At 33.1% G+C, this 61,159-nt stretch overlaps 4 protein-coding genes and 1 long non-coding RNA gene across 7 annotated transcripts; 4 read left to right on the forward strand and 1 right to left on the reverse strand.

Annotated features, from left to right (window-relative positions):
- Nucleotides 1-18,292: 18,292 nt before the first annotated feature.
- LOC116006812 (L-tryptophan--pyruvate aminotransferase 1) lies at nt 18,293-23,460 on the forward strand. The gene is made up of 6 exons (XM_031247312.1): nt 18,293-18,309; nt 18,601-19,057; nt 21,439-21,742; nt 22,155-22,432; nt 22,681-22,985; nt 23,068-23,460. The coding sequence occupies exons 2-6, from the start codon at nt 18,804-18,806 to the stop codon at nt 23,274-23,276; spliced, it is 1,350 nt and encodes a 449-aa protein (XP_031103172.1). The 5' UTR covers nt 18,293-18,309; nt 18,601-18,803; the 3' UTR covers nt 23,277-23,460.
- A 1,316-nt stretch (nt 23,461-24,776) lies between these two features.
- Nucleotides 24,777-32,770, reverse strand: LOC116011371 (AP-1 complex subunit mu-2-like). Its single transcript, XM_031250930.1, has 11 exons — nt 32,642-32,770; nt 30,632-30,778; nt 30,451-30,513; nt 30,193-30,369; nt 29,919-30,022; nt 28,345-28,452; nt 28,157-28,253; nt 27,944-28,041; nt 27,528-27,669; nt 27,322-27,444; nt 24,777-25,001 (listed from the first exon to the last, which is right to left on the reverse strand). Exons 1-11 carry the CDS (start codon nt 32,768-32,770, stop codon nt 24,903-24,905), a joined length of 1,287 nt encoding a protein of 428 aa, XP_031106790.1. The 3' UTR covers nt 24,777-24,902.
- A 2,345-nt stretch (nt 32,771-35,115) lies between these two features.
- Nucleotides 35,116-35,454, forward strand: LOC116010721 (LAG1 longevity assurance homolog 2-like). Its single transcript, XM_031250234.1, has one exon. It carries the CDS (start codon nt 35,116-35,118, stop codon nt 35,452-35,454), a length of 339 nt encoding a protein of 112 aa, XP_031106094.1.
- A 16,389-nt stretch (nt 35,455-51,843) lies between these two features.
- LOC116006783 (rhodanese-like domain-containing protein 11, chloroplastic) lies at nt 51,844-56,841 on the forward strand. Of its 3 annotated transcripts, XM_031247283.1 has the most exons (11): nt 51,844-51,922; nt 52,005-52,168; nt 52,253-52,354; nt 52,552-52,659; nt 54,073-54,169; nt 54,469-54,508; nt 54,592-54,666; nt 55,652-55,739; nt 55,847-55,914; nt 56,174-56,246; nt 56,336-56,841. In XM_031247283.1, the coding sequence occupies exons 2-11, from the start codon at nt 52,013-52,015 to the stop codon at nt 56,417-56,419; spliced, it is 891 nt and encodes a 296-aa protein (XP_031103143.1). In that variant the 5' UTR covers nt 51,844-51,922; nt 52,005-52,012; the 3' UTR covers nt 56,420-56,841. The 3 variants fall into 3 exon arrangements, with proteins under 3 accessions (XP_031103143.1, XP_031103150.1, XP_031103135.1); XM_031247290.1 differs by lacking the exon at nt 51,844-51,922 and having other exon boundaries at nt 51,947-52,168; nt 52,259-52,354; XM_031247275.1 differs by lacking the exon at nt 51,844-51,922 and having other exon boundaries at nt 51,949-52,168.
- A 673-nt stretch (nt 56,842-57,514) lies between these two features.
- On the forward strand, nt 57,515-58,109 carry LOC116006192. The gene is made up of 2 exons (XR_004095077.1): nt 57,515-57,689; nt 57,837-58,109. It is a non-coding gene; the product is annotated as an uncharacterized LOC116006192 (long non-coding RNA).
- Nucleotides 58,110-61,159: the final 3,050 nt, after the last annotated feature.

Here is a 61,159-nt window from a genome sequence, read left to right on the forward strand (position 1 = left end):
GTTAGATGCTAATCAATATCAATAGGTGCAGGCATGCTACTTCTATAGTCAAGACCTATATTTAGTAGAGCCTCTTTGGGCCTTGTATTCATAATCTACAATTAGGACCACTTTTCAATGTAGAAAATGACCAGACTTTAATGCACTAATCCTATTGTCTAATGGCAATATGGCATGCAATTTGTGGTATGTATTTAACATGGAAAATGATAAATGTTTTCTTAAAAAGTAAAATGTTTTATACATATTTTAATTATATCAAAGAAAAAATGAGTAAAATTATAATTCTTTTTCTTTTTCTTCAAATCAATTAGAGCATACAAAAAAAAAAGTAAAAAAAAAGAGTATATATAATATATTCATTTGTTATATGATAAAATTGGATTATATATTTTGTCTCAACTAAAAAGTTTAAACTAATACTTGAATTACACGCTTATTATTATATATTATAATATTATATGCTTCGTCTCAACTAAAATGTTAAGCTAATATATAGTTAGACTATCATTTTAATGAAAGATTTAAAACTTAGACTTTTTGCATGAGATTAGCTTTGATATCAAATTAAAATTTTATTGGTGTCTCAACTAAAAATTTAATTAGATAGTTTGATTTGATTTTTATTTATCTGTATATTATCATCAAGTAAAATAGTAGCCGCACGTTATATTGGTGATGGGAATATGAAGATCTTTAGGCCAGTCAGATTCATCCTAATCTTAGTTTTTTTTTTAAACAATCCTAATCTTAGTTAATGCGACGAATTTCAAAAGTATAGTTTGAGATTGACTAAGTGATTGTCATGTAACATCGTCTCACGGATTCTTATCATTAAGACAGGTCGGTTAATATGGAAATATAATATTTATATTGAAAAATATAATATCAATCAGAAATAAAGTGTCTGTTACTTATAAAAGAAAAATGTAATATTTTTGAGGAAAAATATAATACTTTTAAATCAAAGTGTCAAAGTATTACATTTTTCTTCAAAAGTAATACACTTTCTCTTACAAGTAACAAACACTTTATTCCTGATTAGTATTACATTTTTTAGTATAAGGAATACATTTTCTTCTCGACTCAACTTGTCTCACCAACAAGGAGCTGGTGCCTGATTTTATGGACAATGATCCGTGAGATAGTCTCACACAAATTTTTGCTTTCATTAAATAGCTTAATAGCTGCTAATGTTTACTCAGCTTTCCCATTTCACTAAACCAAACCGAGCTATAAATGATAAAGAGTTTTAGGATATTTAAGTTTGATTTGTTTATTACTTTCCTTGTTTTCCAATTAACTTAAAGGTTTGGTTAATTTTGTTGGGTGATAAGGGAAATTCATTGTGACTATTGCGAGTCTTCACAGAATGAACTCCGCTCAAATATAAAATTTGGTCAGTTTTGTCACTAGACTTTGTTTATTTGAGTAAAATAATATGTTGAATCAATTATTTAAGGAAAATACTACTTGTACTTTCAAATTCTACTCTCAATTTTTACTCCCCGTTACAAATTTTGAATATATACAACTTTTTATGGACTCACAAGATGAAAATGTCATATCCATGCTTACCACATCATGGAGTATAATTAAATAATTAATGGAGTAAATTTTAGGAGTACCCATAGTAAAACTCATTGATTAATGATGCATGATCAATCTTGAATAGTCAAGTGGCCTGGGGGCAAATTTTACTGTGGACCATGGTCGAAAATCGTGTCTTTTTTTTTAATGAAAAAAAAATGACACCCGTACGTTCTGTGTAATTAATTCTGTTTATATAACATATTCAATTTCATTTTATATAAATTGTAGTTTCATTTAAGCACAACTAAAGTTTAATTTTGTTTCAATTACAGTTTTGTTTGACATTATACATACAATAGTCTTATTACATTGAGACATATTATTGAATTTTATTTTATACACACTGTAGTTTTATTACAACACCACTAAATTATAATTCTAATTCAAGTACGGTTTCATTGAACAATATACACTCAAATATGTGAAACTATATTCTATTTTATTTTATATACACAATAGTTTCATTAGAACACAATTAAAGTATCATTTTGATATAACTACAATTTTATTTGACAATATACACTCAATATGTGAGACATGTTATTCAGTTTCTTTTTATACATGTTGTAGTTTCATTCAACACAACTAAAGTATCATTTCAATTCAATTACAGTTTCATTTGACAATATACACTCAATATGTGAGACATGTTATTCAGTTTCCTTTTATACATAGTGTAGTTTTATTTCAACATAACTAAAGCATCATTTCAATTCAATTACAATTTCATTTGATAATATAAACACAATATGTGTGACAAGTTATTCAGTTTCATTTTAGATATCTGTAATTTCATTTTGTTCTGAACACATTAAAAATACATAACTTATTAAATATAACGATTGTCATTTATTTACTTAAAGAAACATCGCCGCTTTCAGACCATGGTCCACCTTATAACTATTGGTCAAGTGGGCGGATCGGAGAGAGTGATGTCAAGTCATTTTCAGAAGAGTATTGGATCGTTTTTGGTTTTGGAGTATGAAATCTAGAGTAAAATTTCAAATTTCAATTAATTCTAAATTATAATTTTAAAAAATGGTATAATTGACCATATTCCAGCCTTGTGCATTTAGTGAAACCAAAAAAAAAAAAAAAAAAAAAAAAGCTAAATCCAATAATTTACACAATTACATCTCATGATTAATAACTTCAAGACAAAAACATATTGGGTCTGTTTAATTCACACATGAGAGGAATCATATCGTAATGAGAATCAAATACTTGGTAATGGTAATGAGTTTTAGTGAAAATATTTTGCATATTTGGTAGTATGATGGAATTGGAATGATTACAAATGTTAATGTTTGGTTATATATGACCTTATAATAGGAATAAAAGTTTTAAAAATACAAAAACAAAAAACTAAGACAATTTATCCTAATATAATGACATCCAAAGCAACAATATAAACAAAAAAATCAAAATCAAAACAAAAATCTAAAAATGCAAACTTAAAAATCAGATTATCAATAAGATGGGATGATACCCGTTTTTAATTAAGAAATGATATTTTTAATTGAAGGGATAATCAAATTCCATAGTTATGTTTTAAAATATTAACAAAAAATACAATACAAAGTTAATGTGTAAAGAGATACATGTAAATATTGTGATGCAATTTTAAAATTGCAAAAACTTGTTTATTACTTATTTTTAGAAAAGTAATTTGAAAGAATTACATTTTTATTGGAAAATACAGTATTTGTGGTCTAGTGGCACCCGGTGTCCCAGTTTACACTCCCACATGGATGATGAGAGTGGGTTCGAGCCTCAGTAGAGATAACTGTTGACTTAGATACTACATTGTAACAGAGTCAGTAGTACTTAAAAAAAAGTTTTATTTTATTTTTTTGAAAAATATTACTCCGTATTTTTTTTTAAAAAAAATAATTAGTCTTTTAAATGAAAAGTATTGCATTTCGCTATAAAACAAAATTAAAAATAAATCTGTCTCACATGATTAAGATAATCTCGCACAATTTGAGATTAAGCATTTTATAATAACTAAATTAACAGTTGTGATACCAAGAGAAAATTAGTATTACCGAGTTCTCAAACACAAAATTATTGGTCCCCCCTAATGGACTGATGGCTTGGAGTTAATATTCTTATTGTTTTCTAGGCTTTCTGATTTTGTGGACCCAAGTTAATTTGGACTTTTTTGAGGTATCTGCACAATACAACAAATTTTAGGTCTCATCCCTTTCATTGCGATTCAATTCTTCCCCTAGCTAGCCTAGTACTCTAGTAGGTTTCACAATTCACACTGCTCCGGAAGGATTACTTCCGAAAATAGTTGACGGGAAGTTGGACGCATGATCATTCTGAAAGGAACACTTTCGGTAATAGTTGGTTAGAAAATGTGACGATACAACCAAATGTGATACAAATTACATAGTCATGAACTTAATTAGAAAATTTTAACAGTTAATGACTAAATGTAATTCATGTATAATAGTCATAGGACCACATGTGAAATTTTCTCATTTTAAAAGATCAAGGGTTTTGTCCTTGACTCTGTGGACACATTACATATTTGTTTATAGAGTTAATTTCACACACAAATTACTGCGAACAGCAGCCCCTGCTGTTCGCAGCAAGTGTATAATTTTATTTTTTTTACAAATTTTATTTAATTAATATAATTTTATATAATTGTATATTTATTAATTATTAGTATATGTATTTGTGTTAAGTTGATTTTTTTGAGAGATTCTTATTTATTTTTATTAGTTATATTTAAAAATTGATTATATTTTCTTTATGTATAATATACTCTATTTTTGTGACAATCAATATTTTTTTTAAAATTTTTTTACAATGCATTAATTTATTTATGATTTATAAATATATATTTTTGCAAGAAAATTATAAATAATATATCAATAGAGGTTATGGAATGTTTGTAAGGGCGTATTCAATTTAGAGTTTTAATGACTTTTGTAGACTTTTTTATATGAAAAAGTTTTTAAAAGTCTATAAATGTTTGTCCTATAGATATTTATAGACTCTTACAAAGTTGATGAAAGTTTAAAAGATTCTATGAAACTATAAAAACTCTAAAAAGTCAATTAAAATTCATCACTTTAAAAGTCTTTGAATGTCATTAAAGTCATGATTGAATACACCTCCTAAGCCTGGGGCACAACTAAACCAAGGTATGAATGTTGCCTTACCCGAAGAAGAAAATAGGCAATTCCCACAAGTGACGATTCCCCTTGGGCCAGCTCCCGTGCCTCCCGGAGCGAACGTGGGTGGACCCCGGACCGTTAAACGGACGGAAAGAAAGACCTTGTAAATTTACCAAAAAAGACAAGAAGAGATATCTTTTCATTAATTAAATAGGAAAAAGAGTGAATACGAGAGGATGATTTATTAGTTCATCATACCCTCTAATAGTGACTACATGTTTAATTCCCTTATCACAATAATAACAACAACAACAACAATATTATAGCCTGAAACCCTAATCTTCTGGAAGGATAGAGCGAAACCCTAAGTTTAGGGAGAGATGCTCAAACGATTCGGGAGAATTACTTATAAATGGTATGTGAAACAAATTAAAGTCAACTTTAAAATAGTTGAAATTAAACACCGTCATATTCATCCTTTACTTATATTAATCACACTAAGTAAGACAATTACCTTTAGTTAATTAATTAATGTACCTAAAATATCACTTATATTAATCACACTAGTAAGACAATTACCTTTAATTAATTAATGTACCTAAAAATCCCAAGATTAAAAATAGGCCCTTGAATGTTGATGACAATAAAGTTAAAATAGGATGAATCGTAGATATTTTGTGGCAAAAAAGTTAAACAGGGATGAAACATTGATGTTGTTATGTGGCAAGAGATAAAAGGTTGGGCGGCTTCTACTCACCCACAAACTAAAGACATAAGCCAAAACTTTTGAGTTTTGATGATGTTTGTCGTTACATAGGGTTGCACACAAACATTATATTTGCTTTTTAAGAAATAATGAATGGATTAGGAGCAAAAACCCATAATTAACGGAGCATGGCCTGTGGAACTCTGATGTGTATGTACACAAATCAAGTGATTTTCATCATTGTCTCGGATTAACAAGCTAATTAATTACTTTGGTTGTGTGGTGTTTGGTTGAAAAGCAGTTCGCAATGGTGAACCCACTTTCGGAAAAGTTTTGACTTCTTCCATTTTTTGACAAGTGTATTTCAATGTCAACACATCCATTTTTGTCTTGTTTATGGAGTGTTTGATAAAGAATATTTAATTTCACAGTTGAAATAATATATATATATATATATATATATATATATATATATATATATATATATATTAAGAATCTTCCCTGAAGGACATAGGTGTCAACTGAATACAATTTGCTAGCTTGGAGTTAAATAATAGAGTAGCTAAATTATATTCGTTTTTACATTATAGATTGACAAGGTTTATAGATAATAAATTGTGTACATTTTTATATCGTAAAATGTGAACTTAAATCTCTTTAATATCTTTAATTTATGGAAAAGTCTATAGCCGTTATTCGAAGAAAACTCTTTAATATCTAAGATTGTGAAATAAACACAATTACTAAGTTATCCTACTAATGTGTCAATTTACATCAATATTGTGTCATTATTATTATTATTATTATTATTATTTTGCCCCCACACTTCGACTCGACATGATAGTGGAGGAGTGATAAGTGCTAAATTGTACTACTTTTATAGTGTATTAATTGGTCAATTTTAGATTTGAATTACTTTTTTTTTTTTAAAAGCAAAGCAACCTGTTATATTAATGCAAAAGCGCACAAATAGAGTCAGGAGGGACAGAGTCCCAGTACATAGTCTCAGATTGTGCAAAAGCCACAGAGGCAAGAGTATGGGCACTAACATTTGCTGATCTAGGGATCAAATTGACGTGGCACTAGCTAAACATGTATATAGTAACCTTACAAGCATCAATAGCGAAGCCCACATAGGACCAGAACGTAGGGCGCATTGCTGCCAACCCACTATGGAGCTGTGAACAATTCGTATGCAGCTGAACATTTAGCACTCCTTTGCTCCTTAGCAACAACAAAACCTCCTTGCACGCTAGAACATCCGCCATTAAAAGAGAAAAATTGTCCGGCAGCCCACCTGCGCAAGCCGCGATGTAATCCCCATCTTGCGAAAACAACACCGCTCTGAAGGAAGCTTTCATGGTGTCGGCATGAAAACCAGCGTCGAAGAAGCACCGGTACAGCAGCGAAGGCACATGGGGAGGACCAGCCTGAGCAGCTTCCTCGACGGCGGGCAGTTGTTGGCTCGTGGCAGTAGCGGCGCGGCAGTTCACTCCTCGCCAAGCAGTTAGAGAAGACGCCGCCTACATGAGAAGCTTCCTGGGGATAGGCATACTTTTCTCCCACACTACCATGTTTCTTGTGCGCCAAATGAAGTACAATGCTGTCACCACCAAACCCACATTCTCCTCAGAAATAACATTTAAAATATTTGCAAACCAAATGCTAAATGAATGACCCGTGATTGTTGATATAGGTAAAGAAGACTCATGCCCAAGAGTAATCACACATAACAAGGGCATGCATAGTATCTTCATGTGCTAGACCACATATAGGACATGAAGGATCCACCTCTACCCTCCTTATAAGTAAGTTTGTGGTTACAAGTAGGATATCATTGAGAGCCCTCCATAAAAAAGTCTTCCATTTAGGGGGCACCTTGTTCTTCCATAGGGGGTTCAATTTATTATCAAAAACAATGGAGGAGTCTCCCAACTCCCCCACAATATATCTATAACCGCTCTTCACGGAGTAACAACCTCTTAGGTCACCATACCAAAACCAAGAATCCTCATGGTCGGGGGAGATCGAAATTCTAGAGATGCTGTTGACATCATCAGGGAGAAAAATATATGATAAAATAGCTTGGTCCCACGTGCTAGTCTCTTCATCAATTAGACCTGACACCAGCGAGCCACTCAGTTCAGCAGGCATGGCAGTAAATACTGCCTCACATTTGTTTTTATATTATCAAATGAAATTGTAGTTATATCAAAATGTAACTGTACTTGTGTTGAAAGGAAACTGCAATGTATATAAAATGAAATTGAATAACAATTTCACATTTTGGGTGTATATTGTCCAATGAAACTGTAGTTATATCGAAATGATATTGTAGTTGTGTTGAAAGGAAACTACAGTGTATTATAAAAGAAACTGTAGTTGTGTTAAAAGAAAAATGAATAACAGTTTCACATATTTGAGTGTATATATAATATCGAATGAAACTACAGTTATATAAAAAAGGAACTGCAGTTGTGTTGAAAGGTAACTGCAATTGTGTTGGAAAGTAACTGGAGTGTATAAATTGAAAGTTAACAACGCGGAACGAACTGTAGATATATAAACGACGTTCGTTAATCAAAACGATGTTATTTTAATGCATAATTCACAATCCATTGTGGATCGCGATCCACCGTAAAATTTGCACAAACGAGTAGTCCTTTGTTCACAATTTTGACCCAACCAAGACACGTGCACTGCCTGACTAGGTTAAAAGAATGAGAAGTCAGTGCATAGTCCAGATAGATGTGAGATAATATTTTATTTTCTTCCTAGTTCCCATTTTGTATTCTTTTTAAGTAACATTTGATAGTGTGCATTTGTGCAACCTGACAGAAATTCTTTGTTTTTCATTTTAATGATTAGTTTCACATGTTTACAATTAATCAAATTAAGATTTAAGTAGTTGTAGAACATGCTTTCAAAAAAAAAAAAAAGTAGTTGTAGAATGTGCGGTGGCCAAATTTTGTCAGAGTAACAATCATACAACACTAAATATTCTACACTTAGAATTAAAGTGATAAAACGTTTCCACCTCAATATTATTGTCAATTGTTTCCTTTTAATCTTCGGTGAAACGGATTACAGTACAACAAACAAGAAATACAAAGAGCAGAAAAGGAAAAGAGAAAATGTAATAGAGTAACGTAGAAATTTTTCATTCCAACCTATCAACTTCAGTACATAATACATTTGTATATAGATAATTACAATCATAACAGGAATAATAATGGAGACATAAATATGACCATTACACAATACTATCCACAATAAATATTACTTATAACACTCTTGGCCTCCTTAGACATTAATTTATCATAATCATGTCTCGTTAAAAACTAGCTAGAGAAACCCACTGGGAAAAAACCTTATCGAGAAAAGAGTATACAATATATGGGTAATTCATGTGTTGTTTCGGCTGCCTCTTTATAAGCTGATACACTCTCTTTCGTACCTATTTTACTTGTATTTTTATTTAGGTTTTATAATTAATTTTGTGTTAAAATGTTGTCTCCAATGCTTATTTCTTTGTTTTCATATTTAAAATGGTATAATGCTTGGTTTGGATGTTTTTGATGTGTTTAAAAGTGCATTAGAACCATTTGGGAGCAAAAGCCAATTCAAATGAACCAAAAATTGTTGGAGAGCCAAAAATCAGCCCGGGGCATTGTTCATCGAGAAAATTTGCCGCGGCGAAAGTCCCAAAATCTAGGCAGAATGTTTTTCGGACTGGTTTCTCGACGCGTCAAGAAAACAGCTCGGGCGGAGGATTCAGCGCATAAATGTTCCCATTTTGCCCCTGATTTGGATCCCACTATATAAGACTTCATTTCTCTCCAAACCCTACCTGTTGGCTGCTGGTTCTTGTCAGAAAAAGGAGAAAAAGAACAAGGAAAAGAAGCTTCATCATCTCCAAAAGCCAAAGAAGAAATCATTACAACTTTTGGAAAGAAGATCAAAGAAAAGAGCTTAGAGGCATCATTTGGGAGAATATCTTCCTCTCTTTTCTATTTTAAGCTTTATTGAATATTTGTTGAAACTATTTTAGCCATGTTAGGCTAAACTTTCCTTTGGGATTTTTGGGTATTAAAGTGTTTATGAACCTATGTGCCTAGTTCTTAATTTGTTTTAATGAAATTTCTATTTGGGTTTATTACTAGTGTTGCAATTGTGATTTATGTTGTTGATACTTGTAATTAGATGCATATGATTACTTGTACCCTTGCTAGATTTGTCTCTTGACGAGAGTTAGGATATGAATTAGAGCTCCTACAATTGCACTTGGGATAACGAGAGTGAGTATTCCAATTGTGAATAGCCCACGAGAGTGGGTATTCCATTTATTGCTTATTCTCGATTTTATATTGTGAATAGCTCACGAGAGAGAGTATTCCAATTACCTTATTTTGGGTTTGTATTACGAGAGTAATCTTTTCCCTTTAGATGACAATCTTCCACACTTGTTTTAACCCAAATAATTTTTTCACTTTAAATTGGCACTAGGTGATTAAACACTTTAACTCCCAAAAATCCCGCTTTTACCTCCTTGAATACAAAAACCCGTTTGCCTTGTTTTATTTATCTTGTTTGCATATTCATAGATAATCATCCATTGTTAACATAGGAATAGCTTCTTGTGAATATAATTGGTAACTAGTGCTTAATACCTCACTTCCCTGTAGATCGATAACCTCGGAATACTCCGGGTATTTGTATGTGGTTTTATGCTACAACCAAAAGCCTTACCTTAAGAAAATCCTGTGGTAAAAAACATATTTAAGGGGAAAAAAGTACAACCATAAGCCTTTAGGACATAATCTTTAGGATCTTGGGGTTTGTCTATTTAAATATTTATTTGCAACTTTCCCCATTGACATTATTATATCATACTTATACCTCGTTAAAAAACCATACTAGAAAAAACTAATGGGAAAACCTAGTGAAGAAAAGAGTACATGATATGCATGCATTCATGTGTTGCAAAAAAGAGTACAGTAGTTGGTCTTTAAGACCCAATCTTCCAGATTATTCAAGTCCAATCTTCAATATTGGTTGAAGTAAATGTCACTCCCCTTGAAGATAACAATCTTCAAAGTCTACATGAATAGATATAATAAAAACATTGTTTCAAAAAGAGTGTAGAAAAATTAAGGATATGTTACAACCTTCAAGATTGTCACTAGAGTTAACATTCTGTATAATAATCTCGAGACTCTTCTAGAACTCACGTGGGTTGAATATTGAAGCTATATATTTTGTCAACTATTCTTAAACATAGTCATTTATTATTTGTACAACACAAGTTTTATTGTCCTCACATAGGACAGTGAGGGTATAACAAAACATAACCAATTTGGAAATTGACATTATATATGGGGATCAGACATAATAGCCAGTACCCAAGTAGCCCATCAAAAACATATATTCGTTTCTCACATAAAAGTGAAAATCTTTTGTAATTCGAAGATACTGGAGGATATGTTTAAACATTATCCCAATATTTAATTGCAAAAATATAACATTAAATGTTACTAGAACTTTCATCTCAAATATAATATAAGACCTGGTGTGATTATTAAATCTCTAGTCATAAAGTAGTGCTCCAATGAGAAATAAGTAATAGACTTCCAATCTCAACACATCCTCAGTATCCTCTTTGGGTTCAAAAACGGTTCCTTATCTTCTCCAAGAGATTAGAAACCACTAGTCTGATAAGTAAATTGTACTTATCCATATAAAGCGCACCAAATACACTTTTCAAAATAGGCTAAATTGGCGATTTGCAGGGCGAGATAATACTTGGTTTTCTAAGTCGTTTATTTCAAACTCCGTCTTTAAACACGAGCTAATATCATTAAGCTCTTTATATATTTCAATGATGTGCTCATTAAGTGGTTGGGTAAAGACTTTCTTAATAAAATGGATCCTGGGTGGCTGGGTCCTATGGTCTCACACACACACACACACACACAAAGTGTATCTAACTTTCAGATTCAGTGGAATTAATGATATTGTTAGGTGCAATGTATACTGTTATTGGATATATTTTATATTGTTGCTAGATGCACAGGCAAACCATAACTATCGAACTCTAAAGTTAAGTTCTAAACCAAATTAGAAAGGCTACATCATAAAAAATAACTAAATCATAAATTGTAAAAGATGAATAATTTCATTGCACCTATATGTATTACGAGATGCACTCTATAGTATGGTTAATATATATACATATATATATATATATATATAGAGAGAGAGAGAGTTAGGATCATATGAGATCACTTGTTTAGGTAAGATCGTGAGATCAGATCTTGTGCATCCATTTAATAATTTAATGGTCTAGATTGATTTAAGATGCTAAGTTGAAGTGTGTGCGAACAGTAATAAAATGTATGCGAATGGTGATTAAGTGTGTGCAGACGGTGATTAAATATGTGCAAATGGTGATTAAATGTGTGCGAACGGTGATTGATCGATGTACAAGATTTGATCTCAAAATATTTTAATGGTCTAGATTGATTAAGATCCAAGTTGAACTATGTGCGAACGGTGATTAAATGTGTGCGAACGAAGTGTTTGTGTGTCAATCAATCAAGACCATTAAAAATTATTATATGGATGCACAAGATGTGATCACACAATCTTACCTAAGCAAATGGTCTCACTGGAACCCTACCATATATGTGTGTGTGTGTGTGTATGTATGTATGTATACCCCATCTATCCCATTTACCTGCCAAACTTACTATTTATTGGTCAAACCAACTACTTCTTGTTTGTTTATTTTCTTTAATATTTTTTTTTTATTTTTAAATTTAATTTGTTTTTTGTGTTTAATGGTACTTTTAATGTAGTTTCTAAATATATAATTTTTATATACTAATACTAAACTTAACATTATGAAAACCGGAATTAAAAATAAATTCAGTCAACTCTCGTTAACAGAACCATGCACAAAAATGGGACGTGAGTAGTGTGTGTGTGTGTGTGTATATATATATATATATGTATATATATATATATATATATAGGTTCTTCTTCCCATGAAAATTATTATTTAGGTGTGATCATGTGGTTTAATCCGCACCATCCAAATTTTCAATTGCACGGACATGCAATTGTTGCCCCTAAACCCTAAACCCTAAATATTGGACTATTCCAATACCAGTTGCCCCAAAGGACTATTGGAATCAACCATGTAAAAATGTATGTTTCGAAAACTATATTTCATCTAAATTTCTTCCTATGTATAATTAAATTTTATATTTTGTATTCTATTTAAATTTTATTTTCTGTTCATATTCTAAATTCTAAATATTAAACATTATATTTTTAATTTATATTATACGTAAATTTTATATTTTAATTATGCTTAAAATTTATATTTTATATTCTGTGGAATGTATAAAAAAAAAGACATAAAATTGAACAAATCACAAGAATTTAATGTATCAACTACTAATTTTTAAATCTACTATACTAATAAGAGCCAAAGAGAGTTAGGCCTAAAATGGGTAGAAAAAATGGCGGTCAAATTATTTAATCAAATGGATGATTCAGATGAATTATTTAATCAAATAGATGGTTAAGATAATTCAGATTAATATTATTAATAGAGATTACCTAATTTAACCTTACTTTTATGATTATCCGTTAAGTTTCCGTAAAATATTCTCTTCTCCGTTAATATTCCGTTAACTTTTAACTTACCCATTAATTTCTATAAGAAAGGTCTTAGGTTCGAACCTCATCTCAATCAAATTTGACATAATTAAGTTTCTCACTCTATTGTACTCTTATTAATTAAATTAAATAAATTAGTAGCTATAACAAAAAATGATACATATGTATTTCTTTAATTTAGAATTATGTGTCTACAATACCTTTATTTGAAAAAATATTCATTATCAAAAAATTAAATTAAATAAGAGAAATAATTTCATTAGTTATATTGTCTTTATTTTCTCTCATGCAAAGATTCTTTAAATTCAAATTTATCAATTGATATTCATTACATTGTCTATTATCTTATTTTTACAATAGAGTTAATACCCATTTTGGTCCCTCGACTATAGCGTAATACTTGATTTTGTCCCATAGAATTAAAAGTACCCAATTAAAAGTACTCAAATAACTCATTACCCAGCAAATTGAAGCGAGATACTACCTTTTAATATCTTTGGAATACATAATATTTTAAATTTTCAAATTTTTATTAATTTATTTAATCTTTTTTCTTAAAGTAGGGATTTCTTTATCCACAATAACTCATTCAACAATAATGGTTGAACCAAATGAACCCCAAGCAGAACACCTAAAGGAAAGTCCATAGCTCCTATATCATAATCTCATTGCATGACGTTGTCATCTATGCTACCAACAATATCCGAATTGCAAATAACACACTATCAACAAAAAGGAAGAGAACAAATAGTAAAGATGAAGACAATGACAATGTTACTCAAAAGAGAATTAAGAACCACTTAGAAAAATTCAAATTAAAAGTAGTATTTATTTAGACTATCATTTTTAGACCAAATATTTAGACTATCGATTTTACAATGTTGCAAATATTTATTTTAGTAATAATTATAATGAATTTTCTATATTATCTTGGATTCATATACTTTGAGTTAGATATTTCAATAAAAAAATTTGACATTTAATTACCATGTATAAACTTCTCCTATATAATCTTGCATTGATATACTTTCAAATATTTATTTAAATATAAACATTGGGCATTAACGCATTCGCGCAATGCGCGTATAAAACTAGTATAATAATAAATTAATTATAATCAGCGTCATATGCTAAAATATATATATTTTTAAAAATAATATAAAATATTATTGGAACATCATTGGAGATTTGGAGGCTATACTAGTAATACATTGTTTCTAAGAATTTTTTATTCTCTTATTCGTCTGAAAAGGTTAAACTACTTTATGAAAGTAATCTAGTTTATTGTTGTTGCTGTTTTTATTTATTTATTTATTTATTATTATTATTATTATTAACTTTTCCTTTTAATTGATATATAATAAAGTTTGCACATGATACGCAGCTTTTAAAAAAATAATAAAAATTGCTTTTCCTTTTTTCAAAAAAAAAAAAAATTTCCATCATCTTTTTCTCAGCTTTTCTTTTTAAAAAAATCTCGTCCTCACATTTCGTTTTCTCATAAAGTCAATTACATATAATTTAGATTGAATTTTTAATTTATTCACATAAAAATAGATAGAATTAAGTATTGTGTACATTTTAATGATGTTATTGTATATAGGAAATTAAATTTTCCTTTAATTTTTTTTGTAACAACAAATACATAAATTGTTCTGATTGTCTAAGAGCAAAGGTCAGCCCTCCAGCCAGGCTCCAGCAGATGTTGCCTAATGATAGTTGCCTTGGTTGTGTTTAATATCGGCAGACTTTATTCGACAAATCCCTCATTTTTTAGTTAGGTTAACGGCAAACCATAGATACTTGGGTAAAGGTCTTCCAGTAGATATTATATTATATGACCTTAACTAAGTCAAAAGTGTCAAGTTAGGACATGACATGCCTTTTTTAGGATTATCCGATTGAGAAGTATGGACTGTACGTGGAATGTAATTTTTCCATTTTTGTGATAAGAGCTATTAGATTTGCTCTCCAAGAATTATTGACAACAAGATATTTTCTGAAAACAAGCAAGTATATGTTTTTTGGCCCTTGCACCAATAAAAAAAATCTTTTTTTTTTTTAAAAAAACTAGAATTATAAAATTAACCGCCTATTTCTACAAAAATAGGGTCCTAGTATATAATAATAATAAAAAAAAGTTGGACTGATCACAGTCACCCATAAAAGTTTATCAATGATTAAGTGTTTTAGTAAAAAAATATGTTCAATTTTATAATTATTGCAAAATTTCACATTATAGTAATTAAAAACTGGCTTGACCTATTTTCCCTTTATTTTTCAACAATCCTCAACTATTGATATACTCAATAAAATCAATTCTCACTTTTATATATATACCCAAGAATCCCCNCCCCCCCTCCCACCCACACACAAGTGCATCCACCTGTTCCCGTGAATATTGTAAGATCCTTCATTAATGCACACAAGCTACTACACGAATGCACAATTGTAAGTAGATTATGTGCATACATGCTGGGCGAATTGCACACTTTCGATTTACCATTCCAATTACTCAAATGAGGATTTAATATCAACTCTTAAGTAGACGATATATTGTTAATGCAACAATCTAACTCTTATTATTTGTGGAGACATTGTACAGTGTTAAGATTGAGTAATTAATTTGCAAACATTGATAATCTAGCAGATAGGTAATTCTAAATATCGCATTGAAACAATTGTTAAAAACATGTATTATTTGTTTGACAATATTATTGATGATTCAACTTATTTTGCAAAGAGAATCATATTGGCACCGACTCTAAATGAATACATGAATTCATTAAATACTTTTAACATATCTGAGCTTTAATTTGATAGAGCATGCAAGAGTGATATGAATGCTGATTTCTTGGCAGATATACACATACTTTAATTCTTAAATGGAATTAAATGTTTCTGTGTTCTCAATCATGAGTTGAGTTTGAATGCATGTAAGATTTCCTATTATGTAGTTGAGGAAAAGTAATCATTCACTAATTCACTAGAGTGGTTGTTACTAAACTTAGGAATCATGTGTTGGAAATAAAAATTCTCTTTGAAAATAGTGCATGATATAAGGTGTTGATTTAAAATGTCATCAAGTTCCATCTGTTGGGCATCGATTGAGTTGACCGAGTTCAGTCCCTGCTCAATTTAAGACGTGACGTTGTAGCTTATTATGGATGGATGTAGTTAAATGGTTAATGTCTATCTACTTATCACCCATTGATTTTAAGTAGAATATGATACCAGATAGCCAAAAAACTTTGTGGTTAAGGACTTACAGCAGTCAGTGATCCACCGAGAATTAAGCATAGTGTAACACTAAGATCTTCCCATCTAATATTGTCTTTTTAAGTTCTAAATGAAAACGAGTTTCTTTGATTGTCACTTATGAAATAACAATTAACAAAAGTTAAAGTTAGTAGTTAGGGTGTTCAAATCTCAATGTGAGCATGTATGTAATTATTTATTTGTCCGCATGGGTAATTCAGGTGGCTCTTGAGTAGTAGATTATGGCTAAAAACACAGGATCGAATTTTGATAATCACAATGTGGGAGTTACACCTAATGTGGTGGGTTCCTTGTGGGCATCAGACACTGCCGCACTAGTCATCCCACCAATCGTTATACAATGGACCATGGTCCAAAACGACAACCATTGCATTCAACAACACGCTTTTTTTTTTCTTTTACGGTAATGAAACTATATTATGTATAAAATTAAATTGAATAACATGTTTTCTCGTATTGAGTGTATATTGTCAAATAAAACTGTAGTTGAATTAGAATGATACTTTAGTGGTACTATAATAAAACTGTAGTGTATATAAAATGAAATTGAATACCAAGTCTCACATATTGAGTGTATATTGTCAAATGAAAATGTAGTTGAATAATTATTTTTTTCCTTTTTAAAATATGATTTGTTTCTCTTTTTTTTTTCTCCTCCAATTTTCTCTTTCCTAATCACACTTACAAAAACTCCTCAAAAAAAAAAAAAAAAAAAAAAAAAACTCTACTACTAATGATGCTCTTAGCTAAGTGTTTTTTTCCACAGGACTTTCTTAGGCTAAGGTTTTTAATGAGGCCCCTTAGACTAAGGTTTTTAATGAGGCAACCAATGTAGGTGCACTTGAGTGGATAGTCCTGAAGACCCTTGAAATCTTGAAGATTATGCTCTAAAGGCATATGGTTGCACTATTTTTCCTTAGCTAAGTTTTTTTTCCACTAGGTTTTCTTAGGCTAAGGTTTTTAATGAGGCAATCATGCAACATAATGATTTAACATACTTCGTGCACTCTTTTTCTCGTCTACTTTTTTCCTATTGGGTTTTCTAGCGAGGTTTTTAACGAGACATGAGTTTGGTTAAATAATGACAAAGGGGGAGTATTATAAATATTAATCATAATGGTCATTATTTAATGATACCTTCATCTTCCCTATTAATGGTATATGTTATAGAAAATGAAGGGATGTATGGATTGTATTTTTTTTTAATACTACTAACTCTATTACAATGCATTCTCAACCTATTGAAACACAAGAGTCAGTATTGTCTCCACTGAAGCTCAAACCCACCATCTCCACCCCCGTATAAAGGGAAGGGTTTGATGCCACTGGACCACAAGGTCCAGTGGATTGTATACTTCTCTATTGAAGCACAAGGGATGTATGGATTGTATATATATATATGCATGTTGAAGGATTAATAAGAAGTGCTTTTTGAAGTTCCTAAATTTTGAGTTCTCATTTTTCTCTCAACTTCTCTATTCCGTAAATTCCATTATTTTGCATACAATCTACCGTAATTATCGTACAACTATCACGTGAAAATTGAACTAATTAGAAGGCCAAATTACATCATATATAAAAAAAAAATTTAAAAATTGTAAATTATATTTGTATAATTGTTTATTATGAATGCTTTTTTTTGGGTACCAATTATAAATCTAATATATATTTTGATTTTTAAAAATAAATTTATGGTGGCTTTCAAAAAAACAAAATTTATGGTGAACTATTAATTGTTTTGAAATAAAAAAACGAAAAAAATAAAAAGAAAAAGGTTGCCATTGTTAACCAGGGGCGCACTAGTGAATGAATGCAGAGGCGCACTAATCAGTATAGAGAGAGCGTGGCAGCCTTTCTTTCCCAGAACCAGCGAAGCATAACCAAACCCTCTCTCTCTCTCTCTCTCTCTCTGTATGCTTCCATATAAAATCTCATTTATATGTATGCCATTCAAAATATTGAAACCAGTTTTCGTAGTACTATCTAATACAAGTTTTGCAAGATTTTGCATTGGAAAACTGCAAATTTCTGGGAAAACAATCCCACGGAGAAGAACAAGTTCTTACTATACTTTATAATCCCCTGAAGTTTAGCAGATTTCTCCCCCGAAATTGCCATTTCATTCAATTTTCCATCCAAGATTTCATTTTTCTTTTATTTAATTTAATTTTATTTTTATTTCTGATAACCCAATGTACATAGGAAACGTATACGGAGTAGAAGTGTTTGAATAATGGACTGTAAACGTCAGGGTCCGAAGCAGGGGGATATCAGAAAGCTTGTTTTGCTTTGCCACTGCTTCTTCTTCTCCTATATATAAGCAACCCAAGCTCGTCTCGTTTATGCTCGCATTTCTTCTTTAACTCTCGCTTTTGTTCGGAGATTCTTGAGATTCCCCGGAAAAAATGAAGTACCGGAAGCTGTGTTTGCCGGCGGTGGCGATGAAGCACTTGCTGGCGGTCTCGGTGGCGCTGAATGTGGCGTTGGTACTTAAGCTGATGCATGGCGGAGATGAGGGGGTTGGGTGGCTAAAGGCGGAGGAGACGCTGGCCGGACCTCCAAAAAAGGCACTTCAGGAGATGAGTTCTTCTGGGGGAGTAAATGGTGTGCAGAATAACTTTGAAAGTGGTTTGCAAGAACTCTACATCAATCTTGACCAGTAAGGCTTTTCTCTTTCGTTTTTTTGTTTTTGTTTTTGTTTTTTTTTTTTGTTTTTGTTTTTTTTTTGGGACTTAAGATTGGTCTAGCCTCCAATGCATTTGCTTAGTACCCTTCTCTGGTTCTTGTTTTTCCCAAAAAATTTATCCATTTTTTGGCAAAAAGAGTGAAAGGTAAAGAGGTCAAAAGGACCTTTTTTTTTTTTTTTGGTATGCTCTATTGTTCTTGAAGGAGATGTGCTTATCTCCTCTGCATGTTGGAAAACTCCTCAGCTTTTCTGAAAAATAAAATCTTCCATAACTGCCTTTAGCTGAATCAATCATGGAATGACTGGAAATACTTGATTTTGCTTCTTATACCATAGTTGATCTGCTCCATTTCTGCCATTAGTGCCTGAAAATTTCTCCTACTGTGCCTTCTCTGTATGTCATTTTATTTTTGCATTTTTAGCAAATTATCTACTTTTTCCAAGGTAAATTCCTTCTAAGCTTTGGGTAAGATCTGCATTTGGCTGTAAAATGGAGCTTCCCTGTTGCTGGGAGAGGGCAGGGAAACAACTTTTGCTGACAAGGTGATTCTGGGTTTTAGTAACAGTTCTAGTTTGGGATTTATCTGTATTTTTTAAGAGTAATTTTGACCATTGTTTTACTGCCTTTTTTTTTTTTTTTGGGTATGGGTTAGTGGGTTGAGAGAGTGGGGGTTACAAGATTATGACTGATATGGGTGGGGCAGACATTTTTTGTGGGGTTTAGGAGTGCTGGGGGTGTGGAAGGAAGAGAGTGGCTTGTGTAAGCTGTGAAATAAGAGACTGATTTGTTTCAGTTAAAATTCCTGATTTTTCATCTTCTTCCCCTGTATATTTTATTCTGGAAGGTCTTATGTTTTTAGTGGGGTGGAGGCTAGGTGTCTGGGGTTGTGTGGTCTTTTGTGGGGGTGGGGGGAGGGGAGGCTGGTTAGTGATACTTTGAAAATCAGGAAATATACTAATATAATAGTAGTATTGGAAAATGAATTCAATTTCAGGCCATGTCTCAAGGATTTTTTTTTTACATTCTTGTTGACTTTGTTAAATGCTAGGAGATTTAATACCCCATTTAGTCCTCGACTATAGGGGTTTTTCTCGATTTAGTAATGTCCTAAATGACTTTTTGTGCTTAATTGAGTCCTGGACTTAGATGGTTTTACCTAATTGAGTCTTCTGCCAATATTAAGCACAAAAAGTCATTTAGGATTAAATAGAGAAAAGCCATGACTAAATTGGGTAGTAACTCAAAATGCTAGGATGATCAAAGCACAAAGCTACAGCTCTACACTGTTTTGATTCCATAACTTGCAAAGTCTTGCGGGTTGGATGTGAATTCCGATGAGGTGCATGATATCCTGGGGAAAGAAAAAAAAAATACAAAACCAGGATGGCTTCTATGAATCTCTCCATCTTTTGCTTCACTAATTCCCTCCCTCGAGCTACCTCTTCCCTAGGCTAGGTTCTGCTAATATGTTCAGGGACATAATCGTTACCCCACCACCATGAATGGTGGTCCTTGATTCTCTCATTGACCAACATTATCATTCATTCTAGTGTTATGTACTTGTTGGAGGTCCTCAATCTACTCAAATAACCCTTTAAGTACTAGTATCTTTATTCTTTATTTGGAGGGTCATTTTTTATTTCAATGCCACCATGTTAGCCTAAAGTTACTTTTAGGATACATATAATGGCATAAGGTCTCTTTTCTAGCTTTGTGCTTCCCTACAGGCCTCCATTTGCCATCTGTCCCTTGGTAGTTGGTAATACCTAAAGGCTCAAATTTGGGCGTGTTTAGACGTTAATTACGCTTTAATATCACCTAATTTTGCCCTGTGAAAATGTTTTGCTCGGTTCATATCTTTGCACTTACCGACTTTTTGGAGCTACTGTTAGGTATTTAGGTCACATGTGTTAGCTATTGAGGACAATATATTTTGGCCCTGATGTTAACCAAACAGCTATCCAATCATTCGATCTTCTCATACACATCGGGACCCGTAATATGACCTCCATACCTACCACCATATTGTGGTAACTGGACCACTTGCTCTCGTTCACTGATACTAATCTATGAGGTTTGGTATGGAGAGTCTATTTGCTAATGTCGTTAGATCTTCAATGAATTTTATTCTCTCTGTATGTTATTCTAGGGGGCTGCTTGTCCATTTTTGCATAAATAAATAGTTGCCTCTCCATCATTGGACCATCTGAATTAAATACTGTCTGTGTCATCGAGGACAATTGATTCAGTGTGATTTTCAGATTCATTTAAGAATCACATGTGGTGCTTAATTAATGTTTTTTTACAATCTAGTTTGGTGCTTATTTTTATTACTTTAACCAACATGATACAGTGGAGATCCAACCATGTACGAGAGTTACTGGAAGCAGTCGGGAGACAAGACCACAGTTGTGTTATCTGGTTGGCGATCGATTAGTTATTTTTCAGATACTAGAAACCTTTGCTGGTTTTTGGAGCCAGATTTTGCAAATGCGGTGACTAGATTGCACAATCTAGTTGGAAATGCTGCCACGGAGAACTATCATATCGTTGTTGGAACGGGATCTACTCAACTATATCAGGCTGTATTATATGCCCTAAGCCCACCCAACACGCCGGAACCGATAAGCGTTGTATCTGCTGCACCATTTTATTCGGTGAGTAATATATTATGCAGCACTTGATGCCATAAATGATTTTTTTTTTTTTGAGTACTACTGACTCTGTTACAATGTAGTATCTATTCATAGCTACCTACTCAACCTACTGAAGCACAAGAGTCAACAGTCGCCTCCACTGAGGCTCGAACCCACTCCCCTCCATGTGAGAGTGTAAATAAACTTATAAATGCATTCAAAGACAATGGTTTACCTTTCGAATTAAATATGACAAGATTGGTGTAGAAACCTAGTGAGGGGTGTGCGTATTTTAGGAATGAGGCAATGGCAGGGTGACGGGATTGGTCTACCTTGCCCTACATGGTAGTTTAGTATACATTAATTTCAGCAGCAATGGGGCATTTTTCTTGAACCTCTTATGTTATGAATCACACACTCTAATCCCTTGCAGCAATACCCGTTGACAACTGATTGCTTGAAGTCTGGGCTCCATAAGTGGGAAGGCGATGCTAATAAATTCGACAAAAACGGGCCTTACATAGAGCTTGTGACATCCCCCAATAATCCCGATGGATCGATAAGGCAAGCTGTTGTCAATGGGACCGGAGTGTTAGTTCATGACCTGGCGTATTATTGGCCACAATACACTCCAATCTCTTATCGTGCAGACAATGACATAATGCTTTTTACGGTCTCCAAATGCACGGGACATGCTGGGACTCGCCTTGGGTATGCTGCTCACCTCAATACTTGTGATTTTAAATAATCAAAAAAGTTTGTTCCCTTAAGTTTTGGATTTAACCCTTTTGAAGTTTTCTATTTGGTAGTATCTTTTTGCTGGTGTTTTTTCTATTTGTTTTTCTACTATCCTTTTACTTGAGATGGCAACTATTCTTGATTTTTAGATGACAGTAAGATTTTATTAATGGACTAGCGAGATAAGTATGTTTTATACTCTGTTGGCAACCATCTTGTAGATGGGCTCTTGTTAAAGACGAAGAAATTGCAAAAAAGATGACCAAATTCATTGAGATAGTCAGCATCGGTGTCTCAAAGGAATCGCAGCTGCGAGCTGCAAAGATTCTCGATGTCATTTCCGATGGATACGAGAAGAAAGAGAGCCACGAGGAAAACGAGCCCTTCTTTGAATTCGGGTACAAGGAAATAGGAAGGCGGTGGAGGCAGCTGAGAGCAGCCGCGGGAAATGGCAAACCGTTCAGTTTACCAGATTTCCCTACTGGGAAGTGCAACTTCAGCGGTCATGAGTTTGAGACCCAACCAGGTAAAAATCACGGTTTACCAATTCCCATTACGCCTTTCTCTGGACTATTGTGGTTCTAATCTCCTCGTCTTTATGGTTGTAGCTTTCGCGTGGATGGAATGCAAGGGCGAGACAGACGATTGCGAGGGCTTCCTTAGGGAGCACAAGATCTTGACCAGAGGCGGGAAGCATTTCGGGTCCAGGTCGAAGTATGTGAGGCTTAGCATGATAGGTCGGGAAGAACATTTCAATGAATTTATACGTAGATTGTCAGTAATCAACTCTCTGGATAGTCCTTTAACGAAAGATTAGTGTTTTTCCAGTAGCCAGATAGATGACATCTCTCCTCTAGGCTAAGTTAAGTAGTAAAGAGCAAATGAGTAAATCTTGCATATGTATGGAATACCTCACGTCGTCTGTTATCTATAATCTAATAGCATACATGGATGTATATGTATGTGGAAAAGTAATGCTTCATTGTGCACTTCAATTTTTACCCCATTGCCTCAATTCCTCTTGGCATGGTTTTGCTGTTATCTATACACATGAAACTTAATGGTGTCTTAGAATTGTTTAAGAAAAAGAGAAAGATGGACCGACAAAAAGAGCAATTGTTATATCATGGACTGAGATCCATCTTGCATTGTAGATTCTAATTCAAAACCGTTTCAGTTAATTTATGTTATTTATAGAAACATAATCTGGTAACTGTAAATATATAATCTGAATGTCGTTTTGGATTATAATTTATAATGTAAGGTGGATCTTGGTTGATGATATAATTTGTTAAAAATGAGAGAGCTGGTTGCATTGCTACGAGGGAGATTGAGAGTGTGAGAGTTAGTTTGATATTTTTTTCTTATTAGACTTTTGTTGCATAATATAGAGATTTAAAAAAAAATCAATGAAGTCAATTGTTAAATTTTCAAATTATATATATATATATATATAAACTTTCAATGAATTTAGAGCATCCTCAATAGTCAAGGTTTTTTGTTTATTTTTAGGAAGACAGGTAAGAGAGAGAAAGGGGAGAGAAAAAGAAAAGGAAAAAAGAGATTCTGACGATTAAAAATAATAATAATAATAATAATTATAAAGGGATGCAACGGTCAAACCGTGAAATTGACGGCCACTCTGAAGCGCCCTACGCAACCAACATAAAAACCTATATTGCGGATACTTTGTAGCAAAAATGTAGCCGTGTCACTTCAACTTATAAAAAAAAGTGCAATTTGCCACCATAATACAAATATATCCTAAACCCCATTAACAATGCATTGCTGACACTATAAGCATGCCAAAACATTGCTTTGGCATCAATTATTGTCTCATGAATGATATTTGAACAATTTGGAATTTGGGTACCACAATTAGTAAATATTCATCTTGCAAAGTGTGTTTAACAAAAATAGCAACTTATCCCATTGAACAATTTAGCTGCTATACAGTACACACAGTTACTTATGTCAGGCTTTGTAGTTATGTGAACATTTTGATGTTTAGTTGTTGGAGTTGGACAATTAAGCCAGCCAGGTCCATTTAGGTTGTTTGTGAACAAACACAAGTTGCAAGAACAATAGGTTCTATGGTCTCTAGGGGCATTTATGTCATTGCACTCCGGCAACATGATAGACGTCCACTGTCCAAACATGTGAATCTAAACTATTCACAAACATCAGATTTAGACAAACAGTACTTTTCCAGAATTCAACTTCATAGTGAGCAATGAAACAGAGACCAGACAGAATATATGCTGAGCCTAAACTCTGCTACACAAGGTGAAAACTCATGCTTTCTCTACTAGACCAAAACTGTAACATCAACAAGAAAATAAAAATAAATAAATAAAAATATAGCAAGATGATCAATGCCAATGTCAAATGCAATGCAATGTACTTGTTATTGGCAGAATACTCAGCAAAGCAGAGGTTGGTTTCAAATAAGCCTCAATTCATATTCACCGGCCATTGTTATGTACCGCACCCACGGGAGAGCTTGATATCCACTTTTCTCAATGATCTTGAGATAACGAACCTGCTCGGATAATAGTATGACTCTCATCATTCAGAATATATGAAATTCTAGGAAATTATATAGTTTAAAAGATCAAGAATCAATGCCATCTTGTCAAAATAGATGTACTTTGAACTGGCCTGGCCTTATATAACATACATACTTTAATAGTGGTAGAAACCGAAGGGAAATAGAATGGGATATTTTCTGTTGTTTGGATAAGAAGGAAATAGAGTGGTAACAAAATGAGGAATGGGGAGAAAATAATTCCACAACCTACCAAATATTTTCCACCCCAAAATGGGAAGAAAATTAACCTTTCTCTCAACATATAATACACATGACCTAGTTCCTTTGTGCTTCTAAATATATGCACTATATCCATTTCCTCTCATCAAAAACCAAAATTTCTTCTCCATTTCCCTTTCTTTCCCATTATCTTTCCCCTCACGTTCTTCCCATCCAAAGCATAAATCCAATATGCTTATTCTAAGCCAATGCTAACATTAAAAATTGGTTATGGCCTCACTTGAACACACAGGATAAGAGCATGATTAATTCTGAGTTGCCATTTCCAAAGATACTTGGAAGGCTAAAATCTAAACAGACTGAGCTAGCCTTAAGGCACTATTGAATTTCACTTGCATACCCAAAGTTTAATTATCCATCAAAAAAGGAGAGACACTTCAATGTGACATTTTACATTTTGTTTATAATATTTCTCGGAATCTGAGGAAGCATTATTGAGGTGACTACATCATATTAAAATCGAACTTTGTGGAGATGATGCTTAAATGCTGAAGGACAATGTGCCAAGATGACCAATTAACAGTGGTTAAATTTGTTTTGAAGTGAGGAACAAATAATGGCTGAAGACAAGGACAATGTGCCATGATAATGACCCAGTGATGGGAATGGCCGGAGGGTGGGGAACAAAAAACATGTATTAATAGAGTATGGTGAGCCCTTACATAATATTCAATTCTTTTTAAAAAATATGCAAATTAAGTGTATAATACTAAATCCACATAAATTTGAAAGTTAATACTTGCCTACTATAAATTTTCATCATGTGAAACTTTGGTCTACCAGTCATACTCAGGATTGGTCTTATTATGTTTCTCTTACACTAGAACACTTGTCTCAATTTTAGTATGCAGCAGATTAGTGGATCTGGTGAAATGATGAACTCATCTTATTCTCTGCATAAACTTCAATCACAGTTCTACTACAGTTGATTTGATATGGTGGACTCATCTTATCCTCCTGATTGAGTCAACTAAGAGAAATTTTTTGAAAGACCTATGTAATGCTAGGGTCAAAAGAGGTAAATACTTGCAGACCAGTTGACTGACTAATTTCCTAAAGGCATACATAATGTCATCCTCAATGAAGATGCCAGTTCACTGCCACTAGTAAAATGCTGAACACTGAACAATCTTCTGTTCCAACTTCCAAAATATTGTCCCCCCTCCTGTCTACCATTTATATGACATGCATCTTCATGATGGGACTATACCCAACACTTCTTTCAAAATATATTTTTTGAAATGCCAAAAAATTTATTGTTTTTATTTTTCTACTTGTATCCTCCATTATAAGGCTACACCACCTTTGATGTAATAATCTCAACAACCCAAGTCATTAAGAATGAGTTTCCTTCCCCATTATAATGAAGCTAACTTATCCCATTTTCTATCAAGATTCTAATAGAGAAGCTTATGATGGAAAACTGGAAATCATCAGCATATAAAATAAATAAATAAATAAGACAGTATATCAAAGTTCAGGAACAGTAAAATGAAAGCCCCAAGTAACATACTACAATTTATGGATGCTTTGCTGGAGTTTTCCTTTAAGGGCATTGAATCTGGCCTCTTATTTGGGTACTTTCTAGGTGTCATTGATAGTATTACTGATTTACCAAAAACTTAATAATAATAATTGTGGGGGGACAAGGGAGTAGTAAAGAGAAAAATAATACTCCGTAATAATTAAATGTGCAGCAACTTCATCATATTGGCTTGTTAAAAACAAACATGACTCATCAATTCCTCTAATTAAGACTCAAGGTTAATTTCCATTCTTGAAGTCAGTTTCAAACTTTCACATGCCCATCTGTTTTCTTCGTTCATCTTCTGTCTCAAGCACCCTCTGTCAGCATATTTTATAGTTATGCTTAAGATGTCTAATATTAATCCTGTATTATTTATTACCTCTTGTGTAGATCTTCTGATTTATAGTAGTGATTGGATCAAATTATGAGATGCACAGTGGAGAAAATGTCTGATTTTGCCGAAGAAACAAATATCATTCTCATGTGAAACATATGCTCACTAACCTGAATTCCTGAGATGGTAAAATAGGGTATCTCAAACTTGACTCGGATTGGAGCTTTTCTGTCAGGTGGTGCATCTTCCGAAATCACACTAGGGAGTCTAAACTCTGACCTTAACATATACTCCTGTTCATTCTTGAAAAGTGAGGAAAGAAAATATAGAAAATATTCCATACTAACCAGTTTCTGTAATTACATGCTCATCTTACCTTATTACCAGGAAAGGATTTGATTTTCCATAACACTGCATCTCTCTCAGGTGCATAATTAGCAGATCCCATTGATGTGCGTACATTGGGATTTGTAGCATCAGATGGCACAGGTAATTCAATTTCCACATTTGTTGCAGTACTGTAGCATAAAATAGTCACCAGAAAATAATAAAATCCTTTTAAAGTGGCAACAATATATAAGAGAATACCATCAGCAGAGCATCCAAATGTATAACACAAGATGCATGTGAGGAATCACTACAAAAGATGACCATGCAGACACAAATCCACAATACACAGGATGTCGTTTATGGCCTTCAGAAGGCAAATTTATCATTGAAAGAGAAATTAAAGAACAAATTCCATAAAATCCAACAAGAAATGAGAGAGAGAGGGAGAAAGAAAGGACTTACCTACGCTCTTTGAATTGGCTTCGAGCTTTGACCATAATTTCAACCCGACTTCTTGAGTGCCTTTCAACTTGTGCTTCTACCCAAATGAGTGGTTTTACCTAAAAGAATTGCACAAAGCAAGTTACTAATCCAGCTGAACAGACAAAATGGCATTACTCTTGTGAGGCACATCACTAAAGCAGCAGTTAGTATTATAAAGAACATGAAGTGAACCTGAGTACTGAGTCTATATGTCATTAGATCAAATGAACCATCAGGAGGAATGAAAGATATTGTGCGATCATTTTCAAATCGCGCCAAACGTACACACCTAAAAAATGTGAAAACAGATAACTAAGAAATATTTCTTGTATTAATAGTTGAAATGAAGAAATAAAAACCTTAATCTTTGAAAGGCTTACTGATGAAATTTGATATCATCCAAATCAATGGCTTTTCCTTTTGTGGTTCGACCTTGAGCCTCCAACAAAACTCTATCATTGAGACCAAGCTTACATTCAGGCATACCACTGCAAAGATAAAGCACGTAATTCTCACAAAGTGAAAATAAGAGAACAACAAATACTCAAACAGAGATGTATAGCATTGTCAGTAAATGCTCTGTCATAACTATAATGCATGCAAAATGTGGTAAAAAAATTGAATGTAATGGGCTTGTTTGGTTATCAGCGGTTAGATTTTAGCGGTAGCGGATTGTGTTAGCGGTTATCAAATAGCGGATTATATTAGCGGGTTTGACCAGTGGATTGTATTAGCAGTTTGTAAAAAGATATTTGGTAAAATTAGCTGTTTAGATTAGCGGTTAACATGTAAAATGACCAAAAGGGTATACATAATATATATATATATATATATATATATATATATATATGTATAAATAATAACAATAATAATAATGTTTTAATACATACATAAATAAATAAATAAATATATATATATATATATATATATATATATATATATATATATATATAACAATAAATAATAAATAATAACAATAATAATAATGTTTTAAAATTAAAAAAACAAAAAAAAAAAATAAAAAGGGGAGGGGGTGGGGGGAGGGAGCCACACGGCTCCCCTTTGTTTCCCCACTTATCCCACATCGGTGGGATAAGTGGGGAGTGGAGCCTTGAGGCTCCTTTGGCTCCATTTTTCATTCAATCAGTTTGCCCAGCGCAGGCGGTGCGCTGGGCAAACTGTAAGTTTTAAATTTTATTTTTTTTATATATAAGGGCGTTTACTTTCCCCAAAACGCCAAATGCAAAACGCTGCTATATGCAGCGTTTTGTATATTGGCGGTTTGGAGCAAATCCGCTGCTCCAAACCGCCATTAACCAAACAAGGTTTTCAGCGTTTTGACCATGGTCAAAACGCTGAAAACGGCGGATCCGCCAAAAATTGGCGGATCCGCTACGAACCAAACAAGGCCAATATATTAATGGCTGAAAGAAAGATGGAAACTAGCATTGCCTTCACAGAAAACTAACATGGTGATATTTGAAAGACACCAAGCATGTTTAAAAGGCATCAATTTTTCATGTCAACTCTAGATATTCTGTTTGCAATGATAAATCAAATCCTAAGCACAATCACCAGAAAACACTGCAACCTTGCAATCAGATGGAAAACACCCTTGCATATAAAAGAGAAGTCCTTCAGTTTATTGCCAAATGCCAAGGTTTGAACGGGCCAACAGAATAAACGATTGCACTATGAAATGTAGGATCATGGGGGACTTTCTATAGTTACACTAGATTAACTATGTGCATGAATGCTGAACAAAAGATTGACTAATTCAAAAAACCAGGACATGTTGAATCAGCATTGATATGTTATGTGTAATAAACTATCTTGGAAAGAATCAAACAAGAAATTTGTTATAGCTAGACACAATGAACTGCTCTTTTAATTGTACAATAATCCACATCAGCCTCCAAATAATTCTAAACTATTTAGTTGATAGGCCAAGTACCTAAGATAAGTTCTCATCTTCAATGCCCCAACAACTTCTGAACGGATAAGTTGACCATTGCTGTTTACAAGTATATTGACATGTTCCACCACATCCAAGAATACCTGGATTGAAATTGAAGAAACTTTAATATATATATATATATATATATATATATTAAAAATACATTAATAATAATAATAATAATAATAATAATAATAATAATAATAATAATAATAATAATAACTGTCCAACAAGAATGGCTCAAGTAGAAAGAGAAAATGGAAAGGCATACTTCATTTTTCTTATAAAAGACTCCCTCACTGCGCCACGAAACCGCATTTGTCACAGCCATTGGAGGCCGCTGTGCAACTTCCATTCTGTAAGCATCTGTCTTGATAAACTCACTAAGAATCTTAGCTTCTGTGTATTGGGGGTAACCGAAATCCATTATTTCATCAAGCAACTCATACTGACATATGGACGCAACATTAGTCCTAGTGTCCACTGAGTTTAAAACCATCATTTTTTATAGAATTATTATTGTACTCACCACGACCACAAAGTTATCTCTCAGTGACTCCTCTTCCAGCTCTTCAAAATAATGCTTAAAAACCTTTAAAAGAATAGGAAAATAACATCTTACCCCAATCACTACTTTATGGTAAATTTGGTGATTCAAACACAAATTTATAGCCGAAAGAAAGAGCAGACAAATTAGTTAGAAAACTTACATCAACTATACGGTGCAGAAAGAGGAGGAGGCTAGCAGCATTACAATTCTGCCTCGATGCTGTCAATAGATAAATATTTTTGTGCTGTATAAACATATAGGTGACACCACTATCATAGCACACTGGTCCATGAGACTCTATATCACCCTAGGGTACAAAAGAAAGCCAATAACCATGGTAAGAATAAATCATTATTAAGAACATCAACTGAAGTAGTACTCTTGAGATACACAGTACCAGATTATGCAGTTAAACAACACTGAGCTTACATGCTAACAATAGAATAAAGTACAATAGTAGAAATCAACTTTGCAATAATTATTTTCTCTATAAGTTTTACAGCTCAAAATTTCATGCCAAATCAATGCTAAATTTTGATATTTATTGAGATATAGCCATATAAGAAGTGTTAATGTAACTCTACCATTATGCATACAACTCATCTATCATTAGTCACTTTACTAAGATGCTTCAATGTTATAATTCCATTTCTGCATTTCAGATGCATTTGCTAGGAGAATAAGTGAAACTAAACATTCTAGCGATAGAGGAACCATCAGTCCAAACAAGAGGTATTATTGGCAACTCTACCATTATCCATACAACCCATCTATCATCAGACATTTCACTATAATGCTTTCATGTTATAATTCCATTTCCACATTTCATATGCACTTGTGAGGAAGAACAAATGAAACTAAACATTCTCGGGACAGAGGAGTTATCAGTCCTAATATGACTCAAGCAAGGGTACTGGGGAAAAAAGTTTCCATTGCATCAATTAAAAAGAGTGATTCTGAATTAAAATACAAAGTAAAAATGAAGAAACGAAAGAAACTATGATTTGCAAATTGCAAACATTTATCAAGCCTGCTCCTAAAGCATGTTAATTATAGTTAGCTAAATTCTCTTCATTTGGAGATTGTTGTTAAAAATAAAAAATAAAAGTTTCAACCCAAGAAGCAAGTTCTCACTGAATATTTAAATAGCACTTCTGCATTTATGCCAGATTTTTGTTTTTTATAATAAATAGTACTACGTGACCATATATGCATATCTTTTCTACATAAAAAATGTTAGTGCACTAACTGAGTTTCATTGGGAGTTCCATACATGAGGCACCAATGCAAGAAGCGGCACACCCATGAAAAGTTGCAAGCCATTTTTGAGAATGATGATTGGTTGAAACTCTTACAAATTCCAATCAAAAGATGCTTTCAGTCTTTTGGCCCTTTTATTTTTTTTTTTTTTAAATATGGGGCCCCATAGTTACATCGATTGACAAAAAAAGAAGCTTAGACAGCATTATATATTTTTATACTGATACTTCTTTGAAAACTTTTAGAGATAATAAAGGTTTCCAAACTGTGATGTCTGGTCTGTAAGTGAGAAACGTATTGTATCACTACATGCTAAATTATCTTAAATACTCATTTACAGATGCAATCATGTGATCTTATTTATTATGAAGTTTGTGGCATTCCACTTTCCAGTGATGTTGATTGCCATGATACTGGATCACATACAAAAATAACTATCATTCCTATTCACATGGGTTTACCAGGAACCATTTGCATTACCTACGTCCTGAGACCGATTTATTTTAGCTAAAATGAAAAATTAATAGTTTAGTATCCTAACATGATATATAATTTTGAGGTACCATTAGGTGTTTGTCAAAAAGTTCTAAATCCTTTAATGCCTATATGATATGTACAAAGAAAAAGGCATAAACTAACACTAATTTTCAGGTTTCACACTTTGCATTTCAACTAGCAATCAGTAATATAAAAAAAAAATGGTTTTAAAAAACATCAAAATCCTGTTATTTAACCCAGAACTTGAACAGGAATGACAAAATGCATGTAATTGAGATCCGAAAATCAAATCTAAGTAGAAATAAAACGTCACAAACACAACATGCAACCACTATCATTCATTTTCCGTGATACGCATACCGTATATTGACCATAGAAAACGAGCGCGCTTAGAATGCGGTGTAATTCTCACCTCTTTCTCGACGAATTTGTTGAAGAACTTCTCTGCTTGGATCGGAGAGACGTCGCCTCTGTAATCGCGGCTGATCAGGCATCTCCCTTTGATGTCCATGATGAACAGCGCCGACGTAGCTCCCGCCATCGACAAAACCCCACCTAAACACCTCCTCCACTTCACTCCTGCATTAGCGTAGAATTTACGGGTGGGCCGTCGGATCACCGATGTGAACTGAAAACTGAGAAAGCTTCCATATAGGGATCAGATGATCATTGAGTCTGCAGAAGATATAATCTTTGCTGGGATTTGATTGCAGATGGAATCGCGCAGGAACACACGTGTCATTTCAAATCTACACTGCCTTCAAGAATTCGCGCCATAGAAGGCAAATCGGTTCGGGATAGTATATACTACATCCATTATGCGACTCACTTCATGTAGAATCACGCTATAGTTTTGTCATTTTATTTTTTATTTTTTGAAAAAATCTTTGTAAATGTGTAATGTAAACTATTAACAGTAATAGTTTCACAGGCGCATTGAGCGAATGAGTTAATGACCAATGTTTATATCTAAATAAATATTTAAAAGTATAGTTCGAATGAGTTAATGTCCAATGTTTATATCTAAATAAATATTTGAAAGTATATCAATGCAAGATTATATAGGAGAAGTTTATACATGGGTAATTGAATGTCGAATTTTTTTATTTAAATATCTAACTCAAAGTATATGAATCCAAGATAATATAGAAAACTCATTATAATTATTACTAAAATAAATGTTTGCAACCTTGTAAAATCGATAGTCTAAATAAAATGATAGTCTAAATAAATACTACTTTTAATTTGAATTTTTCTAAGTGTTCTTAATTCTCTTTTGAGTAACATTGTCATTGTATTCATCTTTACTATTTGTTCTCTTTCTTTTTGTTGGTAGTGTGTTATTTGCAATTCGGTTATTGTTGGTAGCATAGATGACAACGTCATGCAATGAGATTATGATATAGGAGCTATGGACTTTCCTTTAGGTGTTCTGCTTGGGGTTCATTTGGTTCAACAATTATTGTTGAATGAGTTATTGTGGATAAAGAAATACATAGTTTAAGAAAAAAGATTAAATAAATTAATAAAAATTTGAAAATTTAAAATATGATGTATTCCAAAGATATTAAAAGGTAGTTTCTCACTTCAATTTGTTGGGTAATGGATTATTTGAGTACTTTCATTGTCAACAAATCCCCCAAGTAGTTAATATGATTGGTTTCAAACTATTCTTTTTTATTTTTTTTCATGGTATTAAAGAAATACATATGTATCATTTTTTTGTGTAACTACTAATTTATTTAATTCAATAAGAGTACAATAGAGTGATTCCGCTTCAATTTGTTGGGTTATTATTTGAGTAGTATCTTTGTCAACCAATCCCCAAGTAGTTAATATAATTAGCTTCAAATTATTTTAATTTTTTTTTCATAGTATTAATAAAATACTTGGTAAATAAATATATAACATTATTTTGTACTATAACTTTGATATTTAATTACAAGATATTGTAAAAATAAGATAATGGACAATGTAATGAATATCAATTGATAAATTTGAATGTAAAGCTAGAATCTTTGCATGAGAGAAAATAAAGATAGTATAACTAATGAAATTATTTCTCTTATTTAATTTAATTTTTTGATAATGAATAATTTTTTCAAATAAAGGTATTGTAGACACATAATTCTTTTTTGTTTTTTGAAAATTGTAGACACATAATTCTAAATTAAAGAAATACATATGTATCATTTTTTGTTGTAGCTACTAATTTATTTAATTTAATAAGAGTAAAATAGAGTGAGAAACTTAATTATGTCAAATTTGATTGAGATGAGGTTCGAACCTAAGACCTTTCTTATAGAAATTAATGGGTAAGTTAAAAGTTAACGAAATATTAATGGAGAAGAGAATATTTAACGGAAAACTTAACGGATAATCATAAAAGTAATTAAGGTTAAATTAGGTAATCTCTATTAATAATATTAATCTGACCGCCATTTTTCTACCCATTTTAAGCCTAACTCTCTTTGGCTCTTATTAGTATAGTAGATATGTTAGCATTTAGTATTTAATATTTATTAATTTTTTGTAAATTGTAATATTACAACTTAGAGTCAATTCCTTTTTTGGTCCTAGACTTATGGTGGCAATGACAATTTTAGTCCTCCATAAAAAAAATCAGACAATTTATGGACATAATTATTGTGACAGGGACAATTTTAGTCCTCCCTCTATATTTCCCGTTCGATGTCCGTTTGAGAGGGGACAAATGTGTCATTTCACAATATCTCTTCCTTTTGCACTTGTTTATTGCTTGGGGCTACTGGAATATTATTATAGTTAGGATTAGGATTTGGTTAAGTTAATGCATGATTCGTATCAGAGCCGGATTCGATAAGTCCACTGAGGTGTTCTTCAAGTTCTTGAGGCTCGAATCCGCCCATGGATTCGATTTGGTCTGAAAATGTCGTCCCCAGCGCTTCGCATTTCGCCGTCGCGGTTTACTTCGCCTTCGCTTTCTTCGCCGCCAGGTTTTTGCTCGACAGATTCGTCTTTCGTAGGCTTGCCATCTGGTTGCTGGGATATGGAGCTACCCACAACATGAATGAGGCTAAAAAAGGGAAAATTGGAAAATTCACTGAATCTATGTGGAAACTTGCATATTATGCCACTGTTGAGTATTGTGCCCTAAAAGCCACCTATCATCAGCCATGGTTTTATGATACTAAGCAGTACTTCAGAGGCTGGCCAAATCAAGAGCTACAGCCTTCCATAATTTAAAAATGTAAGTCTGTAAAAACATAGTAGTAGTTTGCAGAAAGGTAAAAATGGATAAATGGAAAGAAAATGCAAGGAAAGCCGTGCATTGGCTAGATTGTCATTGGGGATGAAGTCGTAGATTACCAGTTTCTCATCGGCGCCCCGGTAGAATCCCTAGATTCTTACTAGATTCGGGTGTACCAGTTTAGCGATGACCCAGACCTGGGTTTTTGGGGAATCGTTCGAGGCCGTTCTCACCGATGCGCCGGACGGCGAGGGTTGTGCCGTCTTCCAACACCGCTTTGTACAGTATGCTGCTAGCGCCGAGAATGTAAGCCGATGCTTTAAGCAGAGTTTCCAATTCCAATTCTTTTTCCTCGTCTAGGGTTACCAGTTCGCCCGTTTTTTGCTCTGCTTGCACTTCTGGCTGTTGCCCTTTCTGCGACTCCTCGCTCTTGGAGGCGGTGGTTTCCGAGGCGGCGGCGTCTTCATCGTCGGCGTTGGCGTGCCTTTGTGTCTTCAAACATGTCCATGACCTTAGCCAGTTGTATTCCGTCAGGATGCCGAGGATGATGCCCAGTTGAAGTGGAAGAGGAGGAGGAGATATCATGTGAAATGACACATTTGCCCTCTCTCAAACGTCCATCTAACGGGAAATACAGACGGAAGACTAAAATTGTCCCGATCACAATAATTATGTCCATAAATTGTCTGATTTTTTATAGAAGACTAAAATTGTCTTTGCCACCATAAGTTTAGGACCAAAAAAGGAATTGACTCTTACAACTTACAAGTTTACAACTCCTCTAGGTTATAATTTCTTAATTATTACAGTATTTTATTAATTTTGAGTTTCTCAATTTTATTTAGAATTTTTGTGAATTTTGTCTAATTTTTAGATCTTATAATTTATAAATCCTGATTTCACATTTCGAGTTTTACAAGCCTAATTTGAATCCAACCCGATTAATTGAACCTAAAATCGAAATAATTCACATTTCATTCAATTCGATTCAAGTTTGGATGTAAAATATCCCTACCCAAACTTTTTTGGGCTTACATTTTGTGTTGTTGGAACTGATTCCAACACTTGTACACCCCTATTTGGTAATTTATATCGTGGATCAAGGTGTTGGAAATAATTCTCGAAAAATCCAAGAAAATGGACGAAAATAGAAAATCCAGTACAATAAAATATTACAAGAAATTCCAGGAATTTAAATCTACATCAAATGTTAGATAAACCTGGAATACAAGGGACGGTGAAGAACGGACTTTGGGGTAGTTGTACGCACGAGTCGAGTTGCCTCTGTCCTTAAAACCTTATTTACCGCCTCCCGGGGTGCTGGAGCGTTGCGGTCTAGGTTTCCCAAGATAAAACGTACTATGATTCCTGCGTTTGAGCACACAAACTTGGAACCCGGCGAACGAGAACGTGGGTGAACACAGGTGGCTAGAAAGGAAGGAGAGCAGAGTTTCGATGTGGAAAATTCACTTTTGCAGAGTGATTTTAACATGAGTATTTCAACCCATAAAATGCTCACACTCTCCTGGAAATATATAGTAGAGGAAAAGGATAAATAGCATTGATAATGGCATTCATTCTTCACATGTAACCTCCACCCACTAAGCACGAATTTACTTCCCACTAACAGTCCATTAATAAGAAATAATGGCAGGACTTAATCACATTAATTCCTTAATGCCAAATGTCATTCTTATGAACGGTCACAGTGGAAGTGATACGTCGCTGCGGAGGTCACTACGAGTTACCCTGGAAGCCACGAGACATCGCTCGTGAGAGAGGTTCGCCAGACATCAGCCTGCGAGAGGTCTGCGAGACATCGTCCCGTGCGACTGGCTTCCTTTGAGAGATCGCGTCCATGTCCCACGCGACCGGCTTCCTTCGAGAGATCGCGTCCATCGGGCGTAACTCGCCCGCCTTGAGACATCGCTCGTGAGAGAGGTTCGCCAGACATCAGCCTGCGAGAGGTCCGCGAGACATCGTCCCGTGCGACTGGCTTCCTTCGAGAGATCGCGTCCATGTCCCGCGCGACCGGCTTCCTTCGAGAGATCGCGTCCATCGGGCGTAACTCGCCCGCCTTGAGACATCGGGCAGCGTGCCGCGAGAGGTCTCGACAGGAAAAATGTTCGTCCATCGGGCGTGCCGCGAGAGGTCTCGACAGGAAAAATGAACCAGCCAATTTTCCCCCCTGCACGCGAGAGAGAGCATCTATGCTATACAAGTTAATTAGTCATAAAAAGACTCTTGTATATATAGTGGGTGAAATCCTCTTCCCAAACCAATGTGGGACAAAAGGCTTTCTCAAAGCTTTTTCCACACATTTTCCATCTCAATGGGTCTACTTTGAGAACCAATTTTCTCATTCACCCATTATCCATTTTGAGCGTATAATATATCGATCTCTTCGTCTTACTACGAAGAACCCGAATCTACTTTGACCCGACCCAAATCGGATTTGGACCCTACATATATTTATACCACAAAATGACCACTTAAAATGCCATATATGCCATTTTTTCCAACACAAGGTCCACAGTACACTGTGAATCCTAATTCAATATACAGAATTTGACCTCATAAAATACGAAATTCATGTTCATAATGCACAGAATTCATGTTCATGATATCGTGTTTTGTGTGTGTATAATGAACATGAATTATGTGCATTATGAATATGAATTATGTACCTTACAAAGTCAAATTTTGTGTATTAAATTAAGATTCACAGTATATTGTGAACTCTAGTCCACGATATAACGATGGCCCTATCTTCCTGTACTTCATATGCATGATATATGCACCAAACCACCCAATCCTTCTCTTATATAAACATACTTACACATCACCTACTTTTTCAATGCCCATGCACAAGTCCTATTATCCAAAATATTTTTTGAGAACAGGTTGACACCACCCAGTTCACCACCACCAAAGACCTCATTGGGCAGCCTTCAAGATGGGTGGTAACAAAGTGGAAATGACAAAAATGGACAAAAAACAAAGAGGTTTGACAAAAATATGAACTTTTTGAAAACTGGATAAAAATAAGCAAAACTTGTGTTGGTCCCGATTGGGTGGTGAAAAGTCTAGAGGGGGAGTGGGGTGACTAGACTTTTCTAACAATTTTAAACTTTATAACACTTCAAATAAAATAATTCTAAGTGAATAAATTCAACTTGAAATGCATAGTGATACGAACGGTGAAGTGCTATAAATGAAACCACGTAAAAATGAAGAGATATATCACATACAACACGATGAAATATCTTAAAATAGCTCAAATGATAAGTATGCAAAGTTTGGACCACATGCGAACGTGGAACACACAAACCTAGATATAGATAAATCAACACAGTATGAAATGGGTTAGTTGGTCAAATATGCAAAGTAAATAAAGTAGTGTTGTAAAGTAAATAGAGAGAGATTTATAACCCGGCCTGGAGGGTGTGGTTGAGTGGAAGGGACTCATCCATCATTAACCAAAGGTCAAGGGTTCGATCATTGACTTTGGGAATGGAGCAACTTTAAATCTCCAAGCCAGTTGAGATTTATAGTGGTTCAGATGTGGTGTAATCATCCTAATATACTCTTCTCCTTTCACTCCAAGGAGGAAATTCACTAAAGCACTTCCCGAGCGCCTCGCACAAAGCTACACTCACTAACTAAGGTTTTCACAAGCTCCTTGCTACTCTCTCTCTTTCTACACTCAGTAGAGATGCCTTTACAAGAAATAAAGATTTTTTTTTCTAAGACTTGAATTTTCTCTCGTGTATAGCTCAATACTTAGCACTTTAATATCGTTGTTCCCTCGTTGTAAAAATCGTTGTAAATCCGTATTTGTCTTCAAGTCTTCTTAGTTTTTTATAACTTGAAAAAGTTATTTGCCCGTTGTGGATTTTCAAATTTGAATCCACTTGATCTGATAGCCTTTGCCAACTTGATCTGTAACATTTAATACCTCTACCATTTGCTCAAAAAGTCTTTTAATTCAGCTTGATTGAATCTTGAAAGTTGTATCCTCCAATTTTTGACTTTGTTGCAATCTTGATTTGATTTTGACAAGTTGATCTTCCATAATATATTCCTGGTGATTCTTGCTTGAGCTTTGATAATTATCTTCATAAATCACCATCTTAATCTTTATTAGATTTGCATCTTCACGTACTGGTCTTCAAAAATGACATTCGAATTTTGGCTAAGTGTACTCCATCTTCATCCAAATTTGCCTTCACGTTTGTAGAGAAAAAGTGCAGTCCACGCGCCTATAAGCTTGCCAAACTTCCACTCCAAACCTCAAATTAGGCTCTCAACTTCCACTCCAAGTTCGGCTATGAGGTATAAAATAAATTGTTGACTTTGACTTCCGCTCCTTCCTCAGCCGTGTTGAACTTAGCCTCCAACTTAGTCTCCAAAGACTAAAATGCTATGAGTGGGATTCAAATCTGGACCGGTAAGTATAATGCTCAAGTCTCTAATCAATGCTCCATATTAACTCATTGGTTAATATCATCGGAATAATATACTTGATCTTACTTAGGCTTTTATAGCGTATGATATAGCTTTAGACACTCCGGTCATCCGCTCCTCTTGGTCTTCGTCCTTTGACCTTGATTTTGGCTTTTTGAAGTTGCACTCCATCTTCCACTCTTAGATAACGCATGTGTTATAGTGGAAGCAAATAATTTGCAAGTACCATACATGGTGAATTCTATTTTACAAGAATTCGTACAATTCTAAGTCTCAATTTTGACTTCCAGAGAAAAAATATCTATACTCTAAAAATAAAATTGAGGATTTCTAAAATTACAATTTGACTCATCAAAACTATTACAATTTATTCATAACAACTCGTTTGGTATAAATGAATTTTTTGTCAAAAAAAAAAATTTAAAATAATATTTTTCCCTAGTCGACGAGACACGCAAGCCCCATTTGGGTGTATAGTCACTTTTTCGAGTGCATATTTCTGTGCCTTCAAGTACACAATTATAAACCAATGTTTATTATATCTTTTGCCTTCTTTTTAATAACGTATAACTAATTTTTTAATGAAATTTGCAAAATTTACAAACGATTTGTAAGCTAAGGGTAATTGCTTCGATTACACATCTTTTTGCCTTGTAGAATTTTAGCCTTCAAGTGCATAATTGTGGGCCAGTGTTTATTAATCTTTTGCATTCTTTTCAACAATGCATAACTTCCCTTTTTGACATTCAAGTGCATATCTTTATACCTTCAAGTTCACAATTTTAGCATTGGAATGCATATGTTTGTGTCAAATGCACATTTTTATATAGAAATTTTATTTTAATAGCCATTGATTCTGGAGTGTCAAATATATGTATATATATGTATATAAATAATGTTCGTGAACGTAGATTACTTATTGTTCACGAACGAATTGTGATCATGAACATATGAAAGTGTTTGGTTATTCATTGTTAATGAACGTGATTGTCAAAAGCTTTCCATAATACTAATTAATGTATTCTCAAAAAAAAAAATACTAATTAATGTAAAATATCATCTTTCCCCTTAATTACTGATTGCATGTGCCATTACCATATTAATCATCTTCTAATCCAGGCCGTTTATGTTTTTTGATTTGATGGCTAGGATTAATTCTCATAGTCCTCTATAGTATATAGTCCTCATGTGAACAAGGGCCTATATATATATATATATGGATGCTGCATTATTATATATAGAACATTTACAAACAATAATGAACACGGACTCGTTTTCCCTTCTTGTGCGGCCTTAACTATATTTACTCTCAAATAGCTAAGTCAGCCTCGTTCATCCCTCAGAAAAAATGCAAAGTAAGCAATGAGATGGCTACGAAAATAAGTTAGGCAAGAAGCTAAAGGAAACACTCGAACTTTGTAGAGAACTTATATTATTTCTATACTTGCGTCTGTTGCGTACATCTTCATTAAGGCAAATGGGATTTGCATTTTAAATCGAAAAAAAAGACTTCTCTTTATTTTGTACAACTTTGAAAAGTGTCTCATTCTTGTCAAATCCTTCAAGCTTTAGCAGATGGTATCAAACTCCTTTTGAAAGAAAGCCTTCTTCCATCTCGAGGGGATACTCGCTTATTCCGTATCGGACCTTCCATAGCAGTGATATCCGTTTTTCTAAGTTATTTAGTAATTCCTTTTGGTTATAAGCTTGTTTTAGCCGATCTTAGTATTGGGGTTTTTTTCTGGATCGCCGCTTCAAGTATTGCTCCCGTTGGACTTCTTATGTCCGGATATGGATCAAATAATAAATATTCCTTTTTAGGTGGTCTACGGGCAGCTGCTCAATCAATTAGTTATGAAATACCCTTAGCTTTATGTGTATTATCAATTTCTCTGCGTGTGATTCGATCAGGTATAAAAAAGCTCTATGCGTTTTGATAGTTTTGACTTGTGAGATCGAACAACTATTAATTTCCTCTTAAAAACCGAAGTTCAATAAAATTATGATAACTATAAATATGCTAACTAGAAATCAATTTTTTTTTTTGCACCCACAATGCAATTTCTTGCTTCGCTAGTAATAAGCGAAGCAAAAAAAAAAAATCTTTTAAGAATTTTCGTTGGTCTTTGTTTATTAATAACTTCATCTTTCAATAAAACAAAAAATTTGTTTTGTTTGTAGCAATATCACATAGACATTTCAACCTCTCATTTTCTCCAATTACGAAAAAGAATTAGCCATTTGTTCATGAATCGTGATAAAGATTTTGTCTCTTGATTTATTTTATTTCCTATGCCGAATAAAATCAATCTCACCTTTTTATTTTTATTTCGCTCCTATTCTCCTTTCTCAGAAAAAAGGGGACTTGGACCAAAGTAAAAGATTACTTCGTTCTTTATAGTTATTTTCTTAATCCGTGAATAGGAGGATACTCTGGATCAGGATCGTGGGGAGTACTTCTTGATTATTTCTACTAACTTCAAGTCCCCATTTGAATTCCTTATATGTAGAGAAATATCCTGTTGGATAACTTACATAATCTTTATTACAAATCCTTTGTGTATCTTGGTCTTCCTACCCATCCACTCGTTTTTGAAATCTCTCCTTATGGAAATACATCTAGGATATATAGATAGTAAAAACTCCATACAGTTGATCTTTGAAACCCGCTTCCGGCTATGATGACGAATTCACCAAGCTTGGGGGTAAAAAGCAAACATAAAAAAGTTTTTTTATGTTTGCTTTTTTAACTTTATTCTTGTACATAGGAAAGAAGACTTAATCTTTGTACTGCCTAATTCGAAGCCGCTTTTTTTTCACTCATATAACTATCTAGTTTCCTTTATCATCCTCAAGTACCCAATATTCTAGAAGAACTACGAACACTAAAAAATATGTATATAAAAAAAAAAGAATAAATCATCCTAAAGATCTTAATAGAAGGATTATTCTTATAAAAGAAAAACATTGAATAAAAATATGAAAATAAAAATACCGCATATATAGCACCCATAGAAAAAAAAGGATAGATAGACATAAGAAATATTACTAGAAATATTACTCAAAAATGATAGAGAATTACTTTTCTTTTAAAGTGTTTTTTTTTTTTGCTTCGCTTATTACTAGCGAAGCAAGAAATTGCATTGTGGGTGCAAAAAAAAAAATTGATTTCTAGTTAGCATATTTATAGTTATCATAATTTTATTGAACTTCGGTTTTTAAGAGGAAATTAATAGTTGTTCGATCTCACAAGTCAAAACTATCAAAACGCATAGAGCTTTTTTATACCTGATCGAATCACACGCAGAGAAATTGATAATACACATAAAGCTAAGGGTATTTCATAACTAATTGATTGAGCAGCTGCCCGTAGACCACCTAAAAAGGAATATTTATTATTTGATCCATATCCGGACATAAGAAGTCCAACGGGAGCAATACTTGAAGCGGCGATCCAGAAAAAAACCCCAATACTAAGATCGGCTAAAACAAGCTTATAACCAAAAGGAATTACTAAATAACTTAGAAAAACGGATATCACTGCTATGGAAGGTCCGATACGGAATANTATTCCGTATCGGACCTTCCATAGCAGTGATATCCGTTTTTCTAAGTTATTTAGTAATTCCTTTTGGTTATAAGCTTGTTTTAGCCGATCTTAGTATTGGGGTTTTTTTCTGGATCGCCGCTTCAAGTATTGCTCCCGTTGGACTTCTTATGTCCGGATATGGATCAAATAATAAATATTCCTTTTTAGGTGGTCTACGGGCAGCTGCTCAATCAATTAGTTATGAAATACCCTTAGCTTTATGTGTATTATCAATTTCTCTGCGTGTGATTCGATCAGGTATAAAAAAGCTCTATGCGTTTTGATAGTTTTGACTTGTGAGATCGAACAACTATTAATTTCCTCTTAAAAACCGAAGTTCAATAAAATTATGATAACTATAAATATGCTAACTAGAAATCAATTTTTTTTTTTGCACCCACAATGCAATTTCTTGCTTCGCTAGTAATAAGCGAAGCAAAAAAAAAAAATAACAACTCGTTTGGTATAAATGAATTTTTTGTCAAAAAAAAAAATTTAAAATAATATTTTTCCCTAGTCGACGAGACACGCAAGCCCCATTTGGGTGTATAGTCACTTTTTCGAGTGCATATTTCTGTGCCTTCAAGTACACAATTATAAACCAATGTTTATTATATCTTTTGCCTTCTTTTTAATAACGTATAACTAATTTTTTAATGAAATTTGCAAAATTTACAAACGATTTGTAAGCTAAGGGTAATTGCTTCGATTACACATCTTTTTGCCTTGTAGAATTTTAGCCTTCAAGTGCATAATTGTGGGCCAGTGTTTATTAATCTTTTGCATTCTTTTCAACAATGCATAACTTCCCTTTTTGACATTCAAGTGCATATCTTTATACCTTCAAGTTCACAATTTTAGCATTGGAATGCATATGTTTGTGTCAAATGCACATTTTTATATAGAAATTTTATTTTAATAGCCATTGATTCTGGAGTGTCAAATATATGTATATATATGTATATAAATAATGTTCGTGAACGTAGATTACTTATTGTTCACGAACGAATTGTGATCATGAACATATGAAAGTGTTTGGTTATTCATTGTTAATGAACGTGATTGTCAAAAGCTTTCCATAATACTAATTAATGTATTCTCAAAAAAAAAAATACTAATTAATGTAAAATATCATCTTTCCCCTTAATTACTGATTGCATGTGCCATTACCATATTAATCATCTTCTAATCCAGGCCGTTTATGTTTTTTGATTTGATGGCTAGGATTAATTCTCATAGTCCTCTATAGTATATAGTCCTCATGTGAACAAGGGCCTATATATATATATATATGGATGCTGCATTATTATATATAGAACATTTACAAACAATAATGAACACGGACTCGTTTTCCCTTCTTGTGCGGCCTTAACTATATTTACTCTCAAATAGCTAAGTCAGCCTCGTTCATCCCTCAGAAAAAATGCAAAGTAAGCAATGAGATGGCTACGAAAATAAGTTAGGCAAGAAGCTAAAGGAAACACTCGAACTTTGTAGAGAACTTATATTATTTCTATACTTGCGTCTGTTGCGTACATCTTCATTAAGGCAAATGGGATTTGCATTTTAAATCGAAAAAAAAGACTTCTCTTTATTTTGTACAACTTTGAAAAGTGTCTCATTCTTGTCAAATCCTTCAAGCTTTAGCAGATGGTATCAAACTCCTTTTGAAAGAAAGCCTTCTTCCATCTCGAGGGGATACTCGCTTATTCCGTATCGGACCTTCCATAGCAGTGATATCCGTTTTTCTAAGTTATTTAGTAATTCCTTTTGGTTATAAGCTTGTTTTAGCCGATCTTAGTATTGGGGTTTTTTTCTGGATCGCCGCTTCAAGTATTGCTCCCGTTGGACTTCTTATGTCCGGATATGGATCAAATAATAAATATTCCTTTTTAGGTGGTCTACGGGCAACAAAATGGCACATTTCAGTCAATTTCCCCACAAATATTACATCTTTAGCACCAGATCTAGATTTAGATTTCTTCACAATCATGTTTGTGGTTTCTTCTTCCTTGTCATCATCACACTTGTGAGAAAATATCTGCAAGATGAATGAAGAAAGCCTCAATGGAAATTCAAAAGATACCCAAATATATATATATATAGTATATTAAAGGGGCCCAACAAAAATTACATGCACGTCCTTTCCTTTTCTAGACTAGTCTTTCCATGTCCAGATTTTTTGGCACTTTCCTTTTTCAATGAGGGACCATCCTTCTGGTTATTACTTACCTTACTGCTTCAGGTTCCTTGTCTCTAAATCACTCATGAAGCCACATTGCTCCGAATGTTAATTTCTATCACAGGCTCCGAAAATTGAGACTATCAATTAGAAGACATCCTGTATACAATATAACAGAATGTTCTGAAGGCAGAAGTAAAAAATAGAAAATAGTGTGATGCCTCTGGTACCAACATCTTCTCATCATCATATGGAGCATCTGGTGCACTAATCCGGATAATCTCACTTAAGCAAAAAGCAACTGCAACCTTCACATCAGTGCCTCAAAAATTTATCCATATAATCAGTGCCTTCATTAATGGAGAAAGTCCATGGACTTGGTTGGTGCTTGCTTCACTTTTAACAGGAAAGACTCAAGTTGCTTAAAAACAGAACAAAATGAAATGACAAAAAGAAAATAAAAGAAAAGTTTAACTAGGAAATAATCAAAAGATTCCATTTATTTTACGGAAAGAAATCACAATGGTTTATGAAACAATAGTTATTGACTCTGTTAACTGTGGATGGGCCAATGGTTCAGAAAACACAGATTAACTCCCACAAACTAACAAAACAGAACCAAATTTTATATTTGGACAAGCCTACCTTGGACTTATAGAGCCTTATGGGTAGGTCACACAAACCAAGTAGAAACAATATGCTTAGTTTCAAACCAAACTAAAGGATCAAGGTTGTTTACTATTCGGTTGGAATGCAAGAAATTGGATTTGAAAAGGGCTCGTTTTAAGCAATAGAAATATATATAAACACAATAACTTAACCAAACATTATATCATGTGCATCACCAAGATATTAACAACTAAATACATATCAGCACAAACAACACGAAACAGCAAACGACACAAGAATTTTTTTATTTATTTTTTTTAAAAAAAAAAAAACAAGAACACTTGAAAACGCTTAATCATTTGAAAATACTTTAAATCATTTTAAAAAATTTTATAAAAAAAACTTCGAAATGCTAAAAATCAATTAAAAACAAAACTAAAAAGAAGGCTAAAAAATATTTTAAAAACTGAAAATAACACTAACGCTATTTTAAACTTTTAAAAAACACAGTTTAAGACGCTAAAAATCATTTTTAAAATAAAAATATCAACACAATTAAGTAGATGCTGTAAAATCAGCCTATTAATTCAATCCCAGGGATGATTCTAGCGTTATCGCATGAATAATTCGGAGGGTAGAGAGAGAAAAGTATGAGAGGGGAGAAACTAAAAAATTTAAAAACTGCTCAGAGACTCACTTCATTCATAATTTACATATATCTATATACATACAACATTAGGAATTGTATACAATAGTGGATACAGGAAAATAGAATAATGGCCATTATCTCACTGTATTCATGCGTCATTAAAAATCAAACTAGTGAGCATTATCTCACTGTATTCACTGTATTGATGAATATTGTTTTTCATCAAATTGATGAAAAGCAATATAGTATATTTCCTCTTAAATAATAGTCCAAGTAAGAATTATTCACAAAGATAATTACACATCTAAACACAATTATGCGGTAAAAAAAATTCCCATGAAGATACGATTAGTTACACAAAATAATTATTTATCACATAAATAAATGCATATAGAAAAAATTTTCCTTTTCCATATAAGAATATACTTAGCTCTTAATGACCGAAAGCTCCAATTTTCATCACTGGCATAAACACAAACTCCATCCATCTTAAAATGGTGACCATCCCATCCAGTTGCTTCACAAGGAACAAACTAATCAAAAGGCTAGGGTTCTGTTTGACACTTGATTATCCAGTAGTTGCCTTCACCCATGGCGCAATATTTTCTTTGGCCCTTGAGGTAAGATACCGTTTACGAAGACATGTATGATCAATCTAATTATTGTCCTGGACATCGATCCACCACCATTTATTTCCTACTTGTGATTGAATGATTATTTACTTGATCTTGATTCAAAACTTATTTATGGTGCTAGTTTGGAACATTTGGAACATTATCACTCATAGAGGAATTCAATATCCTCGATCTTGAGTGAACTCACTTTCTTCATTATTGAGGATTTAGAGTCATTTAATTGCCTACTAGCAGCTGATCAAGTCCCGCTCTTATTCAATTCCTATCAAAACCATTATTATGTTGGTTCGATCTCCCCGTCTAGATTGGTATAGTTATCCTCATAATACCTCTCTTCTCAACCTGGCTTTCCCAGGCTTGACCTATTAAAGAAAATCAGAAAATAACCACTCATAATGCAGTATAAATATTAAGCACATAGCAGGTAGCAACTTTGCTTACTTATATGGACAAAGTTCACAATGTTCAACACGACAAATAATAAAGATAAACAAAAGGAAAACAATTTAAAGGAAAAAAAAATATTTTCAGCATGCAGTTCAAGTCAACTAAAAACCATATGACCATAATAAATTTACTTGTGTGCTAAAATCGTGCTTGCCCATTCAGATCAAACACAACTCATTAAAACATGGTGTTATCAATGCACATTAATGACTTCTACAAGTTCAGCTTAAATATGAACTTTGGAACAGAAAAAACAAAGCATCATAATGTTTAAGTCTTCATGAAACACAAAATCAGTGTTTCCAAAAACAAATGCATTGACAATAATGATGATGTAACAATTACAATCATAAAATGTAGTTAAAAGACCATTAGGATTCCCAGATCTCTAAGCTATCAATCTCTGTAGTAATTTTGAGGAAAACTCATCATGGCATTGCAAAAGACCCTTCACTGCAACCATAATTTCAATATACAAGCATTCCTCATCATAACTAAGCACAATTATTTACTAGTAAAGAATGAAGAGAATGAACTATGGATACTCTCATACTCATTCTTGGTATATGGAAGAGAAAATTGCAAACCAGAAATCAAACACTTGACAAAAACCATATGCTATGTAGCCATATTCCTAGACAATTAAATGCCGGTTAAACAAATGTATCAAAACACCCCAGCCGCCATAAAGAACAAAAATAAAGAACAATTCACCTTATTTACAAGGTGTGCCAAAATAACGCAATTAAATATATCAAAAATAAATGGAACAGATAATGATAGAACCCAAAGCCCCATCAAGAAGAATCAATAAGAATTCACAATGTGTCAAAATACCCAAATTCACTACATTAAAAACAACTGGAAAGATTTATGATCAAGGAACACAAGACTCTCAAGAAGAATCCATAACAATTCACCTTAAAATACAACACAGTTTATCAGAAATTCAAAATAAAACAATTCAATCAAAGCATACAACCCTCCACAAAAGAAGAATCAATAACGACTCCCCTTAAATTGAAGCACACTGTCAAAATAACCCAATGCACTATACAAAAATCAAAGGAGCTCCAAAACCCACAAATAATTACACTGCGAATTAACAGAACCTTATAAATCAATACTGCCACAGAGACAAAACCCATACACAATTAGGATGCCAGATCTGAGGTAAATCTCAGAGCAAGAATGTTTAGAAATTTTGAGAACTAATTATAGCATTGAAAAGGACACTTCTGCATCAATAATTTCAATATCTAGCCATTCCTCATCATAACTAAGAACAATTATTTACTTAGTAATCAATGAGGAGACTGAACTATGGATACTCTCATACTCAATCTTGGTAGATGGAATAGAAAAATTGCAAACCAAAAATCAGACAACTGACAAATACCATATGCATACATGGATTATATATTATAAGCAATGATGAAGTTAAATGCCTTGAGTAATTGCTTGGTAGCATCCTACTGATATTTAATGAAGGTAAAACAAATTTACTACAAAGTATATTAAAAGGCGTAATTAATGATAAAAGCACCCAAGCCTCCATAAAGAAGAAAAATAAAGGCAATTCACCTTATTTATAGCACTGTGCCAAAATAACCCAATTTATATTAAAAAAACAAATGGAATAAATAATGATCAAACTCAAAGCCCCATCAAGAAGAATGCACCTTAATTTACAGTGTCAAAATAACCAAATTCACTACATAAAAAACAACTGGAACAATTAATGATCAAAGCACATAAAAAAAAAAACAATTCAATATATATCCAAAAATGTAACAGTTACTGATCAGAGGACACAAGCCCTCAATAACGTATATATTGAAAGCAAAACACAAAGACAAAAAGATATACAATTGAATTTACCAACTATATTTAGTTAAGATAAACCCAAGAAAATAGATTCTTGAATTTAAAAGAACACTTAAATACAATGAACATTATTTCGAAACTAAAAAGAATACTTAAAAACGCTGAAAATCATTGAAAATCATACACAATTCACTTCATTCACAGGAGTGTCAAAATAACCCAATTCAATACATCAAAAACAAATGGAACAAATAATAATAAAAAAACCCAAAGCCAAATAATTGAAAATCATACACAATTCACTTCATTCACAGGAGTGTGTCAAAATAACCCAATGCAGTACATCAAAAACAAATGGAACAAATAATAATCAAAAAAACCCAAAACTTCATAAAGAATCAATAAGAATTCAACTTAAGTTACAGAATGTGTCAAAACAACCAAATTTACTACATCAAAAACAAATGGAAGAATTAATGACCGAAGCACATAGACCTCGATCAGGAAGAACCCATAACAATACCACAGCATAGTTCATCAAAATGAAATGATTCAATACATCCAAAAATGAAACATGTTCAAAGCACACAAGGCCCCACCAAACAGAATCTATACTGTTAAAACAACCTGATTCACTATATAAAAATAAATAAAGGAACTCCAAAATCCACAAAAAATTACTACAAATTAGCAATACCCTATAAATCAATACTTCCACACAAACAAAATCCATACAGTAAAATATATACAATTGAAGTTACCAAACTATTTAGTGAAAGATAAACCCAAGAAAACAGAATCACGAATTCAAATTTCAATATAAAATTATCCAATAATCGTTACATTCCATTTGAACTAAAAGTAAAACATGAAAAGATGATAAATTTAAATTTAAAAAAAAAAACAAAACAAAACAAAAAACAACATAGTATACCTGAGAACAGTGAAAATCAATTATAAAACTAAACAGAATATACTTAGAAATACCTGAAAACCATTTCAAAAATTCAAAGAACACTTTAAAAAGCTGAACATCATTCCAAAAACTATATTAATAAAAAACACTTTAAAATAACTAAAAAGAATAGCTTATGCTGAAACATCATTTCAAAAATAAAAAGAACACTTAAAACCAATTCACCTTATTTACTGAAGTGTGTCAAAATAACCATTCTAACATATCAAAAACAAATTGATCAAATAATGATCAAATTACCCAAAGCTCATCAAGAAGAATCAATAAGAATAAAATTACACCTTAAAATACAATTACACCTTAATTTAAGGCAGAATGTGTCAAAACAACCAAATTCACTACATGAAAACAACTCAATTAATGATCAAAGTACACAAGTCTGGATCAAAATAGAACAACTCAGTATATATCCAAAAATGCGATCAAAATAAAACAACTCAGTATATATCCAAAAATGCAACACTTCACTGATCAAAGCACACAGCCCTCACCAAAAAGGATGAATAACGAATATATGGAAAGCACACGATCAAAATATAAACCCGATTCACTATATAAAATAAAAATAAAAACAAATGAACTCCAAAAGCCACAGATAATTACTAGGGAGTACAAAATTATCAGAACCCTATAAATCAAAGGCAAATCCCATACACAGAAAGATATACAATTGAATTACAAACAGTATATTAATAAAAGATAAATCCAAGAGCCAGTTATTTGGCTCACTGCTCTCCCATCAACGGATGGGGTTTCATGTTTAACTTGGAGCCTTGAGGCTCCTTTTATAGAAGCCTCAAGGCTCCCATGCCACTTTTCCCACCGATGTGGGAAAAGTGGCAAAACTAAGGTTTTTTTTTTTTTTTTTTTTTTTTTTTTTTTTTTTTTTTTGATAATCCTTTTGTTTTATTTTTATTTTATTTCTTTTTGATTTTTTTTTTTGTTTTTGAAAACAACAAAATTGATTTGTTCATCCAAATATTATTTAAAATGTATTTTTTTTATTTTAATAGTTTTATAAATAAAATAAAATTAACCTCATCCTCCCGTCTTCGTCTCCGGCGATATCGACAACTTTTACATGTAAGCGTCGAGTCTGATCATTTAACCAATAAAAAGATCGTAGGAAAGGATAAGCAAATTCAAATCTCCTTTCTGTTCTCAGGTGTAACAATGGAAGCTCTTGGCCTTGGCCATGGACTCCCACCACTTTCTGTTCTCAGGAGCAGTCCTCCACAACAACAAAGATGGAATCTTCTAGGTTCAGCCAGTTGCCTCGCACCTTCATTAGCACCGTTGTCTCTCAAATCCGGAGTTTCACTCGTCAAGGTCATTATCCAGTGTTGAGTTCAATTGGCATTTCAAGTGTGTGTTTAAGGTCTTTCTGAAACGGATGGTTTTCTCTTTTTGTAGTTTCAGTGCAGAAGTGGAATAAGAATGCAACAAGTGGAAGAAGAGTATGAGTTGAAGCAAATGAAAGATATGGCTGCCGCCAGAAAGAGATGGGATGCTTTGGTACATTTTTTGTTTCCAATTCATTCGTAGTAAATTTCGGTTTGAAAGATCTAATGAGTCATCCATGGGAATGAGGATTTAACCTCCTTGACTTATACTGCTAGACTACTAGGGTTTGGCATTTATTTGTTTATTACTCCGTATATTGTTTCCATTATTTCTTCCTCGGAGGATAAATATTCATGGTTCTTATATAGATCAGGGAGGGGAAGGTAAAGGTTCTCACTCCAAGGGAAGCTGGCTATGCAATTCAGCTCTCAAACAAAACTCTGCTTGATGTTCGCCCATCAATTGAACATGAAAAGGTCAGTGGAACTTCTCTTGAAAACTTGTTCACACCCATTTTTGTGATAATGCATCATGTGATTATGGAAATTGCAGAATTCCTAATAATTGTTTTCTCTTCTCATTACTCCAGAGTTTTATTGAAAAAAAAAAAAGGAATAGTACATTTCTCAGCATAATTTTGAAAAATTGCTGCTAAATTCTCTTAACATCTTTCCCATAATAGGGAGGGATATCCCACATTTATCCTAGATAAATTAATTGAGTCATCCAAAATTTAGAGTGTGAAGTGAAAGGAGATCCATTTTTGAGGGGAATTCATATTACTATGCATCAAACAATTAGAATAGCTTATGGCTGTCTTGGTTGGACTTAAAAAATGAAGTAAACAGGCTCTGTTTAGGAAAAACCTAATCAGTAGTATATTAATTGGCATATTGATGATTGTACCATACCTGATATATACATAACTAATTCTTATATTTTTAAATTGAAAGAGATCATCTTTGTCAAATGAGTGTATCTCAAATTTTTAATAAATACGTACTTTGTAAAAGGTATGAAATGAATTGAGAAAAGGAAGTCATAACAAAAAGAAATGGACATAATAAAGTGAGGCTGTGAGGGTAATAGTAATCACTCTGCCATTTACCATAGGCCTTACAAAATTGTTCACTTTAGAAGGGTAAACCTATGAGTACTCTTGGGGTACTAATCGTCTAATCTGGTATGGAAAGCCAAGAGAGGTCTAGAGGCAAACATCCCCTAACTGCGTAACACTGAAGTATACCTCAGGAAATGTAGGGAGGTCTTTGGGGTATAAAAATTCAAAAGAATGGTCTTTCTAGTTTCTACCTTTTGAATTATGCAGAAAAATAAAATTCCATAGGATTTCCAGTAAGATGATAGAGTAAAACAATGAAGAAGATTTGAGTAGATATGCAAGCCTACAACTGAAATTAAGAATGGATGGACTCCACAATTCAGTAGTCCATCTTAACCTCTTGCAAGAGAAATACTTCAGCATACCCAATTTTGCTCCATGCTTTTTCTTTGAACAATAAAAAAGCCGTCTGCTAACTGAACATTTTCTTCTTACTTTAGGTCACCTCTGCAAATAAATCACAGAATGAGGTCTCAACTGTTTGCATGCTTTTCTCTAACTCTGTTCCTCTATGTGACTATGTCTGTAGCTGTTTGTTGAATTATCTGTACTTTAGAGTTGTATGTGTGCTCTTATCCTATTACTGCTCCAGTAGTTCTGTGCTTCTTTTCAGACCTCTGTTTAAATCATTGTTTACATCAAAAGAGTTCTATCCATATAAAATGAAGTAGAAAAATGTAAAAATGGTAAAACAACCCTAGTTTTTCAGTTCTCACCTTCTGTCATCATGCCATCTTCCAAATTGTCATTTTCTAACTACTATTTGCAGGCACGGGTGAAAGGCTCAACCTGGATTCCAATTTTTGAGGTTGATACTAGATTAGATCCTGGTACACTTTCCATGAAGGTTACAAATTTTATGATGGGTATGATTCTTTTTATATTACTAAAATTTGAGGCTTACTATGTTACTGACTACAATTTTTATTGTAATTGGAAATCTTGGACCCAAATGATGGGATAATGCTTAAGTTGAATTATCTACCAAAATGAATTTTGAATTAACATGAAAGTTTGCTCCAATTTCTTTCACAAAATTAATCTCATATATTTATATTTACTTTTACATAATTATGCATGCTAGCTATCTTACACGAAAATAGCTTGTTTTAAATTCCTTGAGATTGTTTTGGCTCCTTAATTCAGTAATTCTTCTACTTTGTAGGAGGGTGGTGGAGTGGTGTGCCTACCTTGTCCTATAATAGGTCATATAGAAACTACCTTATCCTCGAATTAATGTGAAAAATTTTCACTGTGTATGTTTCATTGAATGTTTACATTTTTACAGTCAATTCTTATCAAAAGTCCAGGAACAATTCCCAAAAGATGCAGATCTTATCGTGGCGTGCCAAAAAGGATTGAGGTGTGTTTTTATTTCCTATTGTTGGATTATATTTTTTCCTTTTCATGTCACCAGTGTAACTACTTATTTTTTTGTTCGTTCACTAAGTCTTTTCATGTCACATAACATATTGTAATTGTGAGAATCTTTTTTCTCATCTTTTTTACTTTATTTTAATTTTTATTTTATAATAATCTTTTGTCTTAGGTGAGTACTCTGCCCAGTTGGTCCTATCATTAGGCAAAGTAAAAACAAGGGCCCTTATATATAAAATAGTCAGCGAATCATATATATATAGTTCAAAAGATTGTATTGGTTAATTGAAAAAAATTAAAGAGATTCTTTAAATTCATGAGTTTGAATTTTTGCCAAACGTATAAATTTTTTTAAAAAACTTTATTAAAAAAAGCCCTCTTGGGCTAGCCTTGGACAGTTCGACTAGTGCCCCTTCAAGTGTTGGGCCTCTATATGCAGTTTAATTATAGACTTATTCAATGTTCTCCATATATATGTATTAATTGAATTACTTTTTCAAAGGGTTGTTATGGTTAAGTGGAAGTAATATTAAATAACAAATTTAAGGTCATGGGTTTGAATCTTTGCTTATGTCCTTGCATGTGCATTGCCATCCATACAAACCAGTTATTTTTTGCTAATTCTATGTAAATAAAGTTGTAGATGAAAAACTATCATCTTAGTAATTAAATTGTGGTAGAAGTGTGTTAGAAATGTGGGTTTACCATAATAGTAGAAGAGAAGGGGAAAGTGTAGATTAGGTACTTGTAAGTTTTTACTTATAAATCGGTCCTTTTGGAAACAATCAGTCTCACCCTTTTTGTGAAGAGAGACAGTGATTTAGGAAAAAAAAAAAAAACTACTAAAAGTATAGCCTTGTGTGTATGTAAAGGGCATTTTTGTTATTATGATAATAATAGTAATATATAGGAGTAATGGGGATAGATAAGGATAAATTCTATTTCTTGCTGATGCCTATTCCATCAGGCAGGTCTCTTGCGGCTTGTGAGTTACTGTACAATGCTGGTTACAGAAACCTCTTCTGGGTTCAAGGGGGTTTGGAGAATGCTGAAGAAGAGGTCAAAGTGCCATCTTGAGAGTCTTAATATTTCTTTGTCCAGCATTCCACTGCTGCTCTATTATTAGATTATGAATTAATTGAAATGTTTGTTCTTGTTTGTAATAGGATCTTGAAAGAGAAGGTCCTCAGCCATTTAAGTTTGCAGGAATTGGTGGGCTTTCAGAGTTCCTTGGGTAATTACAGTCATGCCTGATGCTTTCATGTAGACACTGTTAAAGCAGCCCAGACTAATTTTTTGTGCATGCGTGTAGAGAAATGAGAAATCAGTCTCATATACTACGAATTTCGAAGAAACAAAACTTTTTGATGGTCACTTAATATTTCCTTTTTTGGATATTCCCTGTTGGTCTCTTCATATACTATGAACTTTGCTTGAAAATTGTTGTGCCTTTGGACGGGTGACTCAATATATTCTTTTTTAAATACTTTCAGTTGGACTGACCAACAACGAGTTGCAGCTGCTAAGGAGGGTTGGGGTTACCGATTAGTCTTCTCTGCCCGCTTGGTACTGCTTCTTTCAGTTAGTTTTAAATGAAATGTACTACTCTGTACATAGTAATCCAGATTCTAGTGAGCTAGTATTTTGTTTCATAGGTTGGAGTCTTTCTTGCTGCTGATGCACTGTTTATTGGAGCACAAAGAGTGGGCCAATACATTCAAGATTTAAGGTCTCATTAAGCAGTGTTGCCTTTGTTTATTGTCTTGAAGCAAGTAGGCCGGTATCATTAAAATTTAAGGTATCAGTGAGGATCCTTGCGCCATTCTAGATACTTACCAATGAAGCACAAAAGAAATGGCATTTTCTCAAGTTCCTCTGTTGAGACTGAAATGAAGAAGGCACTTTACTTTTGAAAACCCAGACAGAAATGTATAGGACTTCTCTCTGCATCCAAAACCTTTATTTGCTGAATTCCTTTGTGAAATGAGTGTAGATGATTTTTATTTTTATTTTTCCTTCCAAAGACAGCATGTCATGATTTCCACATCTAACTTACTGTTTTCATTGTCCTTGTTTCTTTGAATTTGTTTATTGTACTTCTACTAGCTAACTTTCCTCTATGTTAATGTCTCCACTAAACGTCAATACATAGTTTTACTTCTGAATTCTGATTGAGGTAACATATTCATGTTTCTTTTGGAAGGTTGCTTATTCCTTAAACCTTTTCCTTTATATATATATATATATATATATGTATATATATATATATGTATATATATATATATGTATATATATATATATGTATACATTTGTTGAAGTTTAACAGTTGTTTTGATGTTATGATGAAGAATGGGTATCTTCTTTTGCAGATGGTCAGCTTACTCGATCATTCCCCGCCTCGCTTTTTTATGTTTAACATACTTCACTATAGCAACTATAATTCAACCACTTAGATTGATGAATTTATATACTCTGTGGCTAGTATATATGTATACCCACCCCCATGATTGACTGTGTAAAGGTTGTTCATGCTTCTTTTGTTATAAAGTCTACTACTTTGTTGGTACAACACACAAATTTTTGGCATCATTACCTGTGATGAAACACCTTAACATTTTCCCCATACCATATTATATTTATCTCTTGTATATATGAGGTGAGATATCTTGGCAAGAGCTCGGTATCAGTGTCTGTTATATGATCAAATGATCATTAATTAATGCTGTGTCAGTATGTAACACCTGATTTCTTAAAATTCTTGGTCAGAAACAATTCAATAAAGATTTTCTTTTGATGCTAAGATTTTCTCTTTTTATTTCCTATTGTATGAAAAGCTAGAAGAAGTTTGACTTGCTTGCTCATTTCTGAGCTTATCACTTGATGAGGAAAGTATGGTGCAAAACTTGTCATGTCCAGGTCTATAGCTTCAACACCAGGAGGCAGATTCGAATCAAAGCTGAATGAAGTTGAGCAAGAGCAAATTCTGCAGTTGCCATAACTAACACAATGGTAGACAACTTGGTACCAACTCAATATCGTGCTCCTTGATGCTATTGTTTCTGTCCATGAATCTCTCTTGTTCAAATTCCTTTGTTTTCCCAGGTTTCTTGGTTACTTCCTATTGTCATGGTATTAATGAAAATCCTATTTTCGCAGGAATTATGTACTTGTTGATGGTATCCTCTTCCCCGGACTGGCTTGTGGCTTGGTACGGGTACTGGTGTAGGAGGGTGGAACCAAAGGACTTCTTTGATAATCAATTTCAAGAACTGCAACTTTGGTAAGTTACTGAAACAACTGCTTGTTCACCAACAATACTTGACAATATTTTGAAAATGAATAATTCCGCTGTGCAAACTTAGTTTTGACAAAATTCTTTTAAGACTATTTAGTTAAGCCTTAAACATAACTTTTAAGGAAGCGTGGAAATTTAACATACTTAGTCAAAGCTCTTTAAAATCGTTGAGACTACGTTTTTATTAAAATTTTCAAAATGTCTATTCACCCCTCTAGACTTTTTTTCCAACTTAACCAGGACCACCATAACTATTAATCACATGCCAATTTTCTAATATTTGCAACTTTATTTTTTTTAAAGCTTTATGGGGTGAGAATGTCGGACATTTTTACTTGTGTGTGTTGAAAATATATAGAAGGGATACACCAACAGTTTAGAGACTATGAAACCAAACATCACCATATTATTTTTTTTTGGATTAACGAGGTAAACCCCACTCCTCACTGTGTGAGTATGTGAGTAAACCCTCATCCTGTGACCCTAGCCGGCAAAGGACCACAAGGAGGTAAATTAGCTTAGGTTACCCATAGTTGACCGGCTCAAACCCAAAGGTTTGAGGTTCGAACCCACGACCTCTCAGCTGCAGGTGTAACTTTCTTACCAAAGGGTAGCCTCACCGTATTATTGATAGTGTTGGATGTGTACATGATTCGAGAATTAGAGCTTGCAAAGTATTATTTAGGTGGGAAATGAGAGAGAATATCCATTCCTTAGAGTTGATAGAGAATATGTGAGAGATTGTCCAATGAGAGAAGAATGATTTAATGATCTTCCATGGTAGGGGAAAGATGTTTAAGATGTATTGTATATAAAATTGTTTTCACAGTATACCACTTTGAGATATATGTCTTGCAATTCTTGCCTCGTAGATATCTTTGTTTTTTTTTTTTTTTGAGAACGAAATTCAATATTTAAAGTTTTCTTCTCATAATTGGATTATTCACTCAGCAATCCTTGTCAACTTTAAACTTGTTCTTGATGGGTCGAACATTCATGAGTTAGATGTTTGGCCCAATAGACCCCATGAGATGTCAATTTATATCATGGACTAGGTCCATATCATGGTTGAAAAAATTGGTAGGTACTCCTCAGACGGTCAGGGAGCGCCTAAGACACCTAACCGGAGATTAATCGGCGCCTAGGCGCTCATGTATTTTTTATTTTTAAAAAATTTGTTAAAGTATTTTTAATTTTTTAAAGACTAAACTATATAATACTTTAATAGTTAATACTAAAATATTAAATATTAATCTAAAAAATATCTAGAGTTTGTACAATTTAGGGTTATTTCGCTCAAAACGATGTTGTTTTGAGTGAAACAACCCACTTAAAAAAAAAGAACAATAGTTAATCGGCCGACTAGGCGGGCTAGTCGGTGCCTAGGAGGTTAAGTCGGCGCCTAGGAGGTCTAGGCGCTCAGCGCCTAAGCAGCCTAGGCGATGCTTAGTCGGTCACCTAGCAGACCAGCTGCCTAGACCACCATTTAAGGTGATACGCTAGGCGGTCGACTAGCGCCTAGTGCCTAGGCGGCGATTAATCGATGCCTAGGTAGGATTTTTGCAACACTGGTCCATATAACATTATGAATCTTGGATCGAAACGACGATGTATATAATTCATACTCGTAAGGTACATAATTTTATAACACAAGACAGATACACATGTTATATATTTAATTATTTTTCAAATCTGATTTAGGTACATAATTTGTGTTCATAGGCACAGAATTTCACAACACAAGATGCAAAAATTCATAACATAAGACACAATTACTAATTTGTTTCAGGTATAAAATTCATACTCTTAAGGTACATAATTTCATAACACAAGACACAAAAACTTACAACATAAGACACATACATATGCACCAGGATCTACAGGGCACTGTGAACTCTGGTTCATCATATAAGGATTGACACGAGAACCTCTTTCTCGACCAGGATGAGGTTGGGATAAATACAAGGATGGTTGGTTGTGCTCGGGAAATGAACCCTATGGTATCCTATACAAATACCGAGCACATGCCTACATATATGAGAGAACCTGAGAGGGTATTTCCTATTAGGTACATAATTTTTTAATTAAATGTACAAAATATGTTAACCGCAATTACATAATCTAAATATTGTTTTAGATCAAGATTCACAATGCAAAATGAACATTGGTCCATGGTATGGTTCCAAGTACGAAGGGAAAGAAGATCAGAGTAGATTGTCAAAGTCTAACGAAGGAGATTTTAGACATTGGAGCACAGTGTAATGAAGCCATTTTCTAGTCATATTTACATCACATCATCACTATTATTGTTGCATAAAAGTTGGAATATTTAATTAGTAATCATTTAAAAAGATTTGTACCTAAAGTTTTGATATTCTAATTCGTCACCTTTTAAATATTTCTAGCATTTCAATTCTCTGTCTGAACTTAGACTCAACAAGAATTTGTCCTACGAAAGTAAAACTTCATCAAGATTCTATGACTCTTTCATTGTCACTAAGACTAGGCTTCATTAGCCATTTGAAAGAATCTTAAAGATATTAAAACCTTGCGTAGGTTTGTTTTAGTGACGAACTTATTCCTTTATTCCTCTTCAAAATGTCAAAGTTTAGAATAGATTTGCTCCATTTTCTGGAGATCAGTACAATTCTCTATTTTTTTTAGTAATATTAACTCTTTTATAGTATCTGTCCATATATACAGTACAAAGATTTAATACCCCATTAGAGTTTGAATCTGTGACTTCCCATTTGAGAGAGTTGTACAAAAGTTGATTATACCCAATGATTGTCAAATTAGTCTAAAAATATTTATTCAAATATAATAATTTAAAAATCATGAAAATTTTAATGCCTGTCTTTTTCTTTTTTTTTTTTAATTTTTAAATGTCTACATATACTGAATTAAAATTAATAATTTAAATGGAATTTTTTTAATGCATTTTCCCCAACTTTTTCTCTGTATTCGTAAGGCATTATGGAGCATAGTATATTCTTCGAGAAAAAAAAAATAGTTTTATATACATAGGGTCGGCATTTGGAATTTGTCTTAGTTTGAAGGCTAAATAAAAAAGAAAATTAATTAATTTGTTTTGGTATATTTATCGTATCGAAACTGAATCAATTGTTCTGTTTTAATTTATTTGATCCAAAACTAAAAAAAAAAAAAAAAAAAAAAAAAAAAA

Source organism: Ipomoea triloba, chromosome 2 (assembly GCF_003576645.1).
Source record: "Ipomoea triloba cultivar NCNSP0323 chromosome 2, ASM357664v1".
NCBI lineage: Eukaryota > Viridiplantae > Streptophyta > Magnoliopsida > Solanales > Convolvulaceae > Ipomoea > Ipomoea triloba.

Bases quoted from the DNA above. Each gene is read 5' to 3' on its own strand.
- LOC116006812 (XM_031247312.1), top strand. From the start codon at position 18,804: ATGAAGTACCGGAAGCTGTGTTTGCCGGCGGTGGCGATGAAGCACTTG. The intron at 19,058-21,438 runs GTAAGGCTTTTC...AACATGATACAG, and splicing joins CTCTACATCAATCTTGACCA to TGGAGATCCAACCATGTACG. The intron at 22,433-22,680 runs GTATGCTGCTCA...ACCATCTTGTAG, and splicing joins CATGCTGGGACTCGCCTTGG to ATGGGCTCTTGTTAAAGACG.
- LOC116011371 (XM_031250930.1), bottom strand. From the start codon at position 32,770: ATGGCGGGAGCTACGTCGGCGCTGTTCATCATGGACATCAAAGGGAGA. The intron at 30,023-30,192 runs GTATGCCTTTCC...ATTTCAATCCAG, and splicing joins TCTTTTATAAGAAAAATGAA to GTATTCTTGGATGTGGTGGA. The intron at 27,445-27,527 runs GTAAGATGAGCA...AAGAATGAACAG, and splicing joins AATCCTTTCCTGGTAATAAG to GAGTATATGTTAAGGTCAGA.
- LOC116010721 (XM_031250234.1), top strand. From the start codon at position 35,116: ATGGATTCGATTTGGTCTGAAAATGTCGTCCCCAGCGCTTCGCATTTC.
- LOC116006783 (XM_031247283.1), top strand. From the start codon at position 52,013: ATGGAAGCTCTTGGCCTTGGCCATGGACTCCCACCACTTTCTGTTCTC. The intron at 52,169-52,252 runs GTCATTATCCAG...CTCTTTTTGTAG, and splicing joins CCGGAGTTTCACTCGTCAAG to TTTCAGTGCAGAAGTGGAAT. The intron at 52,660-54,072 runs GTCAGTGGAACT...TACTATTTGCAG, and splicing joins CATCAATTGAACATGAAAAG to GCACGGGTGAAAGGCTCAAC.